Raw genomic sequence first — 72,089 nt, forward strand, 5'->3', positions numbered from 1 at the left:
AAATATTTGATTTGATTGTTACATGAAAACTAACACTCATCTCCCCTATTTTTCAGCAACTTTGTGCTGTACCCTAAACTGCCAACAGTGAAGAAATGCAGGAGTTCCTTGCTCTTAATACAGATGCAAGAATTACCTTTGTCAAGAAGCCGTTCATCGTATCACACATAGACAGGGTATGTGTAATTGATAATCACTTTAACTGACTAGGCCTGTATGCATTAGAAACAACGTGTCTTTGTGAGACGCAGATTAGGTGAACGGATGATCTCCACATGTGTGGTTCCCGCCGTGAAGCATGGAGGAGGAGGTGTGATGGTGTGGGGGTGCATTGCTGGTGACACTGTCAATTATTTATTTAGAATTCAAGGCACACTTAACCAGCATGGCTACCACAGCATTATGCAGCGATACGCTGTCCCGTCTGGTTTGCACTTAGTGGAACTATAATTTGTTTTTCAACAGGAGAATGACCCAAAACACACCTCCAGGCTGTGTTAGGGTTATTTGACCAAGGAGAGTGCTGCATCAGATGACCTGGCCTCCACAATCACCCAACCTCAACCAATTGAGATGGTTTGGGATGAGTTGGACCACAGAGTGAAGGAAAAGCAGCCAACAAGTGCTCAGCATATGTGGGAGCTCCTTCAAGACTGTTGGAAAAGCATTCCTCATGAAGCTGGTTGAGAGAATGCCAAGAGTGTGCAAAGCTGCCATCAAGGCAAAAGGTGGCTACTTTGAAGAATCTCAAATATATAATATATTTTGATTTGTTTAAAACTTTTTGGGTTACTGCATAATTCCATATCTGTTATTTCATAGTTTATGTCTTCACTATTATTCTACAATGTAGAAAATAGTAAAAATAAAGAAAAACCCTTGAATGAGTAGGTGTGTCCAAACTTTTGACTGGTACATATGTCTATATACAGTATTTCATGATGTAATGCACATGACATTTCTATGAAATGTGTTGTGAAATGGATTGTTATAGAAATAAAGTTCGATTCGATTCAAACGATTGTCTTACCTGCTTTTGTGTCTGTTTTCAGGTCCCGGCTAAGGTTCTCCAGTAAAATCACCCCAGTCCTAAATGTCTCTGACAGTAAGTGCTGTGCTGTGGTCTCTCGACTACAGTGATGTCTGTCACATGAAATTCTGTTATCAGTATTTTTACTCCTTAAACCCATGAACGTTTATGTCATCCTTCTCTTTTTGCAGGGGTTTAACGGCCTGTCGATAGCTGGCCTAGAGGCCTTCATCAAGGAGCAGGAACTAATGGTGATGTTTGATGCAGAGGCTGAGAGGGAAGGGCCAGGCCTCAGAGGCGAAGTGGGAAGCTGTGGATGCCCACGGAATAATCTACCAGGTGCATCCATTCAAGATTCTGGTAAGGACTGCGCAAGGAATGTGGATTTTTTAGTAGTGGTGGATGTGTAAATTTACACGATGACACAATATTGTTCAATGGCCCATTAGTTCAATACAGGAACTAAGTTCTTACATCAACCTTGGCTTGTGATAGAGTGGATGTTTGCGTCATGACCGCTTCCTGTTCTTCCCGGCAGTGTGTGTGTGCGTGTGTGTGTCTTACTGTGTGGACAGACAGACGGACAGAGTGTTGTGACTGAAATCTGGGAAGCACAATTCCGCCCCCATCTTCCTCTCCAGACATAGCTTGAATGGTTCATTTATTGTGAAATGCTGTTTTTTTATATACTTTTTCCTACAAAAAGGATTTGCTACTTTTCTTACTTGGTTTAAGTTCAGTTTCTGGCCCAGTCTATGAATGTGCAGTGTTTTGGAATGTGGACAGCACAGAAGGTTAAGGTCCTCTAACTGGTAAGATCTTGCCTGTTCCTTCCATCTCCACACATGGAAGAGCAGCAGTCTATTGTATGTCTCCAATCCAGTGAATGGCCTTAGAAAAAAAGGGGGATCTCATTGACTTCATATGGAAACTATCTCCCACGACTTGACATTGGAATGAGCATGTCCCTTTTAATTGAATCCAAATTGCTGGGGCTTCCATGTTTAAAGTCTGCTCATTGTCTTGTCTGAAAGGAGACGTGTTTCAGATGTGGGCCAGACTTTCATGGTGAGCCGTCTGGCTCCCTCTCACTGACCAGACAGGTCTGAAACATCCCTTTCCAGATCTCTCCTGAACATTTCAAGGGTGAAAAGTTAACAACCTGAATGCTGTGACCAGCATACTCCTGCAGTACTATAATGTCACCACTAGAGAGAAGTCTTGGCAAACATTTGTTGGGGATATTTAAAAGAGAAATTCATTTTTTGTCTATGCTGTGAAATCTGTCCAGTGTCAATGTTTGACATTGTGTGGATCATAGGTTTTTCCTTTTTAACAGATTCCCTCTGACAAATTTTGCCAATAATGTTGAAGACATACAGTAGATATCCAACACTTACATGAGGCTTTAGTGTTTTGAGATTGTCATATTTCATAGCCAGAATGCTATTTAGTATTTTTTGTTGAAAACTGAGATGCAGTTGCTCTCTCTAAATAATTATATTTTGGACCACTGCTCATGCATTGTAAATAGTGATACATAAACTTGGCTTCAAACCTATGGTGTTTAATGTGCTTGTTTCAAGAATGTGTGCTACTTTGTAAAATGCGCGTGTGTGCGTGCATGTGTGTCATTTACGTGTGTGTGTGTGTCATTTACGTGTGTGTGTGTGTTTTGTGGTACTATCCACAGTGGTGGAGACGGCCCTGGCTAATGTGGCCCTAGACATCATGTGTCTGCTGATGAAGGACCAGTGGAGCTGGCTGTGCACCGACAACATCCGGAAGACTATCTGGCTGCTGTTTGGAACCCTCATCGACAGGGACTGTACTAATGCATGGACCATAGAAATATAATTATTACTCTACTCCATTCTATTTCTATGGCATGGACAGCCATAGAATACATCTGTCACCACTTACCAGTCAGCAACCCTCCCATATCTAGTACTGTATATCAGAACATATGGAAATTAGGAACCTATCATTTTGAAATGTGACCTTTTCAGAAGATTTAATTTAGACTCTTATTAGAATTAAGCAATTAGGAAAAGAGTAATGTGGATACAGAATTGCTACAGTATTATTTTGTCAAACAAGGAAGGTCTCTTACATTTCTCAAGGAGTTCATAAAAGGGGCCAACGTGGTTGTTGTGGTTTCTTCTGAATAACTGGAAACGGTTCCTCTATTGTGCAAGAGCACAATCTCTTACCTTGTAAAGGAGATGTACCTGAGCGATGTTGTGTACATGGCTGTAAGGAATGTCTGGTCAGTAGTTGGTACCAGAGCATTTGAGCGGTCGGAAATCCCGCTCATCGCTCACTGAGCAGAGCTTGCACACCGCTTCGGTGCGCCATGTCCTTTCCAACCACTCCGCTAAAAACTGCTCCTCGCTCACAGGAAAAAAAACTGCCACTCCAAATTCGCTCCATTCATTAAAATCACAATTTAACCAACACCCATCTATTTATGTGACTACCTGGACCTATCATTTGGTTTTGAAGTATTGAAACCAAACCACATGATTTGAATGAACAACATGAAAATGTGACAGTAAAAAGCGCTACATGTTGTATTAAACAACATATAAACACTCTAGTAGGTCAGGAGCCAGACATGTAGCCTATTTATTTAGACTATTATTATTATTAGCTTATTATTTCAATTATTTCATGGCTATAGCCTACAAATAAATAAATGGTGAAGCATTTGCAAGTGTGACACTAGGCTGGCATGAACATTAAGCGCTCAGCATTTAAACAACATTTTGTTGTATTAGTCTATAAATTGCGCATATATGCTGTGACTTACTTACAATTAAATAAAAATTAAATTAAAAATGCCTTATTAGGACTTTGAATTCACTATTAGAAACACAAGTTTTGCCAGAGTCTTTGGCTGATGTGATGGTGCCTAAAGAGCAGGCCAGCAGCGGAGAATACCCTCTCTGGAGAATACCCTCTCTGGAGAATACCCTCTCTGGAGAATACCCTCTCTGCACTTGCATATAGCCACTAGGGATGCTAAACACCCTTCGGGCCACTCTTGACAGGCTGGGCAGAGATGCAGAGTTTTTCTTAATTAAATTTTTTACAGGTGGGCCTAAAGGTTTTTAGGCAAAATAACCCCATTCTTGAAAGAGGTAATATGTCAGGATACGTGTCTTTTCAGTTGTGGACATAACATCACCGCACTCCCTCTCTTGCTCTTGGTCCTCATCTTTGTAAGTCACATTGATTTTGCACCTGTGTGTTTTATCAGTTTCTTTATGAAAATATTTAGTGAACTCCATGACAGTAGCTAAAGCAAGGGGCTATAGCAGCACACAAGTAGACTACAAATGCATGCTGGGCCGGCATTCCCTGAGCTTGTGAAGTGAGTGCTACTAGAGCGAAATTGGAGCGGGCGAGAAGTCTGACGCTCCAGCCTTTGGGAAACTCGCTCCGCGCTCCAGTCAAATTGGGCATGCTCCACTCCAGCTCCGCTCCGCTTACATTCTCTGGTTGGTGCACATATGGGACAAGTATGTTGGCTCTTTTGAGGTTAATCGTTATTTTGGCGGTCAGGTAGCCTGTTACTGTGCATGCCTCGATGTGTGTCACAGTCATTTATTTGACAGAGTAGTCTCAAGCAGGGGGAGATTTTTCTCAAATTCTCCAATGACCTTTCGCCTCTCCCCACTGTCTGAGTCCGACATGCTCTCACTCAGGGCTCTCTCTCTCTCTCTCTCTCACATACACACACACACACACACACACACACACACACACACACACACAGAATATGTTTTACTGTCCTTGTGGGGACCTAACATTTATTTCCATTCAAAATCCTATTTTCCCTAACCTGAACCCCTAACCCTAAACCTAACCCTAATTCTAACCTTAACCCTTATTGTAACTCTAAACCTAACCCCTAAGCTTAAAATAGCCTTTGTCCTCGTGGGGATGTGTTGGAAATGTCCCCATGAGGCAGAATTGTCTTTGTTTTACTATCCTTGTGGGGACTTTGGGTGATTTCCGGTACCCACGAGGATAGTAATACACACACACACACACACACAGAGAGAGGTGGGAACACGCAGTTATAAACATGTCTGTCATGGTCCCTTCAAATCGCTTCACAATTTTCACGTATTTTAAAGGAATGTCTTTCCTTTTTGCTCCGAGTCAGATATTTTCTTCACATTTCGCAGAATCCCGTTATTTATTTCACATTGCAAGTTTACAGTGATTTGGAAGAAAAGTTTGAAACAGTATGTTCTTCTCTGCTATGATCAATAGGGCTACCAAGGTATCCTAAAACTTGTTAGACCTAATGATAGTATCTTGATAATGCATTTTATCTATATTGACATTTATTCCTGGAGTCCTTGGATATTAGAAGCAGTTTTGAGAACTCTGCCTGTATTCACAAAGCGTCTCAGAGTAGGAGAGCTGATCTAGGATCAGGTCCGACCTGCCTACATACAGTGAGGGAAAAAAGTATTTGATCCCCTGCTGATTTTGTACGTTTGCCCACTGACAAAGAAATTATCAGTCTATAATTTTAATGGTAGGTTTATTTGAACAGTGAGAGACAGAATAACAACAAAAAAACGCATGTCAAAAATGTTATAAATTGATTTGCATTTTAATGAAGGAAATAAGTATTTGACCCCTCTGCAAAACATGACTTAGTACTTGGTGGCAAAACCCTTGTTGGCAATCACAGAGGTCAGACGTTTCTTGTAGTTGGCCCCCAGGTTTGCACACATCTCAGGAGGGATTTTGTCCCACTCCTCTTTGCAGATCTTCTCCAAGTCATTAAGGTTTCGAGGCTGAAATTTGGCAACTCGAACCTTCAGCTCCCTCCACAGATTTTCTATGGGATTAAGGTCTGGAGACACGCTAGGCCACTCCAGGACCTTAATGTGCTTCTTCTTGAGCCACTCCTCTGTTGCCTTGGCCATGTGTTTTGGGTCATTGTCATGCTGGAATACCAATCCACGACCCATTTTCAATGCCCTGGCTGAGGGAAGGAGGTTCTCACCCAAGATTTGACGGTACATGGCGCCGTCCATCTTCCCTTTGATGCGGTGAAGTTGTCCTGTCCCCTTAGCAGAAAATCCCCCCCCAAAGCATAATGTTTCCACCTCCATGTTTGACGGTGGGGATGGTGTTCTTGGGGTCATAGGCAGCATTCCTCCTCCTCCAAACACAGCGAGTTGAGTTGATGCCAAAGAGCTTGATTTTGGTCTCATCTGACCACAACACTTTCACCCAGTTCTCCTCTGAATCATTCAGATGTTCATTGGCAAACTTCAGACGAGCCTGTATATGTGATTTCTTGAGCAGGGGGACCTTGCGGGCGCTGCAGGATTTCAGTCCTTTACGGCGTAGTGTGTTACCAATTGTTTTCTTGGTGACTATGGTCCCAGCTGCCTTGAGATCATTGACAAGATCCTCCCGTGTAGTTCTGGGCTGATTCCTCACCGTTCTCATGGAGATTGACAGTTCTTTTGTGTTTCTTCCATTTGCGAATAATCACACCAACTGTTGTCACCTTCTCACCAAGCTGCTTGGCGATGGTCTTGTAGCCCATTCCAGCCTTGTGTAGGTCTACAATCTTGTCCCTGACATCCTTGGAGAGCTCTTTGGTCTTGGCCATGGTGTAGAGTTTGGAATCTGATTGATTGATTGCTTCTGTGGACAGGTGTCTTTTATACAGGTAACAAGCTGAGATTAGGAGCACTCCCTTTAAGAGTGTGCTCCTAATCTCAGCTCGTTACCTGTATAAAAGACACCTGGGAGCCAGAAATCTTTCTGATTGAGAGGGGGTCAAATACTTATTTCCCTCATTAAAATTAAAATCAATTTATAACATTTTTGACATGCGTTTTTCTGGATTTTGTTGTTGTTATTCTATCTCTCACTGTTCAAATAAACCTACCATTAAAATTATAGACTGATCATTTCTTTGTCAGTGGGCAAACGTACAAAATAAGCAGGGGATCAAATACTTTTTTCCCTCAGTGCATTCGGAAAGTATTCAGACGCCTTGACTTTTTCCACATTTTGTTACGTTACAGCCTTATTCTAAAATTGATAAAATAGTTTTTTCCCCCTCATCAATCTACACACAATACCCCATAATGACAAAGCAAAAACAGGTTTTTAGAAATATTACATTTGCATAAGTATTTTCAGACCCTTTACTCAGTACTTTGTTGAAGCACCTTTGGCAGCGATTACAGCCTTGAGTCTTCTTGGGTATGACGCTATAAGCTTGGCACACCTGTATTTGGGGAGTTTCTCTCATTCTTCTCTGCAGATCCTCTCAAGCTCTGTCAGTTTCGATGGGGAGCGTCGCTGCACAGGTCTCTCCAGAGATGTTCGATTGGGTTCAAGTCCGAGCTCTGGCTAGGCCACTCAAGGACATTCAGAGACTTGTCCTGAAGCCACTACTGCATTGTCTTGGCTGTGTGCTTAGGGTCGTTGTCCTGTTGGAAGGTGAACCTTCGCCCCAGTCAGGTCCTGAGCGCTCTGGAGCAGGTTTTCATCAAGGATCTCTCTGTACTTTGCTCCGTTCATCTTTCCCTCGATCCTGACTAGTCTCCCAGTCCCTGCTGCTGAAAAACATCCCCACAGCATGATGCTGCCACCACCATGCTTCACCGTAGGGGTGGTGCCAGGTTTACTCTAGACGTGACGCTTGACATTCAGGCCAATGAGTTCAATCTTGTTTCTCATGGTCTGAGAGTCCTTTAGGTGCCTTTTGGCAAACTCCAAGTGGGCTGTCATGTGCCTTTTAGTGAGGAGTGGCTTCCATCTGGCCACTCTACCATAAAGGCCTGATTGGTGGAGGGCTGCAGCGATGGTTGTCCTTCTGGAAGGTTCTCCCATCTCTACAGAGGAACTCTGGAGCTCTGTCAGCGTGACCATCGGGTTCTTGGTCACCTCCCTGACCAAGGCCCTTCTCCCCGATTGCTCAGTTTGGCCGGGCGGCCAGCTCTAGGAAAAGTCTAGGCTGTTCCAAACTTCTTCCATTTAAGAATGATGGAGGCCACTGTGTTCTTGGGCACCATCAATGCTGCAGACATTTTTTGGTACCTTTCCTGAGATCTGTGCTTCACCACAATCCTGTCTCGGAGCTCTACGGACAATTCCTTCAACCTCATGGCTTGGTTTTTGCTCTGACATGCACTGTCAGCTGTGGGACCTTATATAGATAGGTGTGTGCCTTTCCAGATCATGTCCAATCAATCGAATTTACCACAGGTGGACTCCAATCAAGTCATAGAAACATCTCAAGGATGATCAATTGAAACAGGATGCACCTGAGCTCAATTCCGAGTCTCATAGCAAAGGGTCTGAATACTTATGTAAAGATATTTCTGTATTTTTACAAATACATTTGCAAACATTTCTAATAACCTGTTTTCACTTTGTCATTATGGGGTATTGTGTGTAGATTGAAGAGGATTTTTTATTTATTTAATCAATTTTAGAATAAGGCTGCAATGTAACAAAATGTGGAAAAAGTCAAGGGGTCTGAATACTTTCCAAATGCACTGTAATCCTATTCTTTCTGATCTAAAAGGCAAAACTGATCCTATATCTGCACTAACATTCCTACTCTGGGATTAAGCCTAAAGGATGGTGTATAAAAGCTTGACCTAGTTCAATTCAAAATAAATATTGGTGATGCTGTGATAATGCTTAGGCTAATTTGTTTTCCTAATGAGATTTTCTCCTCGATGTATCTTGCCGCTCGGACAACTTTTATGAGGGTTTCCGTTCGACGGGAGCATCGGAAAATATCGTATCACAGGGGCCCCTGGGCTTTGATGTGTGAGCTGAGCCTCAGCCAGACTCGGACGTGATTGACCACGTGCTAAATACAGCATCCAAAGACCAATCCTGTTCATGAAGTAGTAGAAGCTTCCTATTTTTCATTCCAATTCTATGAGTAAAAACTGTGATTCTCTTTTAAGATTAATAGAAGGATATTGATTAATATAATGATTGTTGCTTTTTTGATATAGGTACATTTTGAGGTTATTGAAATGTTGAATTTAGGCTCATTAAGCATATTTTCTTGAATGGAAAGAAAGGTTCTTCTGGTGTCATAAAGGTACCTCTGAATCTTGAATTTGATATGTTTGGTTGGCTTCCCTTTTCTGAGAATGCCTTCAGCAACTACTTCACAGAAGTTCGGTCATTGACAAGTATAGCTGACCCTGTAGCAGTAAACCCAACATGCATACAATGTTCTCGGGTTTGTGTGATCTAAGTCACCTAACCCTCCCTAAAGACTGAGGGCTCTGTATTAGTGGCCCCTGTTTTGTTGGTCCCCACTATTTAAAGCATCAGTCTGTCAGCAGAGACTGTTCTCACTGTGGCAACAAGTCCTCTCTTCATCTTCTCACACGTTGCTCAGCTATGCTAACTCTACCCTAACAGACAGGCCCTAAGGACCCCCATGCCTCTGGAGAGGCAAACACATTCTCTCACACTTTAAATTCTCTAACACAAGGGAAAGGATTGGCCTCAAGGTTAGCTAGGCTAAACAGTTACTAGGCCTATAGCTTTGGCTACTGTTGACTGTACTGTCTGTATCTGTTCAGGTTTTCAAGACACTACCGTATTTGATTAAAGGTTCACAGTACTTCTCAGTGCAGTGCATCGATGACTTCATTTCAGTAGGAGTATTTGAGTTGTTTACTTAGTTACAATATTTAAATGCCAGGAAATCATCGCTAAACCTATTGAATATGACATAAGCGCAGTGGTGGAAAAAGTATGCAATTGTCATACTTGAGTAAAAGTAAAGATACCTTAATAGAAAATGACTGAAGTAAAAGTGAAAGTCACCCAGTAAAATACTACTTGAGTAAAAGTCTACAAGTATTTGGTTTTATACACACTACCAGTCAAAAGTTTGGAAACACCTACTCATTCAAGGGTTTTTCTTTATTTTTACTATTTCTTACATTGTAGAATAATAGTGAAGACATCAAAACTATGAAATAACACATATGGAATCATGTGGTAACCAAAGAAGGGTTAAACAAATAGCCACCCTTTGCCTTGATGACAGCTTTACGCACTCTTGGCATTCTCTCATCCAGCTTCATGAGGGAGTCACCTGGAACGCATTTCAATTAACAGGTGTGCCTTCTTAAAAGTTAAATTGTGGAATTTCTTTCCATCTTAATGCGTTTGAGCCAATCAGTTGTGTTGTGACAAGGTAGGGGTGGGTATACGGAAGATAGCCCTATTTGGTAAAAGAACAAGTCCATATTATGGCAAGAACAGCTCAAATAACCAAAGAGAAACGACAGTCCATCATTTTAAGAATCTCAAATATAAAATATATTTTGATTTGTTTAACACTTTTTTGGTTACTAAATGATTCCATATGTGTTATTTCATAGTTTTGATGTCTTCACTATTATCCTACAATGTAGAAAATAGTAAAAATAAAGAACAACCCTTGAATGAGTAGGTGTGTCCAAACTTTTGACTGGTACTGTATATACTTAAGTATCAAAAGTAAATGTAATTGCTAAATATACTTAAGTATCAAATTCCTTATATTAAGCAAACCAGACGGCACCATTTTCTTGTTTTTTTATTTACGGAAAGCCAGGGGCACACTCCAACACTCAGACATCATTTACAAACGAAGCATTTGTGTTTAGTGAGTCCGCCAGATCAGAGGCAGTAGAGATGACCAGGGATGTTCTCTTGATAAGTGTATGAATTTGACAATTTTCCTGTCCTCCTAAGCATTCAAAATGTAACAAGTACTTTTGGGTGTCAGGGAAAATGTATGGAATAAAAAGTACATTATTTTCTTTCGGAATGTAGTGAAGTAAAAGTAAAAGTTGTCAAGAATGTAAATAGTAAAGTACAGATACCCCACAAAACTACTTAAGTAGTACTTTAAAGTGTTTTTACTTGAGTACTTTACACCACTGCATAAGCGTTTAGTAAAATGCAAAGGAGTTGCAAGCCATGGAAACCCAATCCATGCCAGTCAATGGCACCGCTTGCATGTCTGCTCTGCTTTAATCAAGAACCACGAGTGATGGAGCTGGCCTCCAACACACAAACGTCTGGGTCTGTGTGAAGAATTTGGCTGGAGACTTGCTCTCGTAAATGGGGTCCAAGGCATTGGTTAGGGAGATGCATAATTTTATAGACTGGAAACTGGGACAATCTAAGATGAAAATATTCTCCCTTAGACAGAAGTCTGGAAAATCCACTCGAGGCCAGATTTGTGTCTTTTGTCTGTACATGAAGCAATCTTGTACACAATCTTCAGAGGAATGGCATCGAAGGAATGACTGAAAACCTTATCTCATTGAACAATATGCTTCATATACTATACGTTACAGTTGGTAAGAGTGTGGTGCTAGCAACGCCAAGGTCATAGGTTAAATTCCTGCAGGGATCACAAAAACACATACAAAATGTATGCACTTACTGTTTTGTAAGTCTTTTTGGATAAAATCATCTTCTTAGTGACGTATGTTATATATACTGTATAACCTCACACAGGGAACAGCTGCAAAATTATATTTAGGCTTTGTGAATGACAGCAATTTCATATGTGCAGATATGACCTTCACACAAACACTCCTCTCACTCTGTCTGGTTTCAGAAAAGTGAGTAATGACGTAACATTAATTATAACAAGTGCTCCAGGGGGATGATATGCTTGTTTTGTTATGTGCAGTATCCTTCAGTCATCAGAGTACTTAAGGGACCATCTTAAGCCAAGGGAATCTGAGATCTGGTTTGCATGACATGGCTCTCAAAATTTGTCCAGATGCATTCCCAAGGTGAGAAGAGGAGGTGTTGAAAAATAGTTGTCTGTCTCCTCTCCACCTACTCTTTTGTATCATATCGCCTGTACTGTTTTTCCATTCTATTTCGTTTCCACCCTTTAGCCGCTGTCTTATCAGTTCAATAGAATTTATAGTTCCCTCTTTTTGGTCATTTTGGATCCCACTTCTGACACCTGTAGTTTTAGTTTGTGAGACACGGGCATGCCTATACAGTACTGGACTGTTGTCCTAGCATTGAATGTCACAGTCTTACTGGCATGACATAACAGCGATGATTGAAACCTCCTAGTAGTCAAGTTGGATGAAGTAGCTTAACTTCGGTGCAACCTTTTGCCTCAGCTGAGCATAGTTGATAACATATTCCAGTGTAGAACATTTGCTCTCCAAGTCCAGACAATATGTCATTCAGTATTTGGGTAATGAATCGACAGCGTCAGCAGCAAGCCAAATATGACCCTTGACAGAATAGACAAAGTACAGGTGTTCCCTGCTGGAGTAGCACCTGAAATACCCTACAACTCCGTCAGCACACTGCCTTCTTTCTCAGAACTTTGAATGGCGCACTTGTTCGTGGTGGAGGTGTGGCGGCTAATCGCTCTACTGTACGTTTCACATCTTTAACCCTGTTGGGCGTCGCTCCCCTCCCTCCCCCCCTGCCTCGCTGCACCTGTCGTGCAATGACACAATTCTTTATTTTTATTCCTTAATGGGAATATTAATACTTTTCATAAACAGTGTGAGCCGGGGGCCTCAGGGCCTGATGACAGCTTGATGAAGGAAGTGTAGATTGCGCGTTTTAAACTTGTCAACAGGGGCGTCCCCCCCCTCTCCCCTGTTCCCTTTAGCCTTTGTAAATATCTGCCCTGGGACCCGCCGTGGCGCTGCAGCTGTGGAGCTTCGCTTTCAGCCACGGTGATAGCATGTGGTTTGGCTTTAATTAAAGAAGTTTCAGTCTCTGCTTAATTTAGCAATGATGTCACACGTTTAGGGATGCAATGAGCCTTTGAAGACTCTGTTCAGATTTAATAATGCAGCAGGCCTAATATGTAATGATAGCTTTGTTGGTGTATTTTCAACACGCAGAACACACACTCACACATTATGATCACACTGCATTTGCTTATTTGTTAAATTGGAAAAGACACGTTTAAGGGTCCTTATTTTCACAATGACAATGCAGCTCTAGAGACAAATACGATCATCTTGGTAGTCTAATTGCATCTATTTCTGTATCTGGCTCTTCTTGTTTATCTGTCTTCCACTCAGCCGGCCTTCTCATTCCACTCCCTCCTCCTGCCTTTTAAAGACAGTGTCTGCACTCTGCTGAGGACGAGTCTTGAGCACAGCTTGTACAGCCCGGCTCTCCAGCTCTGCTGTCATGTGTGGAGAAGATTCATGCGGTGAGATGTTTAGCCATGTCAAATGGGTCATTTGCTCTGTAGTGTACAGCAGGGCTTCCCGCCACGTCGAGTCCACAGCCAACATCAATTTTTGGAGGGGAACGATGGAATAATGGCTCCTGCCAGTATACAGGTGGACAGGCCCGAAATGTTACAGATGTGTATTACTGTTACCCAATAGTTTGTTTGAATTATTTTTATTGAGAACTTAAAAAAACACCAGCTCTTTCAAGGCAATGTTTTTCTGTTAGTGTCCTGGCTTGGATTCCGCCTTGTCCCAGTACACACACTTTTTATTTCTCTCAACTAAAATGTTTCATTAGCCGTCTCCTTTTTGGGGAGGTGTCAAAGCTGCATTTTTTTATCTGGAGTTAACAAAGTGTTAGGCCTTGTGCCTTGTTGTTCTTTAATGGTGAATGTTTTTAATTGACAGCCAGGGTGAGTTCAGCTGTTCAGCCTAAATGATTGGCCCCAAAATAGACATCCCTCAGAGATGGTGGTTTCTAACAGTGGTGCTGGTTCTTTTCATTGCACAGAGGGTCTTTCTGTTCTTTGTACTCTGTGAGTTATGAGTCGTTCACCCTGCTGTGAAGAAACGGTGGAGGAAGACCCCATTGCAGGCGCCCAGTCTTTGTTTGAGTCCACTGCATTGGTGGTCAGGCCATTAGTTTACAGCAGATTTGGCATAGCAGGGATGGAAAAGAGCCCTGTCATGTAACCCTATCACTCGTTGTTCCGTTGAGGTGTGACATCCCGAACAGTCTGTTCTAACGCGGCACCCTCTTCAACAGTGTGATCATGCTGTCTGAGACAAAGATAATGAGCAATATCAGTGATGAACTTGTACTCAATGGAAAGGCCATTGATAGAGGGAAGGTTCCTCGTGACCATGTTGCAATCAGGTTTGGACCAGGCTGCATTGGTTCAACCGTTACCCACCACTACTTAACATCTTGGCTGGCGGAAAGTGTCCGGACACCCTCTATGGGTTCTAGTGATTTGCCAGGCAAGGATCAGGTCTTGGTGAGGGTTTTTCCTGCCAAAGCAAGCATTATGAAATACATTGTTCTATCAACGCTGTATTCCCCCTAGTGCAGGCAGCTAGCTGTGTCTGGAGGATACTTGCAATTTAAAACATGCTTATGTCGGATATATTGACTTCTGTTGGTTTTTGGTTTAAAAGTGCAAAGGTTAGCTGTTGGGTGGCTAGGTAAACAAATCCAAAGTGTGGATTGCGGTCTCTTCTTGTCCTTCTTTCAGGGTCAGGAAACAAATATGCCTATGTAATTTTCTAATTTGAGTGAAGTATCCCTTTAAGCTGCACCATTTAGTGGCATTCACCCCTGTGCTCCTGACAGTGGACATCAAGGACATGATGGAGTCAACTCTGGTCAACACGGTCAGCCCAAAAGGGTCAAGGGGAGATACTGTTTGATTCCTGAAAAGTGCACAACCAGCAACACGATCTGAGGCTGGGTAAAATTAGCCCTGATAAGCGATAAATGCACGTGTCATAAACAGTCAGTGACATGAAGTCAGCAGTAGGCTAATGCCTCCATTCACACTTCAGCTATCCTTTTTCTTCCACCTGAGCTGCATGGGGACGACGTGCTCTGTTACAACAAACCAAAGGCATAGTTCTGCAGTGACCTTCGGGTAAAAAAAAAGTTGTTGGGTAATTTTAGTTCAAATGGAGGTCCTATCAATGCTCCTTTGACCAAAAATGGTAGTGTTCAGCTAAAAGCAATGCAGCCCAGTGTCAACAACACGTGAATAGTTGCAGGCCCAACTTGACAATATTTTATGCATATACTAGCCTGACTAGTCACCAGTATTCATCATTAGTGATTCCCGGCCAAGCATTCAATCAATATTCCTGTTAACTGTTGAATGAATTAGTTAAATTCCTTAGTTGAAGTTATTTTGATTGGGGCGCCTCTGGGCTCTGATTGTAATTGCCTTCACTGGTATTTCATCTGAGTTACAACGATGTACCACAATGTGTTAATTAAAGCTCAGTAAAAGAGAGCCATGTGTATTGAAATGGTGGATTACCTCAGTAGGTTAAGCCAGGGTTTCCCAAAATCGGTCCTGGGGACCCCCCGGGTGCATTTTTCTGATTTAAATAATCAAAGCTTGATGATGGTGAGTTGGTAATTTGAATCAGCTGTGTAATGCTAGGACAAAAAACAAAACATGTGGAAACATCTCAAGGATGATCAATGGAAACAGGATACACCTGAGCTCAATTTCAAGTCTCATAGCGAAGGGTCTGAATACTTATGTAAATAAGGTATATCTGTTTTTTTTTTTTTTATAAATTTGCAAACATTTCTAATAACCTGTTTTCACTTTGTCATTATGGTGTATTGTGTGTAGATTTATGAGATTATTTTTTAAATCCATTTTAGAATAAGGCTTTAACGTAACAAAATGTGGAAAAAGTCAAGGGGTCTGAATATTTTCTGAATGCACTATATTTACAGTTGTGCTACCGTGAAGTGTTTATAGCCTGACAGTTTGATTAGGCTATGTTTCTGAAACTGTCACTCTGTCACGAATTCAGCCGAGGCTGCCTCCCCTCCTTACTCGGGCAGGTTTCGACGTTCGTCGTCACCGGCTTACTAGCCACTACCGCTCCATTTATCATCACTCCATTTGTCTTGTCTTGTCTTGTCAATCACACACACCTGGTACTCATTCCCTCATTAGTCTGTGTATAAGTGTTCCCTCTGCCCCCTTGTCCTTTGTGAGTGATTGTTCATTGTGAGAGTGAGTAGCTCGGTTGAGCTCTTTCCTTGTATGTAGCCAAGGTGGATTTTTCCCTTGTGCTAGTTTCGTTTTGACGCTTGCTGCGCTTTATTCATGTACACTGAATAAACTCTGGATTTCGGTGTTTTACCTCCTGCGCCTGACTCCGTCATTCACACCTCATCACAGAATCACTCACCTCTATGGAGTCAGCAGGAGAGGAGCGCATGCCTGGAATAGTGGCAAGGGTCCAGGAACATTCCACTATGCTGGCCAGCTTCGGGGAAGCGATGGATCGGGTTCTTCAGGTCGTCCAATGCCTGGAGAGAAGAGGAACCGATCCGTCGAAACCAGCTGGCCAACCGGATCCAGCCACCTACATCACAGCACCCGGAGGGATCCAGATATCTCGACCACGGGCGTTCGATGGGAGGCTTATCCGTGATCGTCTGATTTTCATGGGCACACAAGTCACCCTCCTCTGGTCACCCAGGTATCGGTCGTACAGTGCGCTGCCTGACTGAAAAGTACTGGTGGCCTACCTTGGCTAAGGACATGAGGGTGTATGTTTCCTCCTGCTCAGTGTGCGCCCAGAGTAAGGCACCTAGGCACCTCCCAGCGGGTAAGTTACAACCTTTACCAGTTCCACAACGACCATGGTCTCATTTGAGTGTTGAATTTTTAACTGATCTGCCTCTCTCTCAAGGGAACACCACCATCCTGGTCGTTGTGGACCGCTTTTCGAAGGCCTGCCGCCTCCTTCCTCTGCCCGGTCTCCCCACGGCTCTGCAAACTGCGGAGGCCCTGTTTACACACGTCTTCCGGCACTACAGGGTACAGGGTACCAGAGGATATAGTGTCTGACCGAGGTCCCCAGTTCACGTCAAAGGTCTGGAAGGCGTTCATGGAACGTCTGGGATTCTCAGTCTGCCTGACCTCTGGGTTCCACCCTGAGAGTAATGGGCAGGTGGAACGGGTAAATCAGGATGTGGGTAGGTTCCTGAGGTCCTATTGCCAGGACCGGCCGGGAGAGTGGTCGGTGTTCCTGCCATGGGCAGAATATGCCCAGATCTCTCTCCGCCACTCCTCTACGAACCTAACGCCATTTCAGTGTGTTTTAGGTTATCAACCGGTTCTGGCACCGTGGCACCAGAGCCAGACCGAAGCTCCTGCGGTGGATGACTGGTTTCGGCGCGCGGAGGAGACGTGGAACGCTGCCCATGTTCACCTCCAACGCGCTGTGCTTCGTCAGAAGGCCAGCGCTGACTGTCACTGCAGTGAGGCCCCCCGTACTGTAACGAATTCAGCCGAGGCTGCCCCTCCTCCTTGCTCGGGCAGGTTTCGGCGTTCGTCGTCACCGGCTTACTAGCCACTACCGCTCCATTTATCATCACTCCATTAGTCTTGTCTTGTCAATCACACACACCTGGTACTCATTCCCTCATTAGTCTGTGTATAAGTGTTCCCTCTGCCCCCTTGTCCTTTGTGAGTGATTGTTCATTGTGAGAGTGAGTAGCTCAGATTTTTCTCTTGTGCTAGTTTCGTTTTGACGCTTGCTGCACTTTATTCATGTACACTGAATAAACTCTGGATTTTGGTGTTTTACCTCCTGTGCCTGACTCCGTCATTCACACCTCATCACACACTCGGGTTGATTGACATCTTGGATTTGATTAGAGCGGTCTGCTGAGCTTTGAGGTACTATTTATTTCTGAGCAGGCTGCCCTTAAAAAAAAGATTTCCGTTTTGAAACCGCAGTAAAAGTGCAGTAAATGCAGTCGACTGTGGTATTTTTGTGACGTACTGAGTATACGAAGAGGCAGGACGCAGACGCAAAAAATCTGCAGCATACTGCAGTTATACTGCACTCTGACTGCAATGCACTCTGACAGCGATCTTTTTTCATAAGGGTGGGATGTTGGCGAGTACAGCTCCTCTCCATCACCCTCTCTCCCTCTCGGGCGTGCTTATCTTGGGCTGGCGGTCGCTCATGGCTCCTGGTATTCTGCTCGTCGTGTGCCGCTCTGACCGCAAGGAAATTCTGCCAGGTGATTTTCTTTTCAGGATGACATGTCACCTGCTGCCGTAAATTGCTCTTTCCTGGCAAGCCCCAACCCACAAGAGTAATTACTAACAGAGATAAATACTGTCTGGCAGGTTCACCTTCTCATTTCTCGTGTGAGAGACGTGTATTTCACCCAGACTGACTGGTCTGCTACGACGTCTTCTATAACCGTCTCATAGGCTGCATATATTCAATCATTCTCGTTTACTAATATGTATGGCAGTGAAGGGTTTGCAAATGAAAATGATTAATTTAAACAAGCTATTGGCAAAGTAACTCATCCAATCCATGTATGGTAATTGGTAAATCATACAAAGGCACAGGCATGTACATACTGTTCCTGACTTCTATGAGCTGTGTGTTCCCTGTGTTAGGATTTGGGTACTAGCTTGGCACCTATTGGAATGTTAGGTGTATAACGTTTTTCTTATACTTTCTTTGGTTTCCACACCATAGCAGTATCCAATCTTTCTCAACTTTATGCAATTTCTTATAATTTAGTAGTATCTTTTAGATAGACTGTAATGAGAAAATGATTATGGTGGTTTTCATGGTAGTTATAATGCTGTAGTCCTCCAGACCACAATCGTTGCTATAGAATTACATGCCATTTGTCACCAGAAATTGGTTCAAGGGAGCCTGCCGTATGCGCAAGTGAATCAAAGGGGAAAATAATCTTCAGTCTGAGACTATTAGCAGGAAAATGGCGATTTGAGATGGATGCTGGATAGAGACAGGGCCTCTAACTGTCCCGGGTGCGATGCACTAGACTGTGAAATCAGCCTTTCTGAAAACCTGGCCCAGCCACACACGTGATCTGGGTCGGTAACGTCAGATGTCAGTGTTTTGACCAGCCGGTGGAATGAGGCGCCACGACACTCCCCCCAAAAAACAGCACACACACACACACACACAGAGCTATGTCTTACTATATTTCTGAGGGACCAACAATTGATTCCCATTCAAAATCCTATCTACCCTATCTCCTAACGTTAACCCTAAACCTAACCCCTACCCCTAATCCTAATTCTAACCCTAAACCTAACCCCTAAGCCTAAAATTGCTTTTTTACAAGTGAGGACCGGCAAAATGTCCTCACTTCTCTGAATTTTAGTTGGTTTACTATTCTTGTGAGGACTTCTGGTACTCACAAGTATAATAAAATGTGCACACACACACACACACACACACACACACACACACACACACACACACACACACACACACACACACACCGGCATAGCATGGATGGGGTAGATGGTGGATGGAGACAGTGATCTGACGACGCCAGACCAAACCAGGTTAGCTCAGCTAGTGCCTCAGTGGAAACAGACACATCAGATGCCTGTGGAGGCCAGAGGAGAACTAGGTAATACTGTACTGTGCTGCTCCTGCTACTGCTGGCCTTTCTGGCTCACTATCCGCCTGGAGTCTGGAGGCTCCCTGGAGGCCTCAGTCTGCCAGACACCTTTTGGATGCTAACCGGCTCAGCAGAGGTTTCAATGGAACATGTTAGCACAAGACCTGGGTTCAAATAGTATTTGAAATCTTTCCAATACTTAAGCCGTGCTTGATTGAGCTCGCCTGGCGGAATGGTACCAATGCAATAGTCCTGAGAGTGTAAACCCCACCCATCTGGCACATTCCAGGCAGGCTCAAGCAAACACTCAACGTATTTGAAAAATTTCAAATACTATTTGAACCCAGGTTTGGTAAGCACTAGCTCTCTGATGCGGCGTTATCCTCACATACCCAGGCATGCCAGAATGATTAGGACACCAGACACCATACAAGGTTTTCAGAATAAAGGCCACAGTGGAGATGGATCTATTTGAATAGAAATGCACCCCAGACAATCACACACCTCTGTTCTTACCAGGAAGTTGGCTGTATTGAGTGGGGCTGGATTATCATGTGTTATTAACACTTCATAACATTGGCCGATTTGGCCGACTGCTTATTTTGTCCCATCCAAATGGCATTCCACTCTTGGAGGTGGTTACGGTAAGCACAGCTCAAGTCTGGCTCGTAGTTATTTTAATATAAACTCTGGACGTGCATTGAGTGCATTCCATGAACAATCACAGAGGAGACTGCCATTATAATGAATTTAAGAAACTTAAAGAACTCTCTGGCAACAAGATGACTATAGTATTTTAATAGCTAGAGCTATCAATTTATAGTCTATGGTTCTGTAATGAAAGTAATTCACAAAGGCTTCTGAATCTTTATTAACATGTTGTTCTACCATCTTTTTCTTGTTAATTTAGTCTTCTAACCTCTCTTGACCACTTGTGTGCAAAGAAAAGAGGGAGATTGTTAAGGGATTTTGGATAGCATTGTGTGAGTTTTAATTAAATGCTCTCACTGTCTCTACTACAAAATTCGGGTTGAACGCAATTTGTAAAGCTTGCCTAATAGGCCTACGTAGAAGCACAGCATAGTGTGTTCTGTTGAGGTCAGTAGCGGTTATTTGAGGTGTTCACCAAGCTATCAGTCTCCTTCTGATGATCACACTCTGTGCTGACAGGCCTATGTGCAGCCACACGTGTTCACAGAACTTCACACACAATATGCATCCCCGGTTTTTAACAGTCACATGAGTCTCCCTCCAAGGTATTGTCGGATCCAGAGGAGATTCATAACATTGCCCCCCAAGCCCCTTTTGTAGGAGCTGCAGTGAGCCCAGTAGTGTGTGTCTATAGTATGCCTGCAGTGCTAAAGCCACTCTTCATAATGGCGCCACAGGCCCCAGCACTGCCACTGAATAGACCCCACTCTGCTGTGTTATGAGGTTCTGCTGGGCCTGTAATTAACATGAGTCATTCAGCGGCATACTTCCCGTAAGTCCTTTCCAATTTATGGACATTCAAGATGTTGGGTCATAAGAAAAAATATGTGCTCTTCCCTGTGATCTCTCAAGTGAAGAGGACACATCTTTTTTATGGTGTGGGTGGTGGGATTAAGTAGGGATGGGGGGGGACTGTTTATAAGTAGGAAATGATGCCTTCTGGTGCCCCTGTCCCACACACCTATCTTCATACAGAACTATCAGCCTTAGCTGTGCCTCTCTCTGTCCGTCTGTCTCTATCACTCGCTCTCTCTCTGGACACACAGACAGTTAAGGAGTTTCCTCTCAGCAGACATCCACCAGGACTCATCAGACAGACGGACCTTTCAAGAGCCCCTCAATGATGTGCCTTATTGCTCACAGGCCATCTGCCCAATGTTCTCCTCTTTGGAGATGTAAACTCTTTCTTGGCTTTGATTATGCCTGAGATTTCTCCTCTCGTACTTTACACAAACCTCTGATGTAGCACTTGGCCTTGAGGGCCGAGACTAATTGAGACCCAGACTAAAAATTGATTGGCTTCACATCGATGTCCAGAGATGTTATCAGGGTTTCGGATGCAGCCGCAGCGCGTCTGACTCAAGTAGAGGTGGTTTTACCGGTGTTGAGGAAGGAAGGCGTCACGCAGATTAAAGACATTTCTGTTCCCTTTTATCCTATCTCAAGGTCCTAAGTTGTTTCTTTTTTTTATCGACTTTGGGGATGCAGCCGGCTGATAAAGACGGCGCTCTCGTATAACCGACTGTACCGTAAATACGTGTTTATTTGTTTGTCTTTCACTTTTTATTACGTCCGTGTGGTTGTGCTGTTTAGTTTTTACAAACAAATGAGTCCTCCATTAAAGGGAAGCTTCGGGATTTTGGCAATGAGGCCCTTTATCTACTTCCCCAGAGTCAGATGAACTTGTGGATACTATTTTTATGTCTGTGTTCAGTATAAAGGAAGGTAGAGGTAGTTTCGTGAGCCAATGCTAACTAGTGTTAGCGCAATGACTGGAAGTCTATGGATATCTATTAACATGCTAGCAGATACCCATAGACTTCAAGTCATTGTGCTAATGCTAGTTAGCAACTTTCTTCAAACTGCACACAGAGACATAAAAATGGTATCCACGAGTTCATCTGACTCTGGGGAAGTAGATAAAGGAAGGGCCTTATTGTCAAAATCCCGTAGTATCCCTTTAAGTCCCTTGGAATCTTTCACTGGACCTTGGTTTAGGTGGTTGAGGAGAAAAATGCTCTTGTTGTGTATGACATAGGCTTTAGTATTGTTGATGCAAATGATTACTGTGAGCTAAAGCAGGCACGTTGCACTGAGGAGGAACACTTTGTCTCAGTCCAATGTGCCTCTGGGTTTGTGTAACAGTCTGTTAACATGTAATGAGTTGTTTAAAGGCTGGCTGCAGACCTCCATTCCCAGTTTGATTATTCTGCTAGCTAAATAGATTGATGGAATTCAGCTCTTTGGCTGCCTAGGCAGGTCATCTTGCTCTGTTTGGCACCAGCATTGTGGGAATTCAACTAGCAGTTGGATGGATGGACGATGGCCTTTTTTGCTAAATTGCCCTGTGCACGTACACAGTACATCTGCATTCACTAACACCTGCCATGCTTAAAATCCATCATTCTGACTTTTGTTGGATGTTTTGATTCTAGTAATTAACTCAATGCAATTTTGAGTCTTGAGTGAAGTGGAAATGTATCAGATATTGCTTAGGTCATCGAGCCGATTAAGCGTTGTTGTAATTTAAACTGAAGTGTGATGCAGGATTTGGATGGGGTGTTTAATCCAAATACTATTTTTAAATTAGTACGCTAGTTCAGCTGTGCTGGAGTCCAGAAAGTAGTCGTTTTATTTTCCCCATTTGTTTGAGCTCCGTAAAAACACTTTAATGTCCTCCTCCACATTATTGTTTGAAAAATCGTTTTCAATATTGGCTGCCGAATGCCAAGTCCTTGTTTTATTTTCACCCAAGGTTTTAGAATAATAACTACAGTTTATGTGATTGGCCCCGAATGGTTTTACATGGATCACATGGAATGAGTGTTAAAGCCTGAACCCAGACAGGCCTCACGTTTTAAACTGGTTTGACAGGCTCGCAGCCCACAGCCATGGCAGAATATCCCTAACAATAAAGCACAGGTTCTTCATTCTCAAGTGCTATAGTGCATTCTTCATGATAGACTTCTGAATCCTTTAGTCCATTTTGATAATCGTCTACGTCACGTGTCAAACTCATTCCACGGAGGGCTGAGTGTCTGCGGGTCTTTGCTCCTCCCTTGTACATGATTGATGAATTAAGGTCACTAATTAGTGAAGAACTCCCCTCACCTGGTTGTCCATGTCTTAATTGAAAGGAAAAAACAAAAACAAGCAGACACTCCATGGAATGACACCCCTGGTCTACATTAAAAACAAGAACATGCTTTTCCGTTCATTTTTTCATCAACCCTGTGTGTATCAAGCTATTAAATGAAGGTGAGAGTGGTCTACTGCTTCTTCAGCTATCATCTCACTTAGAAGCATCTAGGGAGTTTCACCAAGGGTTCCAGTGAGAAGCAATGAAAATCAACTAGCAAAGACAATATGCTCCAAATCTGGTGATGTTAAAGGGTTCCTCCCAGCATGTGCATCAGGGTCTGTCTCTGTCTGTCACAGACAATGAATGAACTGTCTTTCTCACTCCTCCAAATGAGGCATGTGGACTCCCCTTTCCATTGCCCACCCGACCAACACCACGTCTGTGTCACTTTTTCAGAGCGAATTTCACGTGTCAATTAGGCACTTTTCCAAATGGAATATAGTTATCACAATGATGTTTTTGCAGTGTCAGAAGAAATCAAGGCACCTATTAGAATATTTTTTTTTGTTTAAACATGGCTGGCTACGGGGAGAGCGTAGTAACCCTTTTTTTCCATTCTTCCTGAGGTGGAGAAATGTATTCCCTGCTAATGCTGCGTGTCCCTGTCAAAACCTCTGCCAGTCAAAATGGGCTGCACTTCATAATTTTTAGTCATTTAGCAGACGCTCTTATCCAGAGCGACTTACAGGAGCAATTAGGGTTAAGTGCCTTGCTCAAGGGCACATTGACACATTTTTCACCTAGTCAGCTCAGGGATTAGAACCAGCGACCTTTCGGTTACTGGGACAACGCTCTTACCCACTAAGCTACCTGCCGCCCCTGGATAAACTGGCCACCGGGCCAGTAGTACGAAATAAAATGTTGATTCCAAACAACTTGCTTTTTAGTTCCATCACCTTACATTAGCTGTGGTCCAACGTCAGCCCTTAAATAGTTTGTCTGGACAAGTGCAGGTTTTGTCTTCTTGTTATCCAAAGAGGCCTGCATTCCATCCACCGAATGTAACGTTGAGTGGCTGGTTAGCTATTGCACTTTGTGTTGCATAATTTTCATCAATGATACTGTAATATGTACTGTATTGTATAACATATTTAGATAGTATGTGGTGGTGGGAATTCACGGGTGCCATTCATCGATATAGCAAGATGCATGATCTTTTCCAGATACAACATCGCCCACTGTGAAACATACCATTCTTTAGTAGGCTTACTTCTTAGGTTGGTTTCCCTGCATCGTTACTCACAGCAGGAGACCTTCACCGGGTGCACCAAGTCAGGGTGAGGTTATTTCAATGTGAACATGACGTACTCTGATGCCGACTATAAAAGACATCACAGCGTATCAAAGAGTGCAAGGCCCTGCTGGGAGTGTTTCCAGGGCCTCCATGATTCCTGATGAAATAGTGCAGTCAGGCTGCTATAAACCTCCCTAGTGTCTGGGTAGGAGGAGCTGGAGTGACTGCTGCTTCCCAAGACATAAACCACGACCGCGTGCATGTCAGACCAGACCAGACCAGACCAGCCTTCCCAGGACATAGACGGGGGAAAATTGGGAGGTTCCTAATGCTTTCAGAAGTATCTGCCGAAAAGTCAAAAGATTTGACCAAATTAGGGGAGAAAGAAAGCACTTTCTTAATGTTTGTCTGGAAGAAAGTATGTTTGGCCTTGGCAGCTCGTGCCCACGTGTTTGTGTTTTTCGACGAAAGCGACCATGATTTAGGCTAATGCGCTTGTCTCTGGTCGGTATGTGGCGTTGAACGGACACTCATCATTGTCCCCCTTCAGAGTTTTTAATGAGGGGGCTAAAATAAACCAGCAGAGTAAACTTCAGAGGCATGAAGAGTTGGAGATCCGTGGCAACAAATGCCAAGGTCCACTTCCCAGAATTCATAGCTGCTCTGTGAGACATGACAGTTTCTTCAGTCAAGCACAAGTATTGAGCTCAATATGCATCACATTTTAGTACGGAATCCATATTACTTGTGTTACATAGGTTGTATTTTTCATTAGAACTCCTAGTCATTGTTATTTGTTAGTTGAACTCTGAAGCAGACTGTCATTGGAACGTATTTTTCATATTAACTTATCTTCTCTCTCCCTCCAAGGCATACAACATACCGTATGTGCAAAGATAATAATTGCCTTACACCCTCTCATTGTTAGTATGTTTCATAACAGCGAGGCTGGCTTCCCAAACCAATACATGATGACATCCTGACATCTGTGTGGAACCACGATGTGGGACTGTGAGATAATGTTACTATAAAGCCTATGAAGGATTGCCTGCTAATAACCTCTCGCAAGATTGATGTGAGCTAGTGAAAACAAAAACAAAACGAGATCCACGTTTTCCCAGAACCGTCCATGTCCCTCAACAGTGTGTGGCAACACGGCCCGAACAAACCTGTAATGAAATAACTAAATTAAGGGGCTTGAAATGTGCCATGAACCATATTTTAGTGGATTTTACAGTATTATGTAACATCTGCAGTGTTACTCATTGATTTTGAGCAAGTCTCTCATCCAGTTGAATACAGTCTGGATACAAACTATTTTTGTGTTCACTGTTTGCGTAAGCCCTGCTCGAGACCAATAGCAAATCTTCTCTCCCTGTGTGTATGACTAAACACACCGATCATTTTACAGGCATGGCATGTTCTTTGGATGGCTTTTGTTTAGTTTATTAATACCATCTACTGTATTTCTATAAGGCTATTGGAATGTTGTACGGCCATTACATTGTGCTCAAAATACATCTGCACATTATGTGGATGGAGGGTTGTTGCGTTCTGTGCCTATATGCTGTAAGTCAGTGTGGAGTGGCCCCTATTGTTTATGTGTGTGTGTGTGTGTGTGTGTTTGTGTGTGTGTGTGTGTGTGTCATACTGTCTCTTCAATGTATTGTTTGCCAAACAGGTTTTAATCTTGTTGTGAGTAAAATGTCCTCTCGATGTGACAGTATCGTCATACACAAGTCTTCATTTAGAAGTGGACGGTTTACCTTGTCAGAAGTAAATTGATGTTTCAACTAAAGGAACTGTGATGACATTTATGTATATGGCACTGTGCCTTGATCTGTGCTTTCAGGTGGTATTTCACCATGTACATTAGTTCCACAGGTACATATTGGCTTGTCAATGCAATAGATTCTCAGTCTGGATGAGTCTCAAGGCAACCTCACGTGCGCTCGCTGGTTTGACACATGCTGCACGAACCAAGCAAGCAGGCGATGCGGTCTCGTGTTCAATTAGGCTAGTATTTTCAATCTTCCAAATACACTGAGCATTTGGTTGAGCCTGCCTGGAATGCCAGACAGGGAAGGTTTGCACTTTTGGGATTATTCCATTGGAATAGCCTCTCACATATCTGTTGTATACCTTGCAGGGATGTGATGCTTTTTGCTGATAAATCAGGAATTCCTACTTTTCTGCTGTCATCTTCTATTCATACTCAGTGATACCTTCTATGTTGTTCTGATCATTTTACTGAAGTGATTTCCCCAGATTCATCAGGAAATCCTGCTTCTCTGCCATCATCCTCTATTCATGAACATTTACCCTACTCCCACACTGACCTCCTAACTTTACGTATCTATCTTTGCTGATTTTCTATTCTGAACAAAAATATAAACGCAACATGCAACAATTTCAAAGATTTTGCTGAGTTACAGTTCATAGAAGGAAATCAGTCAATATATATAAATTCATTAGGCCCTAATCTATGGATTTCACATGACTCGGCAGGGGTGCAGCCATGGGTGGACCTGGGAGAACATAGGCCAACCCACTTGGGAGCCAGTTCCACCCACTGGGGAGCCAGGCCCAGCCAATCAGAATATATTTTCCCCCACAAAAGGGCTTTATTAAAGACAGAAATTCTCCTCAGCAACCCCCCTCCCCCTCCTCAGATGATCCCGCAGGTGAAAAATCCGGATGTGGATGTCCTGGGCTGGCGTGGTTACACATGGTCTGCGGTTGTGAGGCCGGTTGGATGTACTGCCAAATTCTCTAAAACGACTTTGGTAGAGAAATTAACATTACATTCTTATGGTAGAGAAATTAACATTACATTCTGTGGCGACAGCTCTGTTGGACATTCCTGCAGTCAGCATGCCAATTGTACGCTCCCTCAACTTGAGACATCTGTGGCATTGTGTTGTGTGACAAAACTGCACATGTTAGAGTGGCCTTTTATTGTCCCCAGCACAAGGTGCACCTGTGTTATGATCATGCTGTTTAATCAGCTTCTTGATATGCCACACCTGTCAGGTGGATGGATTATCTTGGCAAAGGAGAAATACTCTCTAACAGGGATGTAAACAAATTCGTGCACAAAATTTGAGAGAAATAAGCTTTTTGTGTGTATGGAACATTTCAGGGATTTTTTATTTTTTATTATTATTGAACAATGGGACCAACACTTTACATGTTGCATTTATATTTTTGTTCAGTATATCTACAGTATGTTGTCCTGATCACATCCCTGATGTGTGTGTTGTCTGTCACTTGCAGTTGGCTTGACATGAGCGTGGCTAACCTGACCTGTACCTAGTACTGGGTGATCTACCTGCGGGTGCTGCAGGAGGCGGTGTGGCCGGGGGGCAGCCTACCAGCCCTGCCCGGAGCGCAGCCACCAACAGAAGGAGGACACCAAGCAGCAGTCCCTGCACTGCCTCATGAAACTACTGCCAGGCAAGGGATCACTAATAATGAAGAGGCAGACTTATGTTCATTAGGCACCAAATGGAAGAAAATGGACTGAAAATGGGCAGGATTATGGACTTTTGTTTTTACATTCCAATAATTTATTAACTTTCCCAATAAACATGACCCAGGAGTTTATCCTGACCTTGTGACCTGACCATGAAAAAGAAACTAGGTTATAACTTTGGTCCAGAGTCCAGTACAGCACATGATCAGGAAAAACTCCTGGCCCATATACACTCATTCCTAACGACCTCTGCAAACATAAAATTCATTTGTATTACAGTAGTAGATATTGTTTATGTGCAATACAATGGCATTTAATGTACATTCAATCATGTAAACTAACTATTGATCTTTCTAAGAAGCCATCTCAGGGACTGCTGGTCTTACTATATCCAACTAACTATGTTTTTAGTTAATATATTTTTGGTGACCTTGGATAACTTAGCAAGATGGTTGTTCTGAATTCCCTGTGGAGTCCTATGTGGCCTCACGGTTCTATATTTGTACTCTTCTGTGTTTACAGAACTGCTCTCAGATATGCTGGGCTCTGACAAATACAGACTAAGCTGGCAGACTGCACTGGAATCTCTGCAGAACCCTTACATAAACAGGTGACCACACACCACACACAAAAACGAAGTCATGTACACTACGTCACTTGCCTGTCTGTCTGGCTATGATTTAAAGAGCCTGACATCATGGTCTTGCAATAGATTATGAAGGAACATGACATGAGGAGTTGATAAAGGGTTATAAAGCTAAGTGATGAGCTGGTTGTGAATCTGTGGGCATCAGCCAAGCTTTATAGCATGTTCCATATGATATACCTCTTTCCAGACACGTTTCCAGTGGGTCAAGCTGATGATTTATACATTGCCAGCCCTTTGTTCTTAAGATACATCAGTTTTGATTATAGCGGCATGCATCACTTTAATCTTCTTATTGAAATGTTCAAATAAGGTGTGTGTGTGTAAGGTACAGTATAATATATTTATGACTCAACTAAGTCCCTGTAGTGTTTGAAACATGCTGTTAGAATCAAGAGAGTTGTCTCATGAATTTTCATCACTGGAATGAAGAAAACGGCCAATTGTAAGGATTCCATTGCTGAAGTAATTTGGCTCGTTGAACCTTGTAGGAGCTTAGGTTTTGGCCCTTATGGTCCTCTTGTCCTGTATGCTTTCGCCTAAATCATGCCTTGATGTAAATGGGGGAAATTGCAACAAAGTTTCAGAATATCAGGTTGTGATTTGGCCCATTGTAAAACTCACTAGCCACAAATGACGAAGTTTTCAACATTTTAAACAAACTTAAAATGTCCACCTGTCACTGGCCAGAATGAAATGGTGGATACTTTTGGAGAGAGGAAATGTTGGACAGTTGATATCTGGGAGACCCCTGACCTTTATCCTGTGACTCTTACCCTGTACACACACTTGGTTTACTGTATCTGGGACCTTCTCCTCGAGTTCCTCGTCCCTGAAACATCTGAAGAGGACTTTCAGAAAACCCTGCTGCAAAGTCTCTCCAAAAACGCAGAGAAACTACCACCATGAAAGCCGTGGGAGAGATACTTGGATACACACACACACACACACACACACACACACACACACACACACACACACACACACACACACACACCCACCCACCCACACACACGTTTAATCAACTGTGTCAGTGAATAGCCCTCGATGAAAGTCCATCCTAGCGCATCTGGATAAATTCCATTATTCATGTGTCCCCACCTTTAACTCTGACATTTTGGACCCGAGGTCATCCGGGTCTGTCTCTGATTTAATCCATAACGTTTGTGGGTCTCAAACATCGGCCACACATCCGGAGCAGCTTTGATTAGCCAACACCTGTTTTCTGTTTGATCAGAATACCTGTCTGATCTCCAAAAGCCCAAACACACGTACGTGTGGGAAAAGCCGTCTTCCCAAACTTCCCAAATCCATCCTTTTTCCTGCTTCCTAAAACCTCCAGCTTTGGACCAAACTAATTTCAGATGGACTTCACACCAACGTTATCCCTCGTGGTCTTTCTGTATCCTATTGGAGCTAGATGTTTACTAGAATTGCTAGTGGTTTGGAGAAGTCCAATTAGATTTTTCCCCACTTTAGGCTTACTGTGTCGTGCTTTGGCCTTTCAGGATGACTTGCCTATGTGTTCCCCGTTATGCCCTATTCCTTTTGATCCCTTGGCTCTACACCAAGCTGCACAGGCTGTGTTGCATTAATACTGTACTTCCTTACTCCTGAGACCCTCCTGAGGACTGGCTCGTACTGATATGGTTCACTGATATGTTTCTGTTAAAGTGGTCACTCACACGTTTTGAACTTGATGAAGGCCAATGCACTTTGAAGCGCTTGATAGACACTTTTCCCACGGGCCTGACATGGTTGTTTTAAATAATATACTCTACAAATACATACAATTTTCAGTGCTCTCTCTGCTACTTTTTAAAGTTATGAGAAATTTTATGAGCAACACAGTGAATGGGAAAATGGATTCAAAGGGAACTCCCTCTGCTGGTGATTTGCTGAATGTGCAATCCTACAGGAGGGCTGTAATTGGTTAATGGCTTATAATGTAAATTTCGATGTATAGCATTTATATTTTATTTGAACGTAGCAGAGAGTCCACTCTGGAAATGTGATGTGTTTGAAGAGTATGTTGTTCCAAACAATATGTCTAAAAATAAGCACAATCAAAAAGGGCACTTTTGAGATATTAATAATAATATTGTTAATGAGATGCCAAAAATATTTTTGGGCCATGCTGACGTGGAATCGCCTAACTATACCTAACCTATGTCTGTGAAACTGGCACAAAGACTTCTCAACATTGACATTGCATGAAACAAGATGTTCACCGTGTTTGACATTCCTCACTCTTACAGATGCCTTTAAATGTGTACAGTAGGTCTGATGCCAGGTAAAGCTCATGCAGGCAGCATAGTAGCATACATCTGATGTCAGAGGTCCAATGTGTCCAACACAATCTGTTGCACTCTCATCTTTTTCTTAAAATAAGATATCTCAGTCATTCTTTATTTCAGTATTCTTGAAAACGTGATTTATTTATTTGATTGTGTCTATAACTTATTTGTTCGATTGAAATAATGCTTTCTGTGAAAATGTATATTGATCAAAAATAATGACAGGGATACCAGTGGTACTGAAGAGAATGAAATTAATACCTGTAGGAAATGCTTTTAAATTGCCTTAAACATGGCTGGAAGAGGTCGCGTCTGTCTTTACTATGTAGTCTGTGGACATGCCTTTTGTAGATAGTGTCACAAAGTAGTAGCAAACCCCAGTGACAAGGTGGGTTCTGATGTTGTGCTGAATGTTGATATAATCCTTTTTGATCAACATTGGGGGTAGCTTGCATTCTGCAAGACCATTGTACTGTCCTCAAATGTATCACGTCACATGAAATGTTCATGTTCAACACGTAACTCATTTAACAAAATTGTGAGTGCCGTTTTCACATGGAACACACTGCAAATCTGTGAAAGTATTTTACATGGCTTTTGTTACAAGTTGTTTGAGTACTGAAACACTTTTTTTTGTGTCAAATTATATTATGTCCTCTGTATGGTGCCATTATAGACACGATAATATGTTTACCCCCACGATAAAAATAAGTTATCAGTGATTAACTAACTTACAGAAGATTGTCATTTGTTTGGTTTATTGTCAGAAGGGTTCTGCTTGCAATGGCTACTAGCTGCTATTTCATTGAAGTCTCACCATTTCTCCCTAACTTCCCTTTTGTCAACACCTCAGCTCTTTCTCAATTGTCTTTCCTCGATTCCTCTTGTCCTCTCTCCTTGCCTCCTTCTCAGCTAGGAAACGAGAAAATACAATTTACCATTTAATTACATGTCTGATTTGACAATACAATCCCAATTCAGTTTACACCAGTGTCAGACTTTGGGTGAAGGCTTTTTAAGTGTGGCATTGTACATATTAATGCTTTGAATGTGACTCTTTGTAACTCTGTCAGTGTGGTATAATTGGACTCCATCACAAGGTTTTACATTTGCTGGTGTTGATAATTTCCAAAACCAATAAAATGACCAAAAGTCGATTAGTGTACATAATTTGTTGTTCAATTATTATCAAACTAGGCTTTAAAAAATTAATACATTTGATGTACAAGCCTTTATAATGTCTTATTATAAGGCTAATTATATGTTATGTCTCTCTATGTAGCAGATTTGCCTCAATGACACAAAATGGTTGTTAATAGTTTGAATCGTTATGAGATAATACTTTATAAGGTGGTCATGCTTATTTATGACAACTCTACAATGCATTTGAACTACATCACAATGCATTCTATTTCTTAGCGTCAGCTAAAGTGTTATCAACATTTAACATGAATGCAAACATATTTTCTCCAGACCATAACAGTGAGGTTATTGAGGCTGAAGCCCAGTAGTTTCTTTTGATTTGAGCATTTCATTGGCTAAATCATTTACAACTCATGGCCCCATTTAAGAAGGGCCAGAATGTGTTCATGACTAGAACATAGGTAATCCATCTTCTTTAGGCAATAGCCCAGAGCTGCAACATCAAACACAGTCATCGCCTCTGTACCTGAAAGCTTTATTGGCCTTTGTCTCTCTGTGTTGATCAAACGAGAGGCTATACGATAAATAAACACAGGTGTGAAGAGATGAAACACTGTCTGCAAGGCGTCCATGCCCTGATCCCGATGACGCCATCTTTAACCATTGCCGTATGGTGAGTCAAGGAGGAGCACCTGTTGACTGGAGGACATTGGTATTCTGTGCAGGGCCTGCTTTGCCATAACACTACTATTTTACAGTGGGGAAAAAAAGTATTTAGTCAGCCACCAATTGTGCAAGTTCTCCCACTTAAAAAGATGAGAGAGGCCTGTAATTTTCAACATAGGTACACATCAACTATGACAGACAAAATGAGAATGTTTTTTCCAGAAAATCACATTGTAGGATTTTTAATGAATTTATTTGCAGATTATGGTGGAAAATAAGTATTTGGTCAATAACAAAAGTTTCTCAATACTTTGTTATATACCCTTTGTTGGCAATGACACAGGTCAAACGTTTTCTGTAAGTCTTCACAAGGTTTTCACACACTGTTGCTTGTATTTTGGCCCATTCCTCCATGCAGATCTCCTCTAGAGCAGTGACGTTTTGGGGCTGTCGCTGGGCAACACGGACTTTCAACTCCCTCCAAAGATTTTCTATGGGGTTGAGATCTGGAGACTGGCTAGGCCACTCCAGGACCTTGAAATGCTTCTTACGAAGCCACTCCTTCGTTGCCCGGGCGGTGTGTTTGGGATCATTGTCATGCTGAAAGACCCAGCCACGTTTCATCTTCAATGCCCTTGCTGATGGAAGGAGGTTTTCACTCAAAATCTCACGATACATGGCCCCATTCATTCTTTCCTTTACACGGATCAGTCGTCCTGGTCCCGTTGCAGAAAAACAGCCCCAAAGCATGATGTTTCCACCCCCATTCTTCACAGTAGGTATGGTGTTCTTTGGATGCAACTCAGCATTCTTTGTCCTCCAAACACGACGAGTTGAGTTTTTACCAAAAAGTTCTATTTTGGTTTCATCTGACCATATGACATTCTCCCAATCCTCTTCTGGATCATCCAAATGCACTCTAGCAAACTTCAGACGGGCCTGGACATGTACTGGCTTAAGCAGGGGGACACGTCTGGCACTGCAGAATTTGAGTCCCTGGCGGCGTAGTCTGTTACTGATGGTAGGCTTTGTTACTTTGGTCCCAGCTCTCTGCAGGTCATTCACTAGGCCCCCCCGTGTGGTTCTGGGATTTTTGCTCACCGTTCTTGTGATCATTTTGACCCCACGGGGTGAGATCTTGCGTGGAGCCCCAGATCGAGGGAGATTATCAGTGGTCTTGTATGTCTTCCATTTCCTAATAATTGCTCCCACGGTTGATTTCTTCAAACCAAGCTGCTTACCTATTGCAGATTCAGTCTTCCCAGCCTGGTGCAGCTCTACAATTTTGTTTCTGGTGTCCTTTGACAGCTCTTTGGTCTTGGCCATAGTGGGGTTTGGAGTGTGACTGTTTGAGGTTGTGGACAGGTGTCTTTTATACTGATAACAAGTTCAAACAGGTGACATTAATAGAGGTAACGAGTGGAGGACAGAGGAGCCTCTTAAAGAAGAAGTTACAGGTCTGTGAGAGCCAGAAATCTTGCTTGTTTGTAGGTGACCAAATACTTATTTTCCACCATAATTTGCAAATAAATTCATTAAAAATCCTACAATGTGATTTTCAGCATTTTTTTCCCTCAATTTGTCTGTCATAGTTGACGTGTACCTATGATGAAAATTACAGGCCTCTCTCATCTTTTTAAGTGGGAGAACTTGCACAATTGGTGGCTGACTAAATACTTTTTTTCCCCACTGTATGTTTACGTGTTATCAAGGAACATTGAATAAGAACATGCAAATCTGGTCTGTGTTCATTAGGGCATGCATCTGAAACAGTTTTATAAAGTTTCGCAACGGAAATAGAACATTTGTGGCTACAGTTAATTTATTTAGCAGACGCTCTTCAGTCCAGGTAGTCCCTCCCAGTTTCAGCCTATTCTTCCGTTTGGTGCCAAATGAACATGACCCTGGTTTTCTTAGCATTGGTCCCTTGTTGAAGTTACAAAACCAAATGTATGCAACCACCAACCAATGAGAGCCAAATATTTTCGTACAGATTTGCTGTCTCCAAAGGAGTGGGACATTCTGATGTTTATGGCCTACTCTGGAGTCTAAAAGCCCAATGTAATATTATACTAGACACAACATTGGGTGAACGTTGCACGCACTGTTGGGATGATAGTGGCTAAAGCAATATATTTATTGATGCATATAAAGAAACAATCACTCTAGGGTGTGGGTCTTGCAGCCTCAGCATGTTCTCATGTTGTCCAGTATATCTCTTATGAAACGATAGCTGTAACAAATATGCATGTGAACACACAAATATGCAAAAAAGCATGCACACTGTCACACAAACGCACGCACACACAGCTTTGTGGCCCACTGTGAGAAGGAGAGTTGAAGTGTGCATTTTCATGTGAAACTAAAAATCCAACAATTCAACATTTTCTCCTCTTATGGATCAGTGTGAAAAAAGACAAAACATCTGCCGAAGTGCCTTGCCAAGTTCCCCACTGTGCCCTGAAGACAAATGGTTATCTTCCAATGGCAACAAGGAAAATGGATGAAACATGTAGACCTCCCATAATTAAAATCAGAACAGACCCTTGTAACCAATTGTTCTGCGCTTGCTTGTGTAATACCAAACAGTTTTTTTGCAGAATGGCATTATATGACCATGAAGTATAATCCAATGGAGATAAAATAACGATTAACTCTTAAAATCTCTAGTCAAACCTGATAATGAACAGGGTAATTGTCACATGGTATTGTAGGTACCTCCTTTGGAGTGCCCAATATGACAAGTCAGCCAATTATTTAATTCATTAAGGATATTTTCTCAAAGTACACATACTAAACACAATTGTCAAATCCAAGCCCCCCATTTTTTTTTTTATTGACAACCTGTGAACCGGTATATTGTTTTACATGGAAAGGGTAGACCAAGCAGCCGCATCCAGGGACATGCTGTAACTCTGGCAGTCAGAGAGGCCGCTTAGAGACCCTGCAGCTCTCTCTGCCCATCATTCTGTGTGAGAGAGAGCCCATAATAACCATGGTGATGACTACCCCCAACTCCCCACATCTCCAGATTCACCCAAGACCATCATCATCATCACTGCGTCTATTATCGAACATGGAGATTAGCTATATGTTTCCTCAACAGGCACTTACGTTCTAGGTTTGTTTGTCATGAAAATCTCCCATCCAACCAAGGGCAAATGTTTAGATAGATTTTCTCTGTCAATGTTTCCATGAAGTGCCTGGGATCCACATCAACTGATTTATATCGTGTTTCCACTGTTTTTCCCTCTTCCTCTACTCTCGTGAACATTTCAGTGACAGCTTTGATTAGAATGAATGCTTACGTAACAGCTGGGTGAAGTGGAGATTATAAAAGGGGAATCATTTTGTCTGACTAGGCTATACACAGTAGTTCTGGTCTGGAACTGTGATTAAGAGGGCGGTTTTCTGAACCGTTAAGTCTTGGCTTGTCCCCTTAAACATATACAGAGGCTATCTAGTGGTATATCACACTCTATTCATACTATACACACCAGGGGAAGTGGTATGTACAGTGGGGAAAAAAAGTATTTAGTCAGCCACCAATTGTGCAAGTTCTCCCACTTAAAAAGATGAGAGAGGCCTGTAATTTTCATCATAGGTACACGTCAACTATGACAGACAAAATTAGAAAAAATTTTCCAGAAAATCACATTGTAGGATTTTTAATGAATTTATTGGCATATGATGGTGGAAAATAAGTATTTGGTCAATAACAAAAGTTTCTCAATACTTTGTTATATACCCTTTGTTGGCAATGACACAGGTCAAACGTTTTCTGTAAGTCTTCACAAGGTTTTCACACACTGTTGCTGGTATTTTGGCCCATTCCTCCATGCAGATCTCCTCTAGAGCAGTGATGTTTTGGGGCTGTCGCTGGGCAACACAGACTTTCAACTCCCTCCAAAGATTTTCTATGAGGTTGAGATCTGGAGACTGGCTAGGCCACTCCAGGACCTTGAAATGCTTCTTACGAAGCCACTCCTTCGTTGCCCGGGCGGTGTGTTTGGGATCATTGTCATGCTGAAAGACCCAGCCACGTTTCATCTTCAATGCCCTTGCTGATGGAAGGAGGGTTTCACTCAAAATCTCACGATACATGGCCCCATTCATTCTTTCCTTTACACGGATCAGTCGTCCTGGTCCCTTTGCAGAAAAACAGCCCCAAAGCATGATGTTTCCAACCCCATGCTTCACAGTAGGTATGGTGTTCTTTGGATGCAACTCAGCATTCTTTGTCCTCCAAACATGACGAGTTGAGTTTTTACCAAAAAAGTTATATTTTGGTTTCATCTGACCATATGACATTCTCCCAATCCTCTTCTGGATCATCCAAATGCACTTCAGACGGGCCTGGACATGTACTGGCTTAAGCAGGGGGACACGTCTCGCACTGCAGGATTTGAGTCCCTGGCGGCGTAGTGTGTTACTGATGGTTGGCTTTGTTACTTTGGTCCCAGCTCTCAGCAGGTCATTCACTAGGTCCCCCCGTGTGGTTCTGGGATTTTTGCTCACCGTTCTTGTGATCATTTTGACCCCACGGGGTGAGATCTTGCATGGAGCCCCAGATCGAGGGAGATTATCAGTGGTCTTGTATGTCTTCCATTTCCTAATAATTGCTCCCACAGTTGATTTCTTCAAACCAAGCTGCTTACCTGTTGCAGATTCAGTCTTCCCAGCCTGGTGCAGGTCTACAATTTTGTTTCTGGTGTCCTTTGACAGCTCTTTGGTCTTGGCCATTGTGAAGTTTGGAGTGTGACTGTTTGAGGTTGTGGACAGGTGTCTTTTATACTGATAACAAGTTCAAACAGGTGCCATTAATACAGGTAACGAGTGGAGGACAGAGGAGCCTCTTAAAGAAGAAGTTACAGGTCTGTGAGAGCCAGAAATCTTGCTTGTTTGTAGGTGACCAAATACTTATTTTCCACCATAATTTGCAAATAAATTCATTAAAAATCCTACAATGGGATTTTCTGGATTTTTTTTTCTCAATTTGTCTGTCATAGTTGACGTGTACCTATGATGAAAATTACAGGCCTCTCTCATCTTTTTAAGTGGGAGAACTTGCACAATTGGTGGCTGACTAAATACTTTTTTGCCCCACTGTATATAAATAGGATTACTAGAAGGGACAAAGACCCTTAGACCACAGCAATTTGACTGGAACACTCATGGGTACACTCAATATGACTGACATGGTATTGTGATACATAATTATTTTTCTATAGCGGTACGTACATCACAAAACTCAAAGCTCCCATGCAAAGATCTGACGCAAATGGGTGGACAAGCCCCTACACAATAGTCATGGACAGACAAAGCTGGTTAGTGTAGCCTAGCTACCGTTGACTATGGCTCCACTGAAGCAGAAACGTGTTTAGTTTTCACAGAAAGGCAAATAACTTAAACTTAAAGGTCGAACTGCATTACGCAAGCCAATGTTTTCTGATTGTCCAACTGACATAAAGGACTGAAAAAGAAGCTGTCCCTCATACAAACATAACAATCAATGTGTGTGTGTGTCTGTGTGTGTCAGTCCACCAAACAAACAATATTAGCCATGTTAAGGTTTACATGTAGTTATAAAGAGGTCATATTAATATTAAGCTCTGTAAATGTTTGCTACTGTATGATGAATGAGTAGGCTTAAAATCTCGGTATGCTCTCTGTCATGCAAGGTGGCAGTTATTTGAATTGGATTGTTCCTAAAGAGGCCCTGTCCTATTGAATGGGCTAGCTATTCCTGGAGAAATATGCTGGGAATGTCGCAAATGGCACCCTATTCCCTACATAGTTCACTACTTTTGACCGGTGCTCTATGGGCCCTGATTATAAGTTGAGCATTGTATAGGGAATAGGGTGCCATTTGGGACACACCCTCTGAGTATCTTCTTTTATCAAACTATGGGGGGTCTCTGTGATGTGGCTGTGAGCCAGGGAACAGTTTGGCTATCTACAGTACATAGAGTGCATGCCTCTGCAGGCCACTTCACATGACTGCACTTTTCCACGTCTCCCTCTCTTTAGAACAAATTTGTTTCATTTGTTTAATCAGAAACCGAGTGCAATAGAGGAGATTGATTTTGCATTGTCTTGTGAACATTGTCAAATGACACCCTATTCCCTATTTAGTGCACTACTTTTGACCAGGGCCCATTAGGACACAGCCTCAGTGTTTGGGTGAAAGGAGATACTTATGGATCCACCATAACCTCACATTTACAGACTGTCAGGACTGGGTCGCTGTGGCAACTGAGAGGGTAACAGCTTTTAGCTGTCAGAGACTTCTATGTCAGTGAAATGTAGGCCCCAGGAAGCAGGCTTTCAGGACATCCTATCTTCGCTCACATATCCAGAGCGAAGCCTGTGGTTGCTGGGGTGAAACCCCACCCCCCACCACCACACAGAAGCTTCTTCTTCACAGGAGAGTGGAACAAGTGAATCGATGAAGCTTCGTTACTGTGGAGGGACATTGGGAAGGAAAGCAAAGTTATTGAAAATTGTCCGATTTCCGCTAAGCAGAAAGCTGGAACATTTGGGAGAGAAGATGCATGTCTGTGCTCCCAGCACAAAGGAGAGAGGAGAGAATAAACAAACAATTTAGAGAGGACAGGATATAGAATAGTATGTCTCCATTTTGAAATTTAAATATATACAGTATATATTTTTTTTAAGGTTAATTCAGTCAGTTCCAAAGGTGACTTATATGTTATTTTACCGCTGACAGCTATTTCCCCAAGTGAGCAAGCAGTAAGTTGAAAAAGAAAGAATCATTCGGAACACACAACTTTTTCAGTGGCACAACACAATTTGATCATCCATATAGTTAGTTGCTCAGGTTCTGGGCGTGACTAGGCCATAGCATTGATGCAAGGCATGCGTGCATGGATGGGGCTCTCCAGATGGATGGTGCCCACAGGTATTTTTTGTTGGCAGACAGCATAGAGTTTTAATAGAGTAAATAAAATAAAGACTTGTTTAAGATCAGCAGGAACCCCACCAGTCTTCATGTCCTCATTTACATCAAAAACATATGTTCCCACTGAAAGTTACGCAATCCCTAGACTTTGAATCTTCAACAGTATTTGACACGCTTTGGGTTTTTGGCAGTGTTGAAAGGCACATTGTGCCTGTTTTCTTTTGTTTTCTTTTATGTAGAAACACGTGCCAGGCAGAAATTTAGCTGGGATAGAAAAATAAGGAAGTTCGAGTTAAGTCTTTTATGCTTGCTTAGGTTACTAGTAATACCACATTTGTGGACTTATTTGTAACCTATATGTTTTTCTGTTTAATGTGTCTCACATTGCGGCTATTATTTTAACCTCTCTCCTGTTCGTTGTAATGGTGACTTTATACATAGTATCCATGAGCATGATATATGCTATAATATAAAGGTGTATACATAGTTTACCATATACATTACCTTTAATCCTACCTCTTATTCTCAGAAAATGATTTCCTTTTTACATAACATTAACGCATGACCCCACTGCATACCAGAGTCACATCTGCTGCATACCATACCATACCTCTCCTACTAAATGTTATTGAAATGTTGATGAAACACACTATACCATTAGCTTAAAGTAATTGACTGAAAGATCCCTTCAAACTATACATTTCAGTCATCCATGAGACCATGACTGTGTCTTTATTGAGCCACACACTCTGACTGGTAGGATTCCTGGCCGGCTGTGTGTTCAGTACAGTATGTGACAGTACGAGAGGGTGACTTTGCTGTACAACAGTTCCCTCTGGTGGTTGTTATGTTCATGTCATATGGTCAATGTACAGTATGTTGCTCGCTTCTCAGGGACAAACTCCCTGCTCTATATTGTAGTGGCTACACAGATAGTATCCTGTGTATCTTTTCCAATGTCAGTGTAGATATTCAGGTTAAGCTGCAAATCATTTCCATTGCAACTAGAAAATACAGAAGGGTGTCATTCTCTGTACTGTGCTGGTTTGTTAGTTATCTTGGTAATTAATGAAACACTATTTCTTCCCTGGTATCACGAGAGTTTAAACAACTTAAACATCATTTATGCACACCTGCACAACTTTTTACTTAAAAATAAATGACTCATGCCCATCTTTATGTTCATATCATTTTTCTTGGTTGTAAGTGAGCACATTTGCCCCCAGGGGGAGCTTTAGCCAAATAGTTGAGTTTTAGTGCAAATCCACAGGATTTATGTATCAACCATAGGGAGGCAGTATCATAAAACATTGGGATTCACCTGTTGCCATAACTTCTCATCTCTTCTATGAGTCAGTCAGTTACCTCCTTTTAGAAGGTTTTTATACTCATAATCCATTCAGAAAGCAAAGTATTCCCCTCCTTGGGCCTACAAATAATTGTGTAGTTTCTAGTAGTAGTAGAAATAATTGAATCATTTCTAGTTTCTGCATGAGCAGTCAGCTAAGCATCACTGTACTCTGTATGTTGTACTTTGTTTGATGACCAGAAAGGGCGGATCACACGATGGGAGGAATACAGTCGTTTCATTCAGAGGATTCAGATGTAAATATCAGTTTGACTGTGTCGCAATGCGGCCGGAAATCATAGACTGAGAAAATGCTCTCACTCACAGCTGTGACCAAAATCTCTTCTCTTTTTTTCCATAATTGACTGCACCTGTCTTTTCGAATGGACTATGTTTGTTTTGATTGCGCCAACAAAAGGAGAGCTCTGATGCCTGCGATATTGAAAATGCCCTTAGCAATTTCAATATTCCTTCATAACAGATCATTAGATGGTAATTTAGTTTCAGCCATTAGGTTTGTCTGAACATTGTTATGTTATTATCAACAGTGGTGGTCTGGTAGGGAATCCATCACTATTGCTGCCAAATCTAACAGGTGCATAAAATGCAATGAATGTTTGACAAAAGCCCCAAACAATTCACAGATCTTGGTATTCGCTAATGATCATACAGCTCATTAAAACCTCACACAAACCTACTGCTCTCCTGAATAACCTAAGTATCTGACTCATTTCATCCATCTTTGTATATGTGGTTGCACATTACACGTGGGACCCTTTTTAGCCCAGTGTGCAGCTCTACTCAGGTTGTAAGACTTTGTTTTCTTTCACGTTAAATCAACAGTTTCCTCTTTGATAAAGGTGCTACCCACTGGGCACAGACGTCAATTCAATGTCTATTCCACGTTGGTTCAAAGTAATTTCATTGAAATGACGTGGAAACAACATTGATTCAACCAGTGTGTGCCCAGTGGGTTGTTTGCTCAAGTAAATAGGAAATCTAACATGGCTGCCAATTAAAATTCGAATAAATATGCAATAGTCAAGACATTCCAGAAACCCACAATCAATGCTAACTTTATGTGCCGCACAGCACAGTACAACACAGTGGAAGAATACAGTGTCAGGATTCCGTGACTGTGCAGGTATCTGTGGGTCTTCATAATTGCTGTTATTTGTTTTTGGCTGTCACCGGAGGTAGTTGCCTGTGTTGGAAGAATGTGTCCTCTAACTTACAAGTTTAGTGTTCACTATTGCTAGCTAGAGATACAATACAACAGAACTTTCCATGTGTTACAATTTCATAGGTCAGATTGAATACAACTGGAACTGACATAATATTGCCTGATTTTTGTATATCAAGTGTTATATGACCACTTCCATTTAGGGTATTATCCAATTGTACCTGCCTATGCTATTGTGCCCTTATACTACCACTTCCATCAAGATAAGTGAATTGTTGATTTATGATACCATGTAAATATACTGTAACTCCTCATGATGTCTCAGCTGTTGCTCTTTAGTCAGTTAAAGAGAAATGCATCAGACATGATTGGAATCTTGGGCAGAAAATGATAAGATCTCCTCTGTTTTTCATACTCCTCAAATGGTCATCTCAATTAAAGTTCATACCTCCCGAGTGGCGCGGTGGTCTAAGGCACTGCATCGCAGTGCTAGCTCCTGGTTCGAATCCAGGCTCTGTCGTAGCTGGCCGCGACCGGGAGACCCATGGGGCGGTGCACAAGACGTCCAGGGTAGGGGAGGGAATGGCCGGCATGGATGTAGCTCAGTTGGTAGAGCATGGTGTTTGCAACGCCAGGGTTGTGGGTTCGATTCCCACGGGGGGCCAGTATGAAGAAAATAAATATAATGTATGCACTCACTAACTGTAAGTTGCTCTGGATAAGAGCGTCTGCTAAATGACTAAAATGTAAATTTGTCTTAGAGAAGACTCATGAATTTAATCTCTGTTCCATCTCTTTATTGCTCCTAAGGGACCTTTAGGATAGAAAAACTCAGACATCAATGATTCAAAATTGACATCCATTTCACAAAATGGAGTTACCTCTGCTCCACCGTGCAGCTCCTCCCCAAACTAAGGTATCAGAGAAGGGGCAGTAGGAGAAGGCAAAGAAGGGGTTAACTCATTTATGACTGGTGCCATTACCGTGACCCCAAATGATTGTGACCACAGAGCCAACCAAAGGAAAGACAATGGGACTTATTTGGATATAATTTGTTCCTATAAAAATTGCTCTTTTCCAGGAAGACCTGATGGTTATCAGATAGACTTCTTAGATGGCAACTGATTGTACGGTGCTTCTGATTGGTCGATGATCAAAGCCTGAACCTTGTTTGACCCTATCAGGCTGCAGCTTGATCTCAGGAAAGATTTACATAGGGCCATTTAAAGGGAGATTGAGCAGAGCATTAGTTGTTATCTACCAATGGACAAAAAAAGAGCAGATACTGCGCGTGTTAAGAGTTTATTGCCAAGTGAACTCCTATTGGCATGTCCTCAGGCAGACGCTATATCCTATGTTTCTGTGCTTGGTCCAGAGTTGTTATAGAAGAATAGCAGAGATTTGCTTTCTTTGTAAGTCAGTGGCATTTTGTACAATTTATACTTTGTTGTGAGTTGCATGACAAGGGGAAAAAAACCAATTTAACTCGGTAGAAGGTAGAAATCTTCCCCCTCGGAGTGAATTTAAAAAAAAGTACAATTGCATGCTGCCACTTTTTTGGCAGCAGTGATGAATTGATTTAATCAAGTAGGAAAGATTTGGTTCTGGCAGTTCAAAAACTGTAGCGAGACACTTTATTGCATCTGACTTTCCTCTGGTGACAGACGGTCTAATCAAACCTGACCTGCTGCTTTGAAATCCACTCTACTTCCCATATCATCCTACAAAGTAACCCTTATCCATTCACCCGAAGCATCATTCATCATTTACCCCCAAAATGCAATGATACCTAGCCTGGCCCCAGATCTGTTTGTGCTTTCTTGCCAACTCCTATGGCCATTGATCACGCCAGGAGTTGGCAAGACAGCAGAAACAGATCTGGGACCAGGCAAAATGATACCCACTTCCAAAGAGTACATCCACTGTATGGCTATAGTCTCACCACTGACAAGACGCTCTGCAAGAGTGGAGTTGCTGCTTCTCAGGAGTCTGTTATGTGTTTATTGAATTCCCGATTAATGGCACTCTCTTGTCTCTCAGCGGCAGCGGCTGTCTTTTTCAATCATCCTTTTCTAACAGACAGGTCAGGATAGGCTCAGCTAGCTTAAGAGTTTCAATCACAGAAAATAATTGGAAGTATTGGGTCCTTATTTAAAATGTTAAAGTTAGATTGAGTTGAGACCAATGATTTATACATACACTAGATGACTAATTGGGGGCGCTGTGTTGAAGCCACCGTGTTGTGTTGAAGCCTTCCATCTTGGCACTCCCCCACCATTGTAGAAAATATTTTGGAAGCTATAGAAATGTATTTATTAATGTCTACATTCGTTTTTTGTCACATTTATTCTACTACAGACACCTTATTGCATACTTTTAAATTATATTATGTGAGCTACACAAAAAAAGTACAATTTAAAAAAAATATTCAAGTATAGAGATTACTAATGTTACTATCCCCACTACAACAAAATAATACTTAAATACATGTAATTTTGTACTTGAAACATTTAATTGAAATACTGTAGAATTCCACTGCGGAGTGCCAATATGGCCGACCGGTGGCTTCAAAGCCTGTCAAAGGCCAATACATAGGATCAGCAATCCAGGGTTTATATACTGTACATTATTGGTCGAGACAGTTGGGTAACAGACCCTTAGAAAATAATTACTAGAAGGGACAAAGCCCCTCAGACTGTGGTAATTTGACAGGACTCATGAGTATTCTATTTCTATGGACAGACCACCCATTCTGTGCAGTACTCCATTCTCTTCCACCCACAGTTTGGACCTCAAGTTGAATGAAGGCAGTTGTCTAGCATAATATCTGTTTATACATCTCTGGATCCATAACGGGGAGGGATTCATATTTTAGTTCAAATCAAACTGATTATCCACATAATGGTTTCCAAGTATGTGATTATGCAAAATAAAAAATTCTGTTTTTCTCTTCCCCCTGGATTGTTTCCCATCCAATAACTGAAAACAAAACCTGAACAGAAACCTAATTTGCTTATTTCCCTCCTTATTCACTGGAGAAATTCGTAGGTGGCAGTTACCCAAAGCAGTACCGCAGACAATATGAGCAAAGCCGTTACGAACACTGTATACCTTGCCAGTGTTATTACACTCAATGTACTTACAGTGGGGAAAAAAAGTATTTAGTCAGCCACCAATTGTGCAAGTTCTCCCACTTAAAAAGATGAGAGAGGCCTGTAATTTTCATCATAGGTACACGTCAACTATGACAGACAATTGAGAATTTTTTTCCCAGAAAATCACATTGTAGGATTTTTTATGAATTTATTTGCAAATTATGGTGGAAAATAAGTATTTGGTCACCTACAAACAAGCAAGATTTCTGGCTCTCACAGACCTGTAACTTCTTCTTTAAGAGGCTCCTCTGTCCTCCACTCATTACCTGTATTAATGGCACCTGTTTGAACTTGTTATCAGTATAAAAGACACATGTCCACAACCTCAAACAGTCACACTCCAAACTCCACTATGGCCAAGACCAAAGAGCTGTCAAAGGACACCAGAAACAAAATTGTAGACCTGCACCAGGCTGGGAAGACTGAATCTGCAATAGGTAAGCAGCTTGGTTTGAAGAAATCAACTGTGGGAGCAATTATTAGGAAATGGAAGACATACAAGAACACTGATAATCTCCCTCGATCTGGGGCTCTACGCAAGATCTTACCCTGTGGGGTCAAAATGATCACAAGAACGTTGAGCAAAAATCCCAGAACCACACGGGGGGACCTAGTGAATGACCTGCAGAGAGCTGGGACCAAAGTAACAAAGCCTACCATCAGTAACACACTATGCCGCCAGGGACTCAAATCCTGCAGTGCCAGACGTGTCCCCCTGCTTAAGCCAGTACATGTCCAGGCCCGTCTGAAGTTTGCTAGAGTGCATTTGGATGATCCAGAAGAGGATTGGGAGAATGTCATATGGTCAGATGAAACCAAAATAGAACTTTTTGGTAAAAACTCAACTCGTCGTGTTTGGAGGACAAAGAATGCTGAGTTGCATCCAAAGAACACCATACCTACTGTGAAGCATGGGGGTGGAAACATCATGTTTTTCTGCAAAGGGACTAGGACGACTGATCCGTGTAAAGGAAAGAATGAATGGGGCCATGTATCGGGAGATTTTGAGTGAAAACCTCCTTCCATCAGCAAGGGCATTGAAGATGAAACGTTGGGTCTTTCAGCATGACAATGATCCCGAACACACCGCCCGGGCAACGAAGGAGTGGCTTCGTAAGAAGCATTTCAAGGTCCTGGAGTGGCCTAGCCAGTCTCCAGATCTCAACCGCATAGAACATCTTTGGAGGGAGTTGAAAGTCTGTGTTGCCCAGCGACAGCCCCAAAACATCACTGCTCTAGAGGAGATCTGCATGGAGGAATGGGCCAAAATACCAGCAACAGTGTGAAAACCTTGTGAAGACTTACAGAAAACGTTTGACCTGTGTCATTGCCAACAAAGGGTATATAACAAAGTATTGAGAAACTTTTGTTATTGACCAAATACTTATTTTCCACCATAATTTGCAAATAAATTCATTAAAAATCCTACAATGTGATTTTCTGGATTTTCTTTCTCATTTTGTTTGTCATAGTTGACGTGTACCTATGATGAAAATTACAGGCCTCTCTCATCTTTTTAAGTGGGAGAACTTGCACAATTGGTGGCTGACTAAATACTTTTTTTCCCCACTGTATAATCAGAGGAGACTTGTAGTTGTACTGTCATCATGATCATAGATAATCGTTCAAATCTCAGAAGTGCAAGACGTCAGGAATAAACATTTACATTTACATTGACATTTTAGTCATTTAGCAGACGCTCTTATCCAGAGCGACTTACAGTTAGTGAATACATATTTTTTATATTAAAAAAAAAATTATACTGGCCCCCCGTGGGAATCGAGCCCACAACCCTGGCGTTGCAAACACCATGCTCTATCAACTGAGCTACATCCCTGCCGGCCATTCCCTCCCCTACCCTGGACGACGCTGGGCCAATTGTGCGCCGCCCATGAGTCTCCCGGTCGCGGCCGGCTGCGACAGAGCCTGTTGACAGCTTGGAAGTTGGACCATACATCAATAATACTAGATTGACTTGACCAGCATATGTTTCTACAGTCAAAAGCCAGTGATATTCTCTATGGGAGAATATAAGAGGCGGGGCAGATGTTTCTGTGAATCATTTCTCATCTTCTCTGGCACACCTACAGGGGGAAGTTTGGTCAACAAGCCATAATAGCCCTCTGATTTCATAGAGTGTAGTTGTCTCCCTGCTCTGATGGATCACGTCTGTGTTTCTTGTCCTGCTGTCTGTCCAGATGGGAGTCTCTCCATCTACTGTGAGTGTTGATGTGTGTCTTCTTCCTCTCTTCTTCCTCCTTCTCTCTCTCGGAATACCAGGAGAGAGAATTCCAGGGCACGTTCTCAGAGCATGCACAGACCAGTTGGCAAGTGTCTTCATTGACATTTTCAATCTCTCCTTGTCCCAGTCTATAATCCTTACATGTTTCAAGCTGACCACCATTGTCCTTGTTCCCAAGAACTCCAAATGACTATCGCGCTGTAGCACTCACATCTGTAATTATGAAGTACTTTGAGAGGCTGGCCATGACACACATCAACACCGTCATCCCAAACACCTTGGACCGACTCCAATTCGCATACAGATCCACAGATGACGCAATCTCAATTGCACTTCACACTGCCCTCTCCCACCTGGACAAGAGAAATAACTATGTGAGAATGCTGCTCATAGACTACAGCTCAGTGTTCAACACCATAGTCCCCTCCAAACTCATCACCAAGCTCAGGACCCTGGGACTGAACACCACGCTGAACCTCAACAAGGGGGCCCCTCAGGGGTGCATGATTAGTCCCCTCCTGTACTCCCTGTTCACCCATGACTGCGTGGCCACGCACGACTCCAACACCATCATCAAGTTTGCTGATGACACGACGATGGTAGGCAATGAGACAGCCTACAGGGACGAGGTCAGAGACTGTGTGGTGCCAGGACAACAACCTCTCCCTCAACGTCAGCAAGACAAAGGAGCTGATTGTGGACTATAGGAGAAAGAGGGGAAAGCACGCCCCTATCCACATCAACAGGGCTGTAATGGAGCGGGTCGAGAGCTTCAAGTTCCTTGGCGTCCACATCACTAAGGACTTATCATGGTCCACACACACCCGTACAGTCATGAGAGGGGCATGACACAATCTTTCCCCCCTCAGGAGGCTGAGGTAAAATGTTGATGGTACATCACTGGGGCTGAGCTCCCTGCCATCCAGGACCACTATATCAGGCAGTGTCAGAGGAAGGCCCGAAAAATTGCCAAAAACTGTTCACTCTGCTACCGTCCGGCAATTGGTACCGGAGCATCGGCTCCGGTACCAATAAGCCATAAGACTGCTAAATAGGCATAAGACGGCTAAATAGTTAATTAAATGGTTACCCAGACTATCTGCATTGACCCTATCTTGCACTGACTCTATGCACACTCACAAGACTATATATACACACTATATACACACTCACACACACTACACTGACACTCTCACACTAAACCCACACACATTTACATACACTACATATGCACACACACACGACACATGTGCATACCGACACAACACACACACACACACACACACACACACACACACACACACACACATACACACCCATACACACAAACACATACACTTTCACACTCATCATATACTGCTGCTACTCTGTTCTTTGTTCTTACTCTTATTGTTGTCTATCCTGATGCCTAATCACTTTACCCTGCCTTTATGTACAGTGGCTTGCGAAAGTATTCACCCACCTTGGCATTTTTCCTATTTTGTTGCCTTACAACTTGGAATTAAAATTGATTTTGGGGGGAGTTGTATCATTTGATTTACACAACATGCCTACCACATGTTGAAGATGCAAAATATTTTTTATTGTGAAACAAACAAGAAATAAGACAAAAAAACACAAAACTTTAGCGTGCATAACTATTCACCCTTCCAAAGTCAATACTTTGTAGAGCCACCTTTTGCAGCAATTACAGCTGCAAATCTCTTGGGGTATGTCTCTATAAGCTTGGCACATCTAGCCACTGGGATTTTTGCCCCATTCTTCAAGGCAAAACTGCTCCAGCTCCTTCAAGTTGGATGGGTTCTGCTGGTGTACAGCAATCTTTAAGTCATACCACAGATTCTCAATTGGATTGAGGTCTGACCTTTGACTAGGCCATTCCAAGACATTTCAATGTTTCCCCTTAAACCACTCGAGTGTTGCTTTAGCAGTATGCTTAGGGTCATTGTCCTGCTGGAAGGTGAACCTCTGTCCCAGTCTCAAATCTCTGGAAGACTGAAACAGGTTTCCCTCATGAATTTCCCTGTATTTAGCGCCATCCAGCATTCCTTCAATTCTGACCAGTTTCCCAGTCCCTGCCGATGAAAAACATCCCCACAGCATGATGCTGCCACCACCATGCTTCACTGTGGGGATGGTGTTCTCGGGGTGATGAGAGGTGTTGGGTTTGCGCCAGACATAGCGTTTTCCTTGATGGACAAAAAGCTCAATTTTAGTCTCATCTGACCAGAGTACCTTCTTCCATATGTTTGGGGAGTCTCCCACATGCCTTTTGGCGAACACCAAACATGTTTGCTTATTTTTTTCTCTAAGCAATGGCTTTTTTTCTGGCCACTCTTCTGTAAAGCCCAGCTCTGTGGAGTGTACGGCTTAAAGTGGTCCTGTGGACAGATACTCCAATCTCCGCTGTGGAGCTTTGCAGCCCCTTCAGGGTAATCTTTGGTCTCTTTGTTGCCTCTCTGATGAATGCCCTCCTTGCCTGGTCTGTGAGTTTTGGTGGGCGGCACTCTCTTGGCAGGTTTGTTGTGGTGCCATATTCTTTCCATTTTTTAATAATGGATTTAATGGTGCTCCGTGGGATGTTCAAAGTTTCAGATATTTTTTTATAACCCAACCCTGATCTGTACTTCTCCACAACTTTGTCCCTGACCTGTTTGAAGAGCTCCTTGGTCTTTATGGTGCTGCTTGCTTGGTGGTGCCCCTTGCTTAGTGGTGTTGCAGACTCTGGGGCCTTTCAGAACAGGTGTATATATGCTGAGATCATGTGACATATCATGTGACACTTAGATTGCACACAGGTGGACTTTATTTAACTCATTATGTGACCTCTGAAGGTAATTGGTTGCACCAGATTGTAAGGGATCGGGGGTTGGCTGGGTCTAGACAGAGTCTGACACTTCCCCGATCTACAGAGAGGGGGAGTCATCAGACTCGATCTGGTTCACCTGAGTTCTGAGCACACCTGTCAGTAATTAGTGTAGGATATAAGGTGTGCTCAGAAGCTCAGTCGGTGCGAGGTATTGTTCCATTGTGACTTGCTAAGCGTTTTGTTCCGAGAGAGAGAGAGAGAGTTTGTTGTTTTTGATTACCCGTGTATCCGACCTGTGCCTTGTTGTTTGACTCCCCGAATTGCTTAATCCTCTGCTTGTTTATCCCAGTGATTACCGTACTCTGACCCTGTGCCTGTGCCCTCGACTACGACTACGCCCGCTCCCTTGGTACCTCTGCCTGTCTCTGCCTGGCCCGGTTTTGACCACAGCCCGCCCGACTACGATTAAGCTATTCCCTTGTCTGTACTCTAATAAAGCATCGCTATTCTGCGATTGGATCTTACCACTCTGTCCGAGTATTCATTACACAGATCTTATTTAGGGGCTTCATAGCAAAGGGGGTGAATACATATGCATGCACCACTTTTCTGTTATTTATTTTTTATAATTTTTTGAAATGTGTTATTTCTTTCATTTCACTTGTGTATGTCCATTACATGAAATCCAAATAGAAATCCATTTAAATTACAGGTTGTAATGCAACAAAATAGGAAAAACGCCAAGGGCGATGAATACTTTTGCAAGGCACTGTACATGTCTACCTCGAATACCTCATACCCCTGCATATCGATACGGTTCTGGTACTCCCTGTATATAGCTCCATTCGTGTGTATTTTATTCCTCTTGTGCTACAATTGTATTATTATTATTTTTTAATTAACTCTGCATTGTTGGGAAGGGCTCGTAAGCAAGCATTTCACGGTAAAGTCTACACCCGTTGTATTCGGCACATGTGACAAATACAATTTGATCTCTCCCTCCTACTACTCCTGAGTGGCCTAAACAGATGCAGCTCCATCACAGCTCCTGCATATCACATTGTTGGCCAGTGAGGCAATGAGGCACAGAGAGACAGTTTTTGGTGAGAAAGTTAACCAGTCCGTTCACAGGCGCATTAGACACATCAACAGTGGCAGTCATGTGAACGCTTCTGCAAATTTTGAGACGTGTGAGAAAAAAGGAGCAAAAAAGAAAACAAGAACAAAATTCATCAACATCATCTATGGTCTGATTTGAGGTGCTTGTTTGAGTTGGAGGAGAGCTGAAAAGCTGTTGATGTACAGTTTATTGTGCAGTTAATCATGTACAGTTTATTGTGAAGATAATCATGTACAGTGTATTGTACAGTAGATCAAGTACTTGTGCTTGAGAGATTGTAATGGTGACAGCTCTAGTCTCATAAACAGTGCAGCTGATCCATTCACTGTGTTAACAGCTAACCTTGCTGTCGTTCATCATGGGGCCAGTAATGCAGGGAATGAGGTAAAGGTTTAGAGAAAGAGTTAAACTTTTGTTACACTTGATGAATGGCAGGGTAGCAGACTGATTAGGCAGTTATTTGTAAGGTTACAGATGCTGTTTTTCTTGTCACCCGTAGAATAAGACATTCAAATAACCATTTATAATCCTCTATATTCATCAGACAATATGGCAAAAGCTTTTTTTGTGGTCTGTTAGTAATCGTCAAGAAGTGTCAATATGAAAGGAGTGAAACATTAATGGAATATTCACTCAATATTCAGGTTCGAACCATGGTCTGTTTTAGCCCTCAAAGCTAAAGCCTAGATATTAGCTTGGGGAGCTAATAAACATTCTTCAAAAATCAAAAAGCTTGAATCCTGTATTTCCCGCATGTGCCCAACATTTTTGCTTGCATCTGTCAAGTGTTTGGACTCCATTGTGTGCTGATTTACTCCAATATTCATGACATGCAACTCTGTTGTGTCGTCCAACCCATATTTGCAGTGTTTTTGGCAGTTGAATCATGACTATACAGGTCCAAGACACACTGGATCATTTGGCTGCCCAATCTGATGAGGTGATGCTCTAACCTCTCCACCAAGTTAGTTGACCTAATGCTACAAGGCTCTCGCAAACTACTTCACCATAAACATCATATACTGTAACTGCCATACCTTTAGGAAGCACATGGTTCCTCCCAAACTCTTTCCAATCTAAGGAGAGGATATTGTTTCAAAAGTCATATCATGGACTTTTCCTATATCAGGATGACTGCTGCTGTATTACCATTGGTGGATGGAATAGGAAATGAAGAAGCTACTTACAACATCTATATCCATTTACAACTATACTATGGTCAGAGACTATAGGAATAAGCTGTTCTACTAGAGAGTGGTTGGTTTTGGAACACTGTGCAGCAATAGGCAGTGCCTATGCGCATGTGCCAGCTCAGCATTTAGACAGCCATTCCCATTGGTATTATTATTAAGATGGAACTAGGGAGTTGGGCACTGGGCTGTTCGCATATTGGCTGCAATGATGTCAGCCTGGCCAAACACAATTCATTATCCTGTGTTTTAAATAGGGTAGTTATTTAAACAATACACTTAGGCTAATATACAGCTGTGACAGCGGGCTATAGATTGTAGATATGGCAATGCTCAACAGACAAAAAGTCAATTTTCTAAATTCCATTTGCCATAAATGGGTAAAATAACATTATACTGTCAAATAACATTATACTGCTCACCTTAAAGGGGCAGTCAGCAGTTGAAACAATAACAAAGCGTCTCTCCACCCTGTTTCGGTAAAAAGCTGAGGGATGGGGCTGGAGAAATGTAACCACTCTCAAATTAATTAACAGAGCTATGGATGTAAGGACTGACCATCCATGATATCAACATGATAGTGTTAACCATGTTTTGAGGCTATATAGTGTTTGTTTACTTTTACTTTGTTTACAAACATTGGAGTTAAACAAGTTTATATTTTGGGTTCTGATAGGTACAACAGTTGAACTATGCTCATGAGGCAAGTTATATTCTTCAACAATCAATGGGTGCATGTCATTAATTTAAAAGTAAATTGCAGATTGCCACTTTAATCATCGTATGTGTCATGCCATTTTGTGTTTATAAGAGTTAGCAATGCTCTCTTACACAGGTTCTGGGACATGGCGCTGGGCTAAAATGTTTCTCCTTTTATCAGTCTTTTCTTACGGCAACCATCAACATTTTATTTGAGTGGCCATGGCCATCTCCAGAGATCTAGAGAGGATTTAAAACCAGAGAGATATTTTAAACCAGAGAGGGTTTTAAAAACAGACCACAGAGATAAGCAGCCTAGACCGCCCTCTTAACCAAGACATTTAGGGCCTATTTATTTATACCTTTCTTTCATTGAGGATTTGTTGAGTACCTCAGAATTCAACCAATTCTGCATACATGTTTGTTTATAAGAAAATGTTAAATAATTTTCAACAAAATATAATTTACATTACACTTGTCAGTGTCATGGTATGATAAAGTCCTTATGTAAAGCTTGTCTAATTCAGGTTTACTGATAGCTCTTCAGCTTGTGATGAAAAGTATTGTTTACTCTTTGGTTGAGCCAGAAGGTTAGATGACTGATGGGGTCTAACTCAGCTGAGCTGAGCTCTCTATTCCTCCTGGATTCAAGCCAAATGGACGAAAAGCAAATCTTCCCAGTGGGAAAAGACTGGAGTTTTTTCCTCTCATAACTTTCCTTAAGAGAGCAGGATTTGTTAATCAGCTGCACCTGCTGTGGGCCCTCAGCTGCATGGTGGGAAAATGTTGTTATATTTGGTCAGTGTCCCTACAGGACTTAAGGGTTAAGGACTTAAGGTCAGGTCAGTTATTATGATATTGATTTCCAATCAGAAGAGAGGTACTTTCCAGAGGAGAAACACAAAGCAGGATATGTGAAGCATGGATCATTTCAATGTATGAGGGAATATCAAAGTGAACGTCTAGGCATGTGTGTGTCCCAAGCTGCATATGAGATTGAAATGTTTTCATTGTATGATTTTCAATAGTACTAGTTCAATATACTGTAGTTCAATAGTAGTTCAATAACAATCTCTCTCTCTCTCTCTCTCTCTCTCTCTCTCTCTCTCTCTCTCTCTCTCTCTCTCTCTCTCTCTCTCTCTTTCTCGCTCTCTCTCAAGCTACAAAAGCCACAAGTCCTTGAATATGAACATATTATCAGTGTCATTCATGGTCAAAGTGAGAGATTAATATGGGGCGACACACCGCCATCCCCTAAATCGGATTATGTGATTTTTTCTTGTAGTATTTCTCTCAGCAGATTAACATTCCTCTTCTGTTTCAATAGATTGTCACTATATTTAATACCAATATAAGCCACAGAATTTGCCGCTTGTTAGTACTTTATGTGGCTTCATAGCTGCTTATCAACACTCTTATATAGGAGGGTAAGTGTAAATAATCTCCCAGCTCATACAAATGTAGCTACAGTACATCACATAACCTGAATACTACTACCAATATTCAATGTTATCTTAATACAAGATATACCTTAAATGTTGACATCAGCCTGTTTGGCCATTCTCTGCTAACTGCCTTCCAAACCAACCTCCAACCAGATCACTGATTAGACTGTTAATATCTGCTGTCCCTGTTGGGCTTCAGAAGGGAGCTCTTCAGATGCATGTACAGTTTCATCTGAAGGATGAGATTATTCAGTATTCAGTCACCTTTCCCCATGACTGATCAGACTCTGGCTGTGGCTCCGCATGCTTTGCTGTGGGAGCATGCAGCGGGAAGTGTGCAAAGGTCTTGAGCTGCCATTTTCGTTCTAAGTCACTGATGCCTGGGGCGGATTGCTATGGGTCTCCTTTAGCCCTTGATGTATTGGAAATGACATAAGATGTGATCACTACGTAGGAGAAGCAACTGATGTTGTATGGGGGTGACTCAACTGTGGTTATGTTATACATACTGGAATGCAAAGCTGCTGAGGAATATTGACCTCCACATTTAGAAAATTTAACTACTTTAACCCTAGCGTGTCATGGTTCCACCTGTCACCAGAGGGCGGCAGAGACCGTCCTAGAGACATTAATAACACTCAGGTGTGTCCTATTACTCATTATGATTTCCTGGTTAAAAGAGGTGTGTTTTCTGTTGTCCTTTGCAGAAGCTTGAATTGTTTGCCATGTGCGGTTGTCTCCTGAGTGAGTTTTCGAGACGTATTGTTTGTTGTTTTTCCCGTGTTACTGTGATCTTTCCCGTGTTACCGTTTCTCCAGGAACCTGCATCAATAAAGTATTTTTTATCCTTAACCACTGATTACTCGTCTGGTCTCTTCTCTGCTCCTGGGTCCAACCTCACCACGTCACAGCAAGCTTCTGCCTCCAACATGGACCCAGCAGAGATCACCCAGATCAATAATGTTGTAACCCACCAAGGAGCACTGCTGGGGCGGCAGCAAGAACAACTCTCCCAAATATCAGAACCTCCGGGCACTTACCGACTTCCTCCAACCACAGTCCAACCCCAACCCAGGAGGAACCAATGCCCAAGTCTCATCACCCAGTGCTACAGGCATCGCCGTAGTTCCTCCATGGAACCTGCACCGGTAACCCAAGATCCCCGAGCCCCCGAGCGGCATGACGGCCACTAGGGAGGATGCAAGGGGTTCCTCACTCAGTGCTCTCTGGTGTTCGAGCTATATTCCTCCTCGTTCCATACCGATCGGGCCATGATCACCTACACCACCTCTCTACTCTCGGGCCAGACCAGTGGCTGACTTCGCCATTGAGTTCCGCACCCTCGCCGCCGAGAGTGGGTGGAATACGGAGGCACTGGTCACCGCTTTCCACCAGGGTCTGTCTAACTCAGTCAAGGATGAACTGGCCTCGGGAACTGGGAGAGGACCTTGAGTCCCTGATAACGCTGGAAATCAGGATTGACAACCGCCTCCGAGAACGTGTGAGACAGTGCCTTTTTGACACCACCCCAGTATGCCAGTTTCCTGAGCACCCCAAGCCCCCCGAACCCAGCATTGGGGAGCCCATACAACTGGGACGCACACGTCTGAGCCCACAGGAACGTGACAGGCACATGCGCGAAGGCTGCTGCCTCTACTGCGGAGATCTCGGCCATCTCCATGCTACATGCCTAGAGCTGATGGGAAATGCCAGGGCTCGCCAGGACAACTGGAGACCCTGACGAGCTGTGCAGTTTCACCCCGGCTACCCAGTCACCGTCTGTCACTACCCGCAACCCTCCACTGGGACAACCGTCAGCACCAGATTCAAGCCTTCGTGGACTCTGGGGCCGTGGATAATTTCATTGATCAAGACTTCGCTGGAGAATTACAAATCCCCTGAGTGAAATGACCCATCCCTCTGCAGATTCAAGCCCTCGATGGACGCCCCATTGGCTCCGGCCAGGTGGAATATCAGACCAAGCCCATTCTACTGCAGGTTGGGGTGAACCACTCAGAAACTCTTAGTTTTCTTTTGATCACTGCTCCCGAGAACCCCCTTATCCTAGGGTACCCCTGGCTAGCGCTACATAACCCACTATTCTCCTGGTCCACGGGACACCTGCTAGACTGGGGTAAGAACTGCCAGACTAAATGTCTAAGACCCCCACCAAGAGCCTCACTGTGTCCCCCTGCATCCATTGAAGACCAAGACTTCGCCGCTCTCCCTCCCGAATACTTCGACCTCCGGGAGGCCTTCAGTAAGAGACAAGCCACCACCCTCCCTCCTCATCGTCCATACGACTGCACCATAGAACTCGTACCCGGCTCCACCCCTCCCTGGGGCCGTCTTTACTCCCTCTCAACCCCTGAAGCAGCAGTCATGGACAATTACATCCGGGAGTCGCTGGAGGGAGGTTTCATTCACTCCTCAACATCCCCAGCTGGTGCAGGCTTCTACTTTGTGGAAAAGAAAGATGGAGGTTTGCGTCCCTGTATCGATTACCGAGGGCTGAACAGAATCAAGATTAAGAATTGTTACCCCCTACCCTTGTTGTCCGCCGCCTTGGAGCTGGCCCAAGGGGCCCAATTCTTCACCAAACTGGACCTCCGCAATGCTTACAATCTGGTGAGAATCAGGGAGGGAGATGAATGGAAAACTCTTTAACACCCCTAGTGGCCACTATGAGTATTTAGTCATGCCATTTGGGTTATCGAACTCACCGGCAGTCTTCCAAGCATTGGTCAATGACACTCTTAGGGATATGTTGAATCGGTTCGTCTTTGTTTATCTCGGCGACATCCTGATCTTCTCCAAGACCCTACTGGAACACATCCTGCATTTCCGCCAAGTCTGAGACGCCTCCTGCAGAGTCAACTGTATGTCAATATAGAGAAGTGTGAGTTCCATGTATCCCAAGTCTCTTTCCTGGCCACATTGTCTCTACCGCCGGCATCCAAATGAACCCCGTTAAGGTTAAGGCAGTCACCGACTGGCCCCGTCCCGCCTCACTCAAACAAGTCCAGCAGTTCTTTGGTTCCATTTTTACAGGCGTTTTATATGCAACTTTGGTGTGGTGGCAGCGCCTCTCACGGCCTTAATCCGCAAGTCCCAGACCCATTTGCTGGACCCCCGAGGCTGACGGCATTCGTGGAGCTCAAGGGACGTTTCACCTCCGGACCCATCCTCGTTCATCCTGATCCTTGTTTCTTCGTGGTAGAGGTGGACGCCTCGGACACCGGAGCAGGGGCGGTCCTTTCACAGCGGAATGAGGGGGACAAGAAACTGCACCCATGTGCTTTTTTTCCCAAGCAGATCTCGCCAGCGGAATGCAACAACGATGTAGGCAACCGGGAGCTCTTCTAGCCCGTCTCTAACGAGGTGAGGGACTCCGAGCCCATCATCCCAAGCTCCCACATTGTGGCTCCTGTGGTATGGAGTATTGAGACCACGGTACGACAAACCCAGACCTGACCCTGGGGGGTTCCCACTAACAGACTTTATGTTCCGCAATCAGCCCGTTCTCGAGTACTACAATGGGGACACTCCTCTAAATTAACTGGGCATTCTGGGGTTAATTGGACGCTGGAGTTCCTGAGGCTGAAATTCTGGTGGCCCAACATGACTGAGGATGTGAGATCCTTCGTTGCAGGTTGTTCCACCTGTGCCCAAAGCAAGTCCTCAAGACAGCGAACGGCTGGATTGCTCCAACGGCGAAGGACCGGGTCAACGGGTGTGGCTGTCCATCCATGATCTTCCCTTAAAGGTGGACTCGCGGAAAGTCGCTCCACGCTACATAGGACCATTCAAGATCCTGAGTCGCATCAACCCAGTCACCTATCGTCTCCAGCTTCACAGGTCTATGATGGTCTGTCCAGGCTTCCATGTTTCCCGTCTCAAGCTGGTAAGGACCAGTCCCTTCTCTCCCCCCACACCTGCCCCTCCGCCCCCTCGACTTGTTGATGGCTGTCCAGCCTATACTGTCCGGCGTCTGTTGGAGACTTGTCGGGTCTGAGGCACCCTGCAGTACCTGGTGGACTGGGAGGGCTACGGCACCGAGGAGCGGTCATGGGTGCCTGCCTGGGACATTCTGGATCCGGGACTTGTGCGGGACTTCAACCAACTAGGTGGTGGTCGCCCTGGCTCCGCGGCTGGAGCCGCTCCTAGAAGGGGGGTACTGTCATGGTTCCACCTGTCACCAGAGGGAGGCAGTGAAAGGACATTTTGTTAACGTCTTTTTAGCGACCAGAAAAATACGTCTTTATATCTGGTCTGACCACCTAAAACCATACCATGACTTGATGTCATCATGAAAAAATATGTTTTTACATGGTTGTAATCTACCTTTTAATGTCTTCTTAACCAGAAAACCAGTTTACAAACAGAATATGATTTCTTTTTGACATCAAGTTCCCACTGGGAACATCGGAGGCTAAATAATTGAATGATGATAATAATGACGTCGCTTTGTGATGATTGGGCAAACAAGAGCCTTTGACCTCATGACCCTACATGTTTGCTGTACATGAGACATTCTCTTTCCTCCACTGTTTCAGGGTAATCGAATTTCCACTAAATCCTGTGTGCAGATATTTGTTCACCTGGGACACAGAAAAGGGAAATGTGGGCTTTTTTTGTGGGGAGTCGTGGGTGGGTGACGTCTGAGGGAGAGTAAAACCCAACCAGGCGTGAGCTGTTGCTCTTGGCTGGTCGGTAAAAACTACAGTGAGGCGGCTGGGCTGGAGCATTGAGCATGTCCCCGCACCTGTGTCCACTCCTGATTGACAGCACGCTACTCCCGGTCATTCTGCTCAGTGACAGCAGTGACCTCACTTGCGATGACATCATGGGATTGTCTGTGTCAGACAGATGGTAGCGTGGTTGGTTTGCACAGCTGCAGAACCCCATAGGGACTCTTTACACCAGCCCATCACGTTTCGCTTACACCACAGTCCACAGCTCAACTCAGATTCCTTAATACTGCAGGGACCTCGTCTCCAGTGGATCTGATGTCTCTGTTGTTGATGCAAACACTCGAAAGTGCTTGGCATCGTTGTATTGTAAATTTGATCAGTTAATGTGTGAGTAATTTTCCTTGGCTAATTCTAAAGATATCACAATGCTTCTTTGAGTGAGAGCACTTATAATTAGGAGTAATTTGTGTCTGCCGCAATTTGAGATTGTGTGATATTTCCTCTCAAATATGCATGACAACATGATGAAGCTATGTACTGTGTACTCCCAGATTTGATATTACTTTTTAATTGTGGGTGTTGATATATAGAGAAAGGCTTGTGTTTCTCTACAGTCTTCCACGTCTTCGCCCTCAGTGCTGATATTTTACGTGTGGACAAGGAGTGGATGCCATGTGCAAAAATATCTGTATTTAGATAGATTTAATTTGGTTAACTTTCTCTTAATCATATTTTTCACTCAACTAAATAGAAAACGAAGCACACATTTTATATGTGCTTCAATCAGTGAAGGCTCCACCTGGGAAAAATAAGTAGACGGTCCTCAAAAAAAAAAAGGAAACATTAAAAACAATCAAAAACATTTTTAGAAATGGTTGTTCCCACATGTCCTCCCATTAGCTTACCAGCCGCGACTGGTTTCAATAAACAAATGCTCACATGCAGTAATTTGTTGTTCCAGAGAGAACTGGTAGAGTGAGTTTGGCTCAGCCACACGTTCCCTTGAAATTAAGTGATTCATGTCCATGTTTATTCTCGATGTGTTGTACGTGTTCCTCTCCATCCATCACGTTCACAGAGGGGGGGTTCCCCCGATCAAAGATCCCCCTCATTGAAATATTAGTCTTACCGAGGGGTTACCCCACAGCTAGTGACCATGTCCTCATTTGTCAGTCACCCCATGACAATATGTTTCTGCATTACCTTCATTTATCATGTCAGCCACAACAGCTCTCCAAATAAAACAGCTTCAGCAAACATCCTGTAATTTCCTTTACTTACCACGTTTTTAGATTATTGATTAATTCGAAGGGGGTGAGCACCAAGACCCTTGAGGAGACCCACTGGGCACACACTGGTTGAATCAACGTTGTTTCCACATCATTGCAAAGAACATACATTGAACCAACGTGGAATAGACATTGAATTGACATCTGTGCCCAGTGGGGACACTCTTAGAATCGCAGGAATGACAACAAACCGTACAATTGGTATTTTCTCAACAGACCACACCTGCTCAGCTTACACTTCTTGGAACAATTCTTCAACAGTGCTCTTCTTACTCAACTGCAAGCTATTGTTAAATTGACAACACATTATAGACATGAATAGGCTGTTGGTGCATTAGACATCGGAATACAAGTCTGAATGTCTTCTTTTCTCCAGTAAATTTGTCCCTGATGACATCATGATATGACTGTTGCATTACCACCTCCAGATGCGTATTAGTCCCACTATGAACATCTATGAAAAACATTATAACTTCTTTCATACAGTATCAAATGACAGAGGTATTGGTTCTAGTGACTTAGAAAAAAATAACCACAAAAAATGCCAAAAGGATGAGATCATTTAGAAAAGATTCAGGCAAGGTTGGCTGTTTATTTTTCAAAATGAAAAGAGGGAGAGATATGTGAGGTCATTTCATGTACTCTGTAATATGTTTTCATTATTATTAAAAGTAAAAACAACCATATCTTTTATTTCCATTTTGTCACCTCAGGAACAAGTGTGAAAATGTCCAAAACCGAAAACAATTTGCTCAAGACAGCAAATTACGTTCAATTTCCATATATAAATGTCCAGTAGTAACATGTCAAGCTTCTACCCTGAAAGCTGTGAGTAAAAAAGCAGGTGTGTGCAAGGCAGCTGATCTATCCTACTAACTGAATTCTCCACAGTTCCCCTCTGAAGACTTTCACTTTCAGCAGAAGTGTCCAACCTCTAGAATGGTGAGTAGCCATGACATTTACAACACATTGTAGGGGAAATAAGTCCGCCCTAACCAGGCATCCATAGCTCCAGACTTTAAGCTTATAGAGATTCCGATTAATTCTCTCTGCATTGTTCAAGCCAGTTGTTTCATGTTTGTTACTGGGCCACTGCACTAGGGTGTGTGGTGCTTAGCTCTAATGGAGGTGAGACAGTGAGAACATTGGGGCTGTGAGGCTCCTGGGGAAATGGTCACCAACCCATAAAATGTGTTCCGGAGTAGCACATGGTGCGTTGAGTATCGGGAGGAAAAGTCAAGGGCACCTCCAGGGACGGTCAATGAATGTCTGCTAGTGGTACACAGTATAATTTAGATGAAGATGGATGTCTTCTCTTAATGATGTTTTTGCACGCTGACGATATGGTTTCTGGAACACTGACCCAGAAATACCACACCCCAATGATATAAATGTGGATACTTTTTCTCTCTCTTGTGGAAACAGATGTTCATTGGGGTCATTGAGGGCCATGACACTCCGAAATTGTTTTCACAGACCCCGGAATGTCATCCAATTTCTTCAGGAGGTTGAAGGTTGGAGAAACTGAATGAAAGTTTAATACTAAATCACCAATGACAGGTACTGTATATCATCTGATAACATAGGTCTGCAGTTTTGTTTGTTGCAAAACTAGCTATCTACTGTGGATAATGTTTTTTGACACAAATTACAACTTTTGAGGCTCAGGGAAGCCTTCCTAAGGCCTATTTAGATGCTTGAGAAATAATTCACAAGCAAATGCAATGGGTGGCAAAGGGGCTATGCCAGATTTGGCAAACTAGCATATGTAATGACATTATATATCATCCTTTATGTAGTATGACTCTGCTTTGTGAAGATGATTTGTGATTTGTGAAGCAGAAGTGCTTTACAAATAAACTGTGGTTTGTGAAGTTATTGTGAGACCCCAAGTTCTAAATTCCTTCTCCATACACTAACAACACTTTGAGTGGGACCAACGTGATATCTACTGATATCTGTTGATTTTCCCACTGTTTTAAAGCCACCCAGTAGCTCTCTGACCTCTCATTCCATAGAGCCTATTATGTTGGAGAGAGTTTGCCTGGTCCGCTGCTTTTGACTGATCCTTATCAGATCCCAGGAACAAAACAAGAGGGTACTCAGGTCTGAGAGTCCTCTCCAAAAATGGGAAGAGGAAAAAAATATACATTTTCTCAAAATAAAATCTCGGTATTCACTTTCGACATGAATTCGTAACATTTATGGTAATCTGTTTTCAGAATAATGTGTTTCTTTCAGTTCAAATAAATTAGAATGTTTCATTTCAATGAAATGTAGCCATGTTGGGTTTTAGCATTTTTTGTAAATCCGGGCTATTGTGGCTCTTTATTTTGGACGTTAAACAAATTACTTTCTAAGAGTGACTCGTGGAGTAACTAAAAGACTACAACCTTATACAATAATATATTTTCTCATTTACTTATCTGTGGATGTGTGCAGCAATTAATACATTTGTGAATAACATAGTTGAGTGTGGTTTGAATAAATAACATCACACGAAGTGAATAAGCATTAAATAACTGGCTTAATTTGTGTGTTTTTATGGCCAGCACGTGTTTATTTAATTAGTCAAAGAGGCAGCTCACATGTGAGCGTGTCAGTGTTCTTGCTAATACCAGGCCACAGATCATTTTAACTTAGTTTGAGGTTATCTCACCCCTAAATGTGACACGCATGCCTATTTTGTATCCTTGTCTATGCCCTAAAGCTGTTCATAAAGAGAGAAGCAACCTAGACCTCTCTGCATGCTAAGCACAGTTCAAGTCAGAATTCAAGACAGAGTTCAAATGGCCAATAGCATTTTGAAGCCTTGTTGTTCATGCGAGCAAGGTTGTGAGTAGTTGGAAAAAGGTATTTGGTCGAAATCCAAACATTCCGTCTATAAATCTAATATGCTCTTGACAGGGTCTAAAATAGCATGGTATTTTTAGACAAGACTTATTCATGGACATTAACTTTACTGTCAAATAAGACTATTTGTTAATTCTAAATGTTATCCAAGGGTATAATGTCTCATTGGTACTTTATTAAATTAGAGTGGCTATTTAAAATGCATGTAACATTATAGATAATACAGCTTTAAACTATTAATAATGAATGAACTGATATATGTTACTCTCACATGTTTTACAAATAAAGTGGAACATATTTTCTTTCTTACCTTTTTTATTATACTGTCTTCATCAAAAGCCACTTAATAAACATAGATATCAGAATATTTTAATAGTTTATGTTGACTGTTTGAGTGGCAATCTGGGATGGGGCTGGATAAACAACTGAGGGATGGGGCTGGATAAATGTAACTAATCTCAAATTCATAGACCAAGCTATGGAGCTATAAAGGATGCACGTGATATTACATGTTATGCTCTAAGACAAATGGCTTGACCATTCTCGGCCGTTTGACTTACGCCAACACGTAATTTGACAGATACGGACACACAACTTACTGTACAATGCTTGGTGATGTTTCATGCTGTGCAGGAGGATTTGGCCAAAATTCACCCAACTTATTGTGGGAAGCTTGTGGAAGGCCACCCGAAACGTTTGACCCAAGTTAAACAATTTAAAGGCAATGCTACCAAATACTAATTGAGTGTACAGTGGGGAAAAAAAGTATTTAGTCAGCCACCAATTGTGCAAGTTCTCCCACTTAAAAAGATGAGAGAGGCCTGTAATTTTCATCATAGGTACACGTCAACTATGACAGACAAAATGAGAAAGAAAAATCCAGAAAATCACATTGTAGGATTTTTAATGAATTTATTTGCAAATTATGGTGGAAAATAAGTATTTGGTCAATAACAAAAGTTTCTCAATACTTTGTTATATACCCTTTGTTTGCAATGACACAGGTCAAACGTTTTCTGTAAGTCTTCACAAGGTTTTCACACACTGTTGCTGGTATTTTGGCCCATTCCTCCATGCAGAACTCCTCTAGAGCAGTGATGTTTTGGGGCTGTCGCTGGGCAACACAGACTTTCAACTCCCTCCAAAGATGTTCTATGGGGTTGAGATCTGGAGACTGGCTAGGCCACTCCAGGAACTTGAAATGCTTCTTACGAAGCCACTCCTTCGTTGCCCGGGCGGTGTGTTTGGGATCATTGTCATGCTGAAAGACCCAGCCACGTTTCATCTTCAATGCCCTTGCTGATGGAAGGAGGTTTTCACTCAAAAAATTCACGATACATGGCCCCATTCATTCTTTCCTTTACACGGATCAGTCGTCCTGGTCCCTTCGCAGAAAAACAGCCCCAAAGCATGGTGTTTCCACCCCCATGCTTCACAGTAGGTATGGTGTTCTTTGGATGCAACTCAGCATTCTTTGTCCTCCAAACACGACGAGTTGAGTTTTGACCAAAAAGTTCTATTTTGGTTTCATCTGACCATATGACATTCTCCCAATCCTCTTCTGGATCATCCAAATGCACTCTAGCAAACTTCAGACGGGCCTGGACATGTACTGGCTTAAGCAGGGGGACACGTCTGGCACTGCAGGATTTGAGTCCCTGGCGGCGTAGTGTGTTACTGATGGTAGGCTTTGTTACTTTGGTCCCAGCTCTCTGAGGTCATTCACTAGGTCCCCCCGTGTGGTTCTTGTGATCATTTTGACCCCACGGGGTGAGATCTTGTGTGGAGCCCCAGATCGAGGGAGATTATCAGTGGTCTTGTATGTCTTCCATTTCCTAATAATTGCTCCCACAGTTGATTTCTTCAAACCAAGCTGCTTACCTATTGCAGATTCAGTCTTCCCAGCCTGGTGCAGGTCTACAATTTTGTTTCTGGTGTCCTTTGACAGCTCTTTGGTCTTGGCCATAGTGGAGTTTGGAGTGTGACTGAGGTTGGGGACAGGTGTCTTTTATACTGATAACAAGTTCAAACAGGTGCCATTAATACAGGTAACGAGTGGAGGACAGAGGAGCCTCTTAAAGAAGAAGTTACAGCTCTGTGAGAGCCAGAAATCTTGCTTGTTTGTAGGTGACCAAATACTTATTTTCCACCATAATTTGCAAATAAATTCATAAAAAATCCTACAATGTGATTTTCTGGATTTCTTTTCTCAATTTGTCTGTCATAGTTGACGTGTACCTATGATGAAAATTACAGGCCTCTCTCATCTTTTTAAGTGGGAGAACTTGCACAATTGGTGGCTGACTAAATAATTTTTTTCCCCACTGTAGGTAAACTTCTGACCCCCTGGGAATGTGATGAAAGAAATAAAAGCTGAAATAAATCATTCTCTCTACTATTATTCTAACATTTCACATTCTTAAAATAAAGTGGTGATCCTAACTGACCTAAGACAGGGCATTTTTTACTAGGATTAAATGTCAGGAATTGTGAAAAACGGAGTTTAAATGTATTTGGCTAAGGTGTATGTAAACTTCCGACTTCACCTGTATATATATGATTTAATTATACGTGTCTTCAATGTGGTTGAGAAATGGTGAGAAAATGCCAATATTTTCTGCAATTTGATACTTGATACTTTGAACAGCTGCAAAGCGGAGGGTTTTAATGGTTTGAAAAGGCAGCAGCATCTGCTAGGTTTATCACATGGCGTGACATCATTTACCATAAAGGAATCAGGGGCCACTGGGACACATTCCTGGTATGGTTCTGTTGTCCATTAATATCAGACATGAGAATATCATATATATTGGACACTTCAGCTATGATGGACGGCTGTTTCAGCTTTAGGATTTGCTGGTGTGTCTTCACACAAGCAGGATATGACTTTAACTTGGTGCCTGAACACTCGTACAAAACAGTAAGCTACTGTATCAACGTAGAATCAGAGGCAACATCTGATCCAAATAGATTCCCACATCGTGTAGTGTTGCAATTTCTGAGGCCTGATAATGGTGGCTCTGGATTTATTTTTGCCAATCTGAGTAAGTAGCTAATCTACTGTGGGTCTCTTTCTATCCCTGAGAGGACCAAATCATTTTCATATTATCTTGTGAAATTTGATAGTCTGAGTGTTTTCTTCTTTCAAATCCTAATTTCAGCAGAAATCTTACAATTCTGGTGGATGCAACATGTTCAAGTGTTTCAATAATAAATAAATAAAAGTATTCAGAAAATGCAAAGGATGTGATTTGTTGACCTCCAGCTAAACAATATATGGCAATAAATGAAAAATGAGCTCTTACGTACGAGAGGAAACAGTTGTGTTTTTTCCCAGAATATCCAGTGGTGTAAAGTACTTAAGTAAAAATATTTTAAAGTACTAATTAAATAGTTTTTTGGGGTATCTGTACTTTACTTTACTATTTATATTTTTGACTACTTTTACTTTTACTCCAATACATTCGTAAATAAATTTACTCCATACATTTTCCCTGACACCCAAAAGTACATTTTGAATGCTTAGCAGGATAGAAAAATTGTCCAATTCACACACTTATCAAGAGAACATCCCTGGTCATCCATGCTGCCTCTGATCTGGTGGACTCACTAAACACAAATGCTTTGTTTTTAAGTGATGTCTGAGTGTTAAAGTGTGCCCCTGGCTATCCGTAAAAATAAAATACAAAGTAATTGTGCCGTCTGGTTTGCTTAATATAAGGAATTTGAAAATATTTATACTTTTACTTTTACTTTTGATACTTAAGTATATTTAAAACCAAATACTTTTAGACTTTTACTCAAGTAGTATTTTACTGGGTGACTTTTGCTTGAGTCATTTTCTTTTTTGAGGTATCTTTACTTTTACTCAAGTATGACAATTGGGTACTTTTTCCACCACTGAGAATATCACCCACTAAGTGCTCAATTACACAATGATGGATGGAGGACCTACGTGAAAACAGCATCCCTATTAGGCTCTGCATCACAGATCATGAGATTTATCTTGTGGGAAACACTCATTTTGCCAGAACCCACCCCCCTCCTTGATGAATAGTTCACTTTAAGCCGTTCTAGAAAAGATGTCTGAAAACTCCTCTTCAGTGTGTCTGGCAGAAAGCCACTCAGGCCCCTCCAGGTCCACCCAGGATACATACTGTAGGAGGGGGGAAACTGAGTGGAGTGTGGAACAAACATCTATAATGGAAAAAGAAGTGGACCATCTGAATGATCTGTATGTACTCCATGAGCAAGGAACTGATGTATATTATTTGTATTGTAATAGTTGATGCAACAACATGTCGATTTTTTTCTGTTGACTTTACGAAGACATTTCTGCGACTTCAGCACTACAGCAAGTGAAACCTTACAAACCTGTTTTGAATGGTACAACACATTTAGTTAAATTTGTACAAATCATAAATACTTTGATTTGTGCACCCTATCATCACAATTAACCCTTGGAGTAAAACTGAAAGACATTGTCAAAAGGACACCCTTCATTTACATTGAAAAGATTCAGGTTACCTTTTAACACCTCTGTCACAATAGCTTCAATGTGTCCTACTCGCTCATAACTTAGTCCATGTGCTTGTCGGGATTAGAGGTGAGTACATTTTTACATACTCTTAGTGAGGATGACATTGAAATCATAATTCGATTTACACATGCCGTCATATGTGATTCCCTTTCACAACCCCGTTATGCAATGGGTGTTCCATTGACTCATAGTGCTGGCAGCAGATTATATTGGGGCCTTTTGGAATGGTAACCATGCAGTTCTACCTCGTAGAGAAGGCCCATATTAACTGAGTGTACAAAATATTAGGAACACCTTCCTAATATTGAGTTGCTCCCCCTTTTGCCCTCAGAACAGCCTCAATTCATCGGGACATGGACTCTACAAGGTGTTGAAAGCGTTCCAAAGGGATGTTGGCCCATGTTGACTCCAATGCTTCCCACAGTTGTGTCAAGTTAGCTGGATGTCCTTTGATATACATGGGAAACTGTTGAGCGTGAAAAACCCAGCAGCGTTGCAGTTCTTGACACACTCAAATTGGTGCGCCTGGCACCTACTACCATACCCTGTTCAAAGGCACTTAAATATTTTGTCTTGCCCATTCACTCTCTGAATGGTACACGTACACAATCCAAGTCTCAATTGTCTTAAGGCTTAAAAAGTATTCTTTAACCTCTCACCTCCCCTTCATCTACACCAGTGGTCACCAACCGGTCGATCATGATTGAATGGTCGATCTCCAAGGCATTACTAGTCAATCGGCAAACATTTCTGTAAAAAAACAACGATAAAGCCTTGCTTTCCTTTTTTTTGGGGGGGACTGGTGCAACCGATAGAGCCTCCCTGGCGAAGTGTTCCCATTTTGAACCATTTCATGTGTCTGAAGGAACAAACTCTGCCTTCCCGGCGGGCCCGGAGAGCAAATCAATAGACCTACCTCTGGCCAATCGAATGGCTCAGATTACCGTGTCTGCAGTAACGTCCACTCGTGCTACAACCAGCACTGCAGCTGTAATGAATAAGTAGGAAAGTATATCGATAGGCTTGCGTTGTTATTATTAGCGGCATCTTTCTTTTTTAATATCAAGGAATATTTCACTTTCTCTGTTAATAGGAGTAACAACATGAATTTGTGCATGAGGCAGAAATAATGCGGTGCGACTCGAGTTTCGCCATCAGCTGGAAGACTGTGTCCCTTTTTGGTCAGTGTCAGTGGAGGAAAGGGAGAGCAGAGGTACGTTGAGAGGCGGAGCCTCAGTCTGCTGCTCTCTCCCTCCGCTGACACTGACCATCAGATGCAGACTCCATCAGCCCAGTAAAATTAAAATAAAAATGTGATGTATGCTCACTCAGCTGTGCCTCTCAAGTAATACAGCAACTGATCAATTACCGTTGTGATCATATAGCCTACCTCAAATTTTGAAATATAATTTTAAAAAATGGTTCAAACAACAATGCATTGGCAGGGCAATTCAAGCAAAGCCAATATGCAGTGATAATGTATTGGGCCTATAACCTACTGCACAAACCTCATTGCAACAGTAATGTTTTTAATAGGTTAATTTAGCATAGCCTTACTTTTTGAGTGGTAGATCTCGGCTTGCATTTTGACTCAGAAAGTGATCTTGACTCAGATAAGGTTGGTGACCACTGATCTACACTGATTGAAGTGGATTTATCATGTGACATTAATAAGGGATCATAGCTTTCACCTGGATTCACATGGTCAGTCTATGTCATGGAAAGAGTTCCTAATGTTTTGTACACTCAGTGTATATTTGATTCCAAGGCATACATTTAGAAAGCTAATGTAAGCTGTTCCTCTCTATGGTTCCACAATTTCATCATTGTATACAACTCTAATCCCTAAATGAAGGCTCTTCGTGTTTTATATCCAAATGGAAATATGTTCCTGCCCTCCCCAAATTACTAGATGACATGTTATAGATGGCCCATGGTGGTCTGTAGAGGGAGGGTCGTCTCGTCTCCTTTGTCATGTCTCTTGTAGCTGCCGGAATTCTAACTTGGCTGCATTGACTTGGCAGTGTCAAGCACCATACAGTGCAGCTTTGTACATCTCATCCAATTCTCTGCTACCCATCAGTCACGCACCCCTAGCAGGCTAACAGCTGACTACACCACAGAATGATTTCTCAGAACAGCTAAATAGACTGGCATGCAATGGGCAGGAGTGAAATCATTGTATTTCACTGAACAGAGCAGAAGAGTTGGCATGGCCGTGTTTTTCTGGGTTTGGTGGAAAATAACTCCAACTAGTAAGCATAAGCATCTGTTTCCTGATACAAGTTTGTAACCTCAGTTGGATCTTCAATATTTTGAATAATATACTGTACATTTTCACTCGTACTGTTACAACGTTTGAGAGAGAGAGAGCGAGAGAGAGAGAGAGATTTTAAATGAATGTGACTGTATTTAAATCTGAGTGGAGATAGAGTGCATTATCTTCACGTTTTGGTAGTCAGGTTGGCTTCGCTGATGTCTATTTTATAAAAAGATGAACAGTATTTTGTCTTTTATGTGTTTTATATTATCACACATTGTATGTTGGAGGAAAATCTCACTTTCGTTGCTTGCTGATTGTTGTTCAACAGCACACTTTTAATAATTTTGGGGAAAAAAGTAGTTAAGTAGTAAGTTAACAGAGCCTAACCCCCAGGTATATCGTCCATTGGGAAAAGAAAAGGAAAGGTCTCTCACGTCAGCTTGGAGAGTCATATCAACCATAAGGGATCTGTTATTAGAGCATACATTTGAACAATGCATATTGGTGGGGTGTAACTCAATCAATGGGGTAAGAACTTATGACTATAATTTGATACATTTTACTTAATTCAACGGATCAAATAGTACATTCTGCAGCTTGTCACAGTTATTGAATGAGGCATTTTAATTGCATTCTAAGCTATTACACAGGAAATACTAACAGTAAAACCACAGCCTGAACATTGAATACTAATGATGGGCCATTTTTTAGAATACCTACTTCATCTGGTCATGATACTTTTTAGGTTAAATAGACTTTTGTTGTAAAAGTGAAGTAATATGACAAGGAATTATGCGAGAATCTAAAATGTCTTCAGACATACACTACCGTTAAAAGTTTGGGGTCACTTAGAAATGTCCTTGTTTTCGAAAGAAAAGCAATTTTTTTGTCCATTAAAATAACATCAAATTGATCAGAAATACAGTGTAGACATTGTTAATGTTGTAAATGGCTATTGTAGCTGGAAACTGCAGATTCTTTATGGAATATCTACATAGGCGTACAGAGGCCCATTATCAGCAACCATCAGTCCTGTGTTCCAATGGCACGTTGTGTTTGCTAATCCAAGTTTATCATTTTAAAAGGCTAATTGATCATTAGAAAACCCTTTTGCAATTATGTTAGCACAGCTGAAAACTGTTGTGCTGATTAAAGAAGCAATAAAACTGGCCTTCTTGAGACTAGTTGAGTACCTGGAGTATCAGCAATTGTGGGTTCGATTACAGGCTCAAAATGACCAGAAACAAAGAACTTTCTTCTGAAACTCGTCAGTCTATTCTTGTTCTGAGAAATGAAGGCTATTCTATGCGAGAAATAAGAAACTGAAGAACTCATACGACGCTGTGTACTACTCCCTTCACAAAACAGCGCAAACAGTCTCTAACCAGAATAGAAAGAGGAGTGGGAGGCCCCGGTGCACAACTGAGCAAGAGGACAAATACATTAGTGTCTAGTTTGAGAAACAGGCGCCTCACAAGCCATATCTCAGACTGCCCATCTTAATATTTTCTTTTTATTGGCTAGTCTGAGATATGTATTTTTCTTTGCAATTGCCTAGAAGGTCAGCATCCCGGAGTCG

General features: G+C 42.4%; 1 pseudogene; it reads left to right on the forward strand.

Annotated features, from left to right (window-relative positions):
• The first annotated feature begins 1,093 nt into the window (after window positions 1–1,093).
• Window positions 1,094–29,561, forward strand: LOC121557301 (annotated as a pseudogene).
• Window positions 29,562–72,089: the final 42,528 nt, after the last annotated feature.

Source organism: Coregonus clupeaformis, chromosome 5 (genome assembly GCF_020615455.1).
Source record: "Coregonus clupeaformis isolate EN_2021a chromosome 5, ASM2061545v1, whole genome shotgun sequence".
In the NCBI taxonomy this organism is placed as follows: domain Eukaryota; kingdom Metazoa; phylum Chordata; class Actinopteri; order Salmoniformes; family Salmonidae; genus Coregonus; species Coregonus clupeaformis.